This window comes from Gouania willdenowi, chromosome 12, assembly GCF_900634775.1.
Source record: "Gouania willdenowi chromosome 12, fGouWil2.1, whole genome shotgun sequence".
NCBI lineage: Eukaryota > Metazoa > Chordata > Actinopteri > Blenniiformes > Gobiesocidae > Gouania > Gouania willdenowi.
Genome location: NC_041055.1, coordinates 10,400,360 through 10,463,149, shown reverse-complemented (window position 1 = coordinate 10,463,149; position 62,790 = coordinate 10,400,360). Strand labels below are relative to the sequence as shown.

The following is a 62,790-nucleotide window of genomic DNA, read 5'->3' as shown; positions in this document are numbered from 1 at the left end:
TAAACAGTGTGCTTGTTATAAAGGGAAACAGTAACTAAAATCACTGAAGTCGAAATAGGTCACATCCTTCAATGTAAGGATGTTTTTTTTTAAATAATTAAAGCAGTTGTTACATAATAGTTGCTACACTACAAACACACCTACTTCCCAAACAGCAACTATAATTATTGATCTGACAAAGTTCTCACCTATTATTCATATACACTTATAATGGAATTTACCTGGATGACTAAGAGTATCAGAGTGGAAGCAACTTAGGTTTAAACATTGTCACAATTGGTGATCACATACCCGACTAACATCTCACTGATGGTTTCTGAACTAACCCATTCAGAGATTCATACACCAGCAGCAGAACTTTAAAGTCTACCCTGAGGGTGACTGGGAGTGGAAAGACATCTTCACACTGGCCTAATGTGTTCTGACTGGAACTGTCTTCTTATTTTCACTTCACTTGTAACAGCCACAAGAGAAAGCTGAAAATCAAGTAACCTGTTGATTAAAGAGTTGACCACAAATAACTGATATATTACACTGCACGTGTGTCCATGCTTTTATTAATAGCTGCACTGCTTCTTAATTGTTTTTATTTGTATGACTCTTTAATGAAGTAAGTGTGCTTTCATTGCAATGAATGAGAGAGATTTAGTATGAACACGGAGCAGGTTAGCGCGGACTCTCGGACAGTGCTCGCTGCTACATGCTCCGAGCACGACGTGTCTCCAATCCACACTTGACAAAATGACAGGGTTCAGAGCCAAAATGACCATGACTGACAAATGAACAAAGTCACTGTATAAATTTGCAGTGGATAGTCGACCACTCACGGTGGTGGAGGATGTGAGGCTAGGAATGGTACTAAGAATATGGGGCGCCAATTGTAAAGTTGCACATGCTAAAATAAAGAGCAACTTTTTGCAACATTTAGTAACAAACCATGTTTAAAAAACGTATGTGATTTTTTTACATTACTTTTGTATGGAGGTATGTGTCTTTATTATTCAATCAAAAAATTATATAATTTTTGATTAAACAAAAAATAAATACCGTATTTTCAATCAAAGAAAAAATTGTCCAATTCGTCGTACTAGCAAGCTAACAAAGCTTCACTTTATCCTGTTGTGTTTCTGTGTGTTTCGGCAAATTTATCTTTAGATGTTTCTTCAGATTGAACGTGGAATCCCTGGATGACGACAACATTTTCATTGTACTGCGATAGTCTTTCCTTTTTCCGCTCAAAGGCTGTATGCCTTATTATTTGCAAAAAAAAACGTTGTGGTTTTACACCCACCATCACCTTTTCCCTCCAAGCATGCTAATTATGCTATTAACCATTATTAACAAATTATGTTGGTGGGTTATTTCATGCAATACTTTTTATTTAACTGGGCTACTTATACTTATACTTATACTTATATATGGTCAAACGGGATCGGTTGACTTTTATTTCTCTCAACCATATTCACATCACTATTTTATATCAGTACTAATATACCAAAATAATTTTATGATGTTCTGCTTTGTTATTGCTATGCATTTGCAAGATAGGAGACCCAGGCCTTCACTGAAATGTCCCTAAAAATGTATGCGATGGTCTCTGGTGAGTAGGGGGGGTGATTACACATCAAACGTTTTTCCCTTTATTTTGAAAGCCTGGGTTTAGATTTATTAGGTATTAATTGAAAAAGCATTATATTATGTCATGATTACTGTGAATGGTATTTTCATATTTTTGTTGTTGTTTGGCGTATTTTTCTGTAATGTATGTTTTTTGGAGTCATTTTGTGTGTTTTTGGAGCCTTTTTGTTCATTTTTGTGCATTTCTGTGTCATTTGTGTACTTTATGTATAAATATTGTTTAGTTTTTGTTTTATTTTACTCATTTAGTATGTTTTTATTATAAATACCTTATGTTTAGTGAGGGCGTGTTTTGAGGTGTGTGTGTGTGGGTGCGTGTATGTGTATGGGGGGTGTGAATCCATTCTAAATTAATGCGCACCAGTCCATTGCACGTGTACCTGCCTGAAGCTACAGTAGTCAGGCGTGCTTCTTAAATCCATTATATTTCTATGGGATCCAGCGCCCCCATACTCAACGCTCACACAAGCTTACGGAACTGCACGCGCGTACACGCCTAAGCGCTGAGCAATTTTTTTTCAAAGTGCTTACATGTCACGCAGGACGGTGCTAAGAGTGAGGAGCGCCTGACCACTGTTGCTTCATTCATGCCACACCTGCCACAACACTTAACTACTATAATTAGGTAAGTTTAGTACGTGTTTCGCAATGACGAGGAGCTGCGAGACTGCCCATGGGTCAGAGGCAGGGAAAGTTGCAAGTGCTGTTTTCTGGCCAGAGACAGCAGGGAGGAGGATAAAAGACCCCGATCACCCCTTAAACACTTGTATTACCCTCAGAGGGATACAGAAGAATTTATTAAGGTGAAAAACTTAGTTCTGCTTTAAGGCACATCAAACACACATGCGGATGTGACTTGTGCATTGTGCCCAAGTACCCATTCTAAGTCTATGAAAAATGTAGATGTAGTGTCAGATGTTGGTTAGATCGCAGGCGCAGGGTATGTGTTCGATGGACTGGTGCGCTTTAATTTAGAATGGATCTACCCCCATATGTTAAGGCACATTAAACCACAGTTGTGGTCTATATAAAGCGGAACTGCAATGCTTGGGTCTGAATTCCTCATTATTATAGCTCCACAGGCACCTTTTCTACCCCTTTTCTGATGTGCTTCTGAGAGCCACTCGTTTTGGTGCGGTCTCTTTAAATGCAAATGAGACACTTCATACCCCGTCCCCTCTCCAGGTTGCAGAGGTGACACTCAGTTCAACTCCACCCTGTTCGGCCATTTTTGTAGTTTGATAGAGGAGATACAATTATGTAGCGGCGCAGAAACTTTTTATTAACACGTTATTTACAAAATGTCAACAACGGAAGACTTGTCCATCCAGCCTTACATGTTCGAGCCAGAGTCGGACCCGGAAAAGCGAGATGAAAATGAAGATGAACCTGCAGAACAACATCTTAACAAGTGAGCTAACACAAGCGCCGAGCTAACGCTAGCGCCAAGCTAACGTCACAAAATGCATTTTAATACAGTCTTTTCGGAGACAAAAACGGAAAAATGAAATGACTAATGAAAACTTTAGACTTAAATTAAATCACGTAGGCCATATCATCAAGGCTCTAAACGAGCACACAGCGCTAACATATGAAAGACGGTGTGCAACTGCTAATGCAAACAAAACAATGACAGGGACGTCTTATCATCACACTTTTTAGCGTTATTTACAGCTTATATACTGGCGAAGCAGTCAATCCTTGATAGTGCTTCGCGCGCACAAAAATGACCTTACCCACAGATGTGGGTTACATTTCCGTGAAAAATAAAAACTCACCCAGGCCACTTTGAAAAGGTTCTGATGCTGGGAGACGTTGTAATGAAGCGTGTGGGTTACTACATCCAACAACCGAACATTTTGACTTATCCTCTCGTAACTTCGGCATCCTTGAGCTTGGACTACAAAATATAAGCGAGAAATAAAAATGGCGGATTACTCGAAGTGTTGGGCCTGGAGTCGATGTCCTAATTTGGCAGTTCCGCTGCAAATACTGTGACGTTATTGTTAAAAAAAACGTAATAGAGAATTGAAAAATCGAAACAGATTGAAAATATGACCAAACAGAATATAAAGATATCAACACGGAGCACCTGAAGAGACTAATTTGAACTTTTCTGTACTTCTAAAACACTCTAAATATACAACAAAATGCATTTAAGGGCTAAAACAGTGGATTTAGCATGATATGTCCCCTTTAAATAATGGCTTTTTTTTTTTTTTTTTTAAAGCAACATATTTGGCTTTTGTCTAATATGGATGAAGCAGTGGTTCCCAACCTTTATGGGGTTGTAACCCATATTTTGAAACCACAAATTTTTGGTGACCCCAGAGACATTTTTCCCCCTAGAATTACATTTTGATAATGGTTGCTATCAGGGCTTTAAATTAACACTCGCCAACCCACCAAATGCGGGTAAAAATTAACTTTGGCGGGTAACATTGTAGCATTACAAGGCATTTTGGCTGGTGAAGAACAAAACAAATACCACTGCGTCTGTTTGAATTGGCAGGCTGCAGAAACGAGGGCCAGATTGGGCTGTTTTCCACCAAGAAATTTGAGGGGTTTTGTGTGTGTTTAGATTTTAAAACGTAAAGTATATCTGCAACACTGCTGGTTGTACTTTGGTCTTACGTGCGGGTTGCGTATACTCACGTGACTCTGCTCGACCAATGAGAAAGTCTATCTTGCGCTACCCGGAAGCGGCGAACACACGCAAGAGACGCTTTGGATGTTGAGGTAGGTAGATAGGTCTTAAATAAATAAACTATAAATAATATTTAGTATAGTATATAGTTTATAATAAATAATCCTATTCGTATTGACATTGCTGCACCAGGGACCTGAGAGAGACCACACATAAGAAAAGATTTTCAAATGTATGTGTGTAGTAAATATTTTCTTATTAGTTGTACATTGTTTTTTTAGCCCAAATATGTTTAGATATAGTTGAAGTAGTAGTTAGAGTTTTGTAAGTTAGTTCTTGCAGTAAGTTAACATAACCGATTTTGGCGATGTTTTAGAGTTGGGCAGTTTGTTTTTACAATTTATTTATTTTGTGTAATTGTTTACCTTCTATACTGTAAGTATAACTGTAAACATTTGTGATAATTGTTTACCTTTGAATATTAAGCCTCCATCTGTGTTACATTAAAAACGTTTCTTCTTTATTAAATTATTTACACTTCTGCAGTTATTATGATTTTTTTTTCAGATTGCACAAAGGCAGATATTTCTTGAATCTGCAGTTTAACTTTTCATAGTGAATATTGGTTGGTGAACTAATTATTAAACTAGTAGACATCTTCAGCCTGGGATCTTGGGGGCGTCTGGGGGGCTGGCCTGGGGCTCCTGGCCCCCACTCTTTCTGCTGGCCTGGCTGCATCTGCGGGCCCTGGGCTGCTCCTGGGTTTGCAGTAGCAGTTTTTTGTACATATACTGGTCTACGCTACACTGGCACGCCTTAAGATGTGGGATATAAAACTCATACTCGGCTTAACTTTAGACACGTTAATCCCCAAATACCTGCTTTAGGGTACTACCACTCACTCATTCTCCCTGTTCACAGCCACCACCATTATAGCTAAGCTCCACACTTGTTCACTATACTGGCTTGATTACACAACATAATAAGCACAATATATTCTACAACTTCACATCTCACCCTCACTGTAAAACAATCTATTCTCTAATTTTTATGAAAAAAAAAAAAATAATAATAATAATAAATAATAAAAAAAATTTTTAATGTTTCTCTTTGGCAACAGTTTTTTTTTTTTTTTTTTTAAGTAAAATACATCATTATTAAGAAATTAATAAACATGACTTTTTTTTATAAAAAGTCCGGTTTTAAAGACTGGACAATCCACTTTGGAAGTGGCCAAGGTTCACCAAGCAGTCTTCTATAAAGTGACTGTCACAGACTAACGGATGCTGGATTGGTGTTTGTCGCGTGCTCCAGAGACGATGAAAAAAATTTCAACCACTTTTGGCGAGTAGAGTCTTCTTTCAGAAGTTTGAACACATTCCGAGGACACAGTTTCGGTTATCAGACAATATCGTTGGGTAAAGAAAACAAAGTCCGTTTCTTTTCCCTGTGCAGACTTGATACGAAACGGCAATGACCATCCAAACAGATGCTTTTCGGCGCTCGCATTACTCTAGTATAGCACCAGAGAGAATGGCCGGTATGTTCACTGTGGAGGTGCGGCATTCACAGGAGGCACTTCCCGGAGGGGGACAGGGACGTCAACAGAATTTGAGCCGCTCGTTTTTCAGAAGAGGGCAGAGTAGCCACTCATAGCAGGATTTAATGAGGATATCTCAGAGATGCAGGAAGGAACTCCAATAATACTTTGGGAGTGTTTATGATCAGGAATTAACATTGTAACTAGGTTAAAAAAACGCATAAAAGTTTATTTGCATGATATAGGACCTTTAAAGTCAAATGAGTAGAAACATTTTGTGAGTTTCTTGTAATATTGTGTTTTATGTCTACCTTCAGGTTCCCAATCTGTTCCAAATATGGATCAAAGTGAAAAAACTTGTGCTGGCTGCTTCATGCCCAAACTTTATCTGCACAGATTACAGCTCCAGCAACCATCAGTCACTGATTGTGTTTTCAGTGAGAAGAAGAATGTGGAGCAGCTGCTCCCAGAGCGTCTCCACATAAAGGAGGAACCAGAGATGCTCAGTGAAGGTCAGGAGAAAAACCAGCTTTGATGTGCAGCAGGAGACAAACAGTGCTGCTTGTCCTGTTTAAATGTGAAGATGAAGAGGAGAAGCTTCAGGCCTCCCAGCTACACTGGAGACAACTAACAGAAATGAACATGAAGGAGGAACCTTCAACCTGGAGTTTGAATGAATTAATAAAAGACAAATTGTGGGAATTCACAGCAAAGAACCAGAAGCAGCTCAGAACCCAGATCCAAGCAGTTTAAAACTACAAGGTCCTGATGGAACGGAAACAGACTCGTCATAGACTGAGGGTAGTACTGAGGATGATGATGATGATGATGATGATGAAGAATGTTGGCAGAAACCTCTGTCAGAGACTGACACTGAAGCTGACTGTGACTCCACCAGGAAAAATAGAAAGATGTCTGACTCAAGTAAAAATGCTGTAATGGGATGTAAGCTTCCAAAACACAGATTAGTTCATTTCAACAGATTTGTTCAAAGAAGAAGGTTCAGGTAAAAATTACATCTGAATGTGTGGGTGGTGAGAAAGCATCACTCAGTGCAGCTTCAAAACTGAGAATGCACTCAGGAGAAATGTGATTGATTTGTGATTATATAATCTCTCCTGGTTAGTTCTGGTCCACACTGCCCCTAAGCAATATTTTCTGATAAGTTGTACATTGTTTTTTTTAGCTACATATGTTTAGGTATAGAAGAAGTTTAAAGTGTATGTAGAGTTTTGTGAGTTAGTTCTTTCAGAAAGTTGGGTAGTTTGTTTTTACAGTTGATTCATTTTGTTACTTGTTTTACCTTTGATTATTAAAGCCTCATCTGTGTTACATTAAAAAAGTTGTTAATTCATTGAATAATTTACACTTTTTCAGTTTATGTTTTGTTATACAGATTGCACAAAAGCTGATATTTCTTGAATTAGCATTTAATTTTTCATAGTGAATATTGGTTAGTGAACTAATTATTAAATAGTAGACATCTTGGGATCTATTTGAAAGCAGCGAGCAAACTCAACAGGGGTCCAGTGGGCTACTGCTCACACTTTATGACTCATTATTATTATTATACAAGTGTTTGACCTAACCAATCTGTGGGAAAATGTTTCCTCCTTAGTGAGAATGAATAAGATCTAACACAGAGAAGAGCAGCTTTTATCACAGCGTGGCCACAAAACTGTGAGTGTATAGCATCTCATCTAAGGGTCACATGATCAACATTCATGTCAGCATTAAAATAATGACCAATCTGAGCATTAACACAAGAAACAGCAGTGTGTGCTTTTTTGTGTGTTTTTGGAGTCCTTTTGTGTATTTTAATATAATTTTGTCTATTTCTTGTTAGTCATTATGTGTGTTTTATTGTAATTTAATGTGTTCATGGAGCCCTTTTGTGCCTTTTTTGTGTATTTAACAAAAAAATAATAATTTTTTTTTTTTTTTTAATGTGTTTTTGAGTTTTTCTGTGTGTTTTAATTGTCAATTTTGGAATCCTTATGTGTATTTGTGTAATTTATTGCATTTTTCTGTAATTTTTTGTGGTATTCCTGGGCCATTTTATTTTTGTTGTCATTTGTACATTTTGAAAGATTTTCTATCCACACAGAACTACTGTATAGAGGGTTTTTCACGGCGCGTCATGTTTACAAATTACACACAAACGACTAAATCCCGAATTTTTGAGAGGAAATGGTGAACTATTGCCGTGTTTTTGGCTGTACTAATTGGTCAGAACGTGAAAAACGTGGCGTTTTATAGACCGCCAAAAGTTCTAACAGATCAGGAAGAACAATGTCAACATTTTATAGCCAGTAATTCTACATCAGGAGAGCAGTGACATGAGACTAGCTCACTGTTGTTGCACCAGTTGTTATTGGTGTATATGCAAACACCAGTTCACCATCTCCTCTCAAATTCGGGATTTGCTCGGTTGTGTGCTGTTTATAAACCGTCTGCTTACCTCCAAAATTGTGACTTCCGGGTTGATGACGCGCTGTGAAAACCTTCTATACACCTGACGTCAGCACTTGACTTAGCAACATGCGCCGCCATTTTAAGAGTGGTATCATTTGCCTGATAACCGCTATTTACCGCTGATTTTGCAGTCTGGCTGATATTTATCGTATAATGCCCAAATCCTGCGTAGTATTTGGCTGTCATAAGCACGCCTGGCTGAAGGAAAAGATATTCTTTTACAGAATACCGACAGAACAGGCCAGAAATGGAAATTATGCATCCAATCACTGAGGCGAACAAAAGTAGATGGAACTACATGGAGCCCAAAATCAAAGTGGTCACATATTTGCAGTAGACATTACATTAATGGTAGGTTGTGTATTTTGGGGATCTAATTTCTTTCTGACTGATTTTATGACATTGATTATAAATTAGCCGACATTAAATTGTTAATTTATTCAGTAATGACTGAAACGTTTATGGCTTAGTATGTCTAACTTGAAGACAAGCAACGTGAAATAACAGTAAATATTAATTCGTGACTTGTATATGAACTGTAAGATATTAAATAAACAAATGTGCTTCATATGCCCATTTATGTTTTAATTTAGGCTGTATTATTATTATATTATTAGCGGCGCTAGGCTAGCATAGCCACATCGTGTAATGAGCCAATTATCATGATGACACAGGCCTCTATAGACACAAAAACACTTACATAAGCCTACCTTAATATATATATATATATATATATATATATATATATATATATATATATATATATATATATATATATATATATCAACATTGAGTAAAACCTTTGTGTTGTTAAATAGTGTAAACACCGGTTGTCTGGCAAATGTAAACCCCTCTTTAAATGGCAGAGCGCGTTGTTAAGGCAAATGTCCCGGATGATGATGTCACCGCGGAAAGGTGTATCGATGTAATGCACTGTAGGAGCGATTGCCACCGGTCCCAAAATGGCCGCCGTGTTGACGCACCGCCGAAGGGGCGGCAGCAGTCGATGCGGCGACTACGTATGATAATGTCTATGGTCCCTCTACACACGCCAGGCTTCGTGCACCGAGAGCTCACACATATTAGCATTGTGAGAACCTGACTCATCATCCCTGTGGCGAGGCAAATCAACAATAAAAGGTTTGTGCACACTACATATCTAATTCAGATTGTATGTGTTACATTACCGAGTAGGGTAGTATCTTTATGTAGTCGAGGCTAGTTGCTTGGTTTTGGCTAACCATTTAGCCGCTATCGTGGAAGCACACACGGATACAGCTTTTCTGTTTTGGTCTCCGCCGTTTATCGACTGAAATAATGAAACTAAGTTAGTTCATAATGCCCATGGACGTATGGACATGTTTATTTTGAGTTCGCCAGCTAACGAGCAGACTAGTGTTTTTTTTCTTTTGTTTTGCTAGCAGGCTAATTAGTTTGCTAGCCGTGTGTCATGTCACATACATGCTTTGTGTGGGGGTTGCTCAAACAGAGCGAAGCCAGGGGAAAATAAGACAGTTTTATTGCATTCCTAAAATAACTAGTCAAGGAGAACAAACAGAACGTCTGTCCACGGACCGGGAGGTTGTTTATGATGTTTACATCACACTGCATCAGCCAATAATATTTTTGTGAAGTAAAAACATAGTAATTGTTATAGTGATATAAAGTTAGCTCAATTTACATGTATGCATTTTATTACATATTGAAAGAGGGAGGTTTCTCTATATTTTGTGATGCTAAATAAAATGGCTGTGTTCACCCACAAACAAGCTTGTTATCTTCACATTGGATTACATCCTGCTGCTTGTCTGCATTGCTGTTGGCATTGTGATATCTGGAAATGTAATACAATAGATGTTTTATTTTTGCTTAATATCTTTTTGTTTGTTTAAGATCAATGGATGGCTTTCAACACTTTGACAGAGTGGCAGCTGGCAGATCTTGTAGAAAGAGTTAAAGGTAAGAAATATTTTTTTCTCCATCCACAAATGTGAAGTCCGCATTGCTACTCATAGTTGTTAATTTGGATAGTCATGGAGTTTACTGCATTCCTTTTTTTTTTTTTGTATAAATACTTACGAAATGTAAGTTCCTCTTTTTTTCAATAGCTTCCATGAAGGGCTGCACAATTTTGACAAAAAACCTAATTGTGATTTTTCTGACAGATATTGCAATTCAATTTACGATTAAAATATATATATATATATATATACATTTAAATGCATTTTATTTTTTTCCCCCCAAATTTCTTGTTTTCCACATCAATTTTTTAAAGTGTAATTTTTTTAAAGAAATATTAGTCTTTTTTTTTTTTTTTTTTTTTTTTTTTTTTTAGAAAATTTTAACTCCTGTGAGGAAACAAAAATACTAATAATAAAAAAACTCGTGCTTAAGCAAAAATGTATGTCTAAAATAAAAATTTTATTTAAAATAATGACTAAGATACAGTTAAAAGTTAAATATAAGTTGTACTGACATGGATTATTCTGACTGCTTCTCTGCTGTTTGTTGCCCGGTGTTACGCACTAAGCAGCAGGAACTGACGTACAGACAGACCCTGTTCTAACTGTAGCCCATGCTGTCAAAATCAAAAATGTGATTAATCTCTATTCATCAAAGATTTTGATTTCTTGGCAGGATATATGGTACACCCCAGGCCTGAACCACCGACCAGCCACTGGATTCTTGGAGGAAAGGCTGCGGTACATCAGGAAGAGGCTAAGATCAACCAGCAGGTCGCGGAGCACAGCACAGACACAGCCTCAAACACCAGTTGATGGCGCTCTTACAAGGGTTCTCATACTAGGTAATTATTAAACTTAACTTAAAAATTATTTGATGAAGCAAAACATCCATATTTTGGTGACTCACAACATTCTTGTGTTCTGTTTTACAGAATGTAACATATTAGATGAATGTGCATCACAGCTTAAAGAATAGTTGAGAAACAATCCTCAGCCAGGTAAAAATATACAGTGGGGCAAATAAAGTATTTAGTCAGCCACCAATTGTGCAAGTTGTCCCACTTTAAAAGATGAGAGGCCTGTAATTTTCATCATACCTCAACTATGAGAGACAAAATGAGAAAAAAAATCCAGAAAATCACATTGTAGGATTTTTAATAAATTTATTGGTAAATCCCTCTGTAAAATAAATATTTGGTCACCTACAAACAAGCCAGATTTCTGTCTCTCACAGACCTGTAACTTCTTCTTTAAGAGGCTCCTCTGTCCTCCACTTGTTACCTGTATTATTGGCACCTGTTTGAACTCATTATCAGTGTAAAACCCCTGTCCACAACCTCAGACAGTCACACTCCAAACTCTACTATGGCCAAGACCAAAGAGCTGTCAGAGGACACCAGAAACAAAATTGTTGTCCTGCACCAGGCTGGGAAGACTGAATCTGCAATAGGTAAACAGCTTGGTGTGAAGAAATCAACTGTGGGAGCAATTATTAGAAAATGGAAGACACACAAGACCACTGATAATCTCCCTCGATCTGGGGCTCCACGCAAGATCTCACCCTGTGGGGTCAAAATGATCACAAGAACAGTGAGCAAAAATCCCAGAACCACACGGGGGGACCTAGTGAATGACCTACAGAGAGCTGGGACCAAAGTAACAAAGGCTACCATCAGTAACACACTACGCCGACAGGGATTTAAATCCTGCAGTGCCAGACGTGTCCGGGCCCGTCTGAAGTTTGCTAGAGAGCATTTGGATGACCAGAAGAGGATTGGGCGAATGTCATATGGTCAGATGAAACCAAAATAGAACTTTTTGGTAAGAACTCTATTGTTGTGTTTAGAGGAGAAAAAATGCAGAGTTGCATCCAAAGAACACCATGCCTTCTGTAAAGCATGGGGGTGGTAACATCATGCTTTGGGGCTGCAAATGGACCAGGACGACTGATCCGCGTAAAGGAAATAATTAATGATGATGATAATTCATTGGATTTTATATATTGCTTTTTTAAAGACACTCAAAGCACTTTACATTGATAACTAATTTTAGCATTTAACACTAGTGAAATATGTATGGTTCCTTGACCCTAAACTTGTATGTTTCATGATTGACTATACTGTTTCATTATTCTTGTTTTTTTTTTTTTTTTTCTGTCCTATTGTGTTTTTAAGGATGCATTTTTTCTCTCTGTAATTACTCCTCCTGCTCATACTGGCCATTAAGTCAAACTGTTTTACTTGTTACTGTTTTATTGATTTTTTTAAAATCTTATGTTGCTGACATCAACCTGTCGAAGGGGTTAAAGATGGAAATTAGCTGTTGGCTATAATCTTGCATATTTACATGTATGTTATTTGTTATGTATTATCCCTGTTTTAAATAAAAAAATAAACTCAAAATTTGCTCTATTCTTTCACTCCACACACATTGGTGGACAGCTACTTTTGTAGCCACAGCTGCCCTGGGGCAGGCTGACAGAAGTGAGGCTGCACGTGAGTTAACCATCGGCCCCTCCGACCACCACCAACACTCACTCGCCACATTCATACTAGGCAATGTGGGTAAGGTGCCTTGCCCAAGGACACAATGACTTGGCTGGAGCAGGACTCGAACCTCCACTTGGTTATTGGACTATTGTTTATATATATATATAATTGTAGCTTACACATTTTAAATTACATTTTTATATTTGTTTTTTTCCTATTTATTTTTTCCCTCACAGCAGTTAAAAACTAGTATTTTCAGAATAAATTTATATGTATATATATAAATGTATTAGGGCCCTATATGGTACTTCCTAACCTCTTATTTTATCCCCTTGTTCCACATGAGCTTTCATGGCTTTCACCAAAAACACGTGTAAAACTCTAGGCCTGGGGGCCAAATCTGGCCCTTTAGAGCATCCAATTTGGCCTGCAGGAGAACATAAAAATGACAGATATCTCATATTCACCAATTTGATGGAACTACAATATTTTTTGGGGCTTTGATTTTTTTTTTTTTAATATCACATGAATGCAGTCATTCTTTTCCACAAGTCTTGTAATTTCTCACAGTTTAACAAAAATTCTCTAAATTACACAAAAATGGGTAAAATCAAGAATTTTCTGAAGTGAATTGAACTGATATTGAAAACTAGGGCACAATGATGTTAAAATTATTTTTTTCCCGCCTAAAACCTGTGGCTCACAGTTCATTTGGGCCCTGAACTAAAATGAGTGCAAAAAGTTCCAGTGGAAAGTGAAATGAAAATGATCCTTCCTGGTAAGAGTCTCCACCATAACACCAGTAGACAATTCTGTTCCCAAGCTTTTCCAAATACAGATGAAACGGAAACATTTAAGATGGCTGCCTTCATGCCCACAATCCACCTGCACAGATTACAGCTCCAGCAACCATCAGTCACTGATTGTGTTTTCAGTGAGAAGAAGAATGTGGAGCAGCTGCTCCCAGAGCGTCTCCACATAAAGGAGGAACCAGAGATGCTCAGTGAAGGTCAGGAGGAAAACAGTGCTGCTTGTCCTGTTAAATGTGAAGATGAAGAGGAGAAGCTTCAGGCCTCACAGCTACACTGGAGACAACTAACAGAAATGAACATAAAGGAGGAACCTTCAACCTGGAGTTTAAATGAAGTAACAAAAAAAAATAGAAAGGCGTCTGACTCAAGTAAAAATGCTGTAATGGGATGTAAAGCTTCCAAAACACAGATTAGTTCATTTCAACAGATTTGTTCAAAGAAGAAGGTTCATTCATTTAAATGTGATGTTTGTAGTAAATGTTTTACCCATATAGATTCCTTGCAGTCACACATGAGAATTCACACACGTGAGAAACCATTTAAATGTGATGTTTGTGTTGAAAATGTTGTGAAAAAAAGTCTCACAAGAGAGTCCACACACAAAAGATTTTCAAATGTAATGTGTAGTGAATATTTTCTTATTAGTTGTACATTGTTTTTTGTTTTAGTGACATAAGTTTTGGTATAGTTGAAGTTTAAAGTGTAGTTAGAGTTTTCTAATTTAGTTCTCTCAGTAAGTTAACACAACAGATTTTGGCAGAAGTTGTTTAGAGTTGGGCAGTTTGTTTTTACAGTTTTGTTTTTTTTCTTTTGTAGTTTACCTTCTGAAAGTATAACTTAAAAAATGTTGTGTTCCTTGTTTTACCTTTGAATATTAAATCCCTAAACACAGCGTGGCCAGAAAACTGATTTAATCTCATCTGAGAGTCACATGATCAACATTCATGTCAGCATTAGAATAATGACCAATATGAGCATAAACATTAGAAACAAAGTGTATGTTTTTTTTAAAGTCATTTTGTGTATTTTCTTGTATATTTTGAAGGCATATTGTGTTTTTTTTGTATTTATGTGTTTTTGGGGACCTTTTGTGTCATTTCTGGTCATTTTGTATATTTTTGCTGTCATGTTATTTTGAGTTTTTTATGTTTTTTATTGTCATTTTTGGAATTCTTTTGTGTATTTTCATGTAATTTTGTGTATTATTTTTTTTTGAGGCATTTTGTAGTCATGTTGTGTTTTATTGTAAATGTATGTGTTTATGGAGCCCTTTTGTTTTTTTGTTTTTGTTTTTTTATCATTTTGTGTATTTTTTCTGTCATTTTGTGTATTTTCTCTGTCATTTTGTATGTGGTTTTGAGTCACTATTTGTCTTTTTTATTGTCATTTTTTGAATCCTTGTCTGTATTTTTGTTTAGTGTATTTTTCCCTAATTCTGTGTGGGGTTCTTGGGCCATTTTGTGTATTTTTGTTTGAGTGCGTTTTTTTAAAGCCTCTTGTGCGTTTGCTTTGGATCTACACAGAATTAGACCAAGGGCAGTAAGTGATAAATTCAAAAGTTAATATTTATTGTATTGTTTGTTTTCAGCCCCTTACAATAAGTAGGTTGACCGAGTCAGAGTCTAACTGTAAAAGAATGAACTCAGCTTACATTTAGGAAATTAATTGACGTCAGAGAAGTAGTAAAGAACTTCCAAATTCATTATTTAATCTTCTGTCATATCATCACTCTTTCATTATGTCTCTCTCTCTCTCTCTCCTTGTAATGTAAAATCAGTGCAGGAAACAGAGCTCTTGTGCGCCAATGTGTAGAGTCAGTGTTACTATGATATTTTAGGGTCTTTTTGTCAGATGTTTTGTTTTTTTTTTGGATTAAATTCAATATTCAAGTTAACCCCATTAAAATATTAAAAATATTAAAATACCAGTACTTACATAAAATTTCATTGGTAATAAATAAATACATTGTTTTATTTCTTTGGAATGAACGCACATGGAGAGGTTTTAAGCAAGTTACAAGCTCCAGTGGTAGATTTGTGTATTCTTTTTCCCCTGTCAGAACAAAAGAAGTGTACAAAGGGTCATTTTGAAGTGAGGAGTGAAAAGTGAGCGTTACCTCTCTCTAAAGCAGCATCATCTTTGGTTCCATGTCTTTAAAGAGTCTGATGACCTCACTATGATTTACCTGGATGTCTTTCTCTATGGCAAGCTGTTGGATGTCGCATAGCTGCTATCTTTTTAATTGTGTCATCTCTTTCACATGCAGCTGCTCCATCATGCCTTTCTTGTTCTCCCTCATTTTGGTCATCAGACAGCACTTCTGATTCTGTAACTGTGCATAGACTTGGTGCTGCTATAAACTCTGCTTTATCAGTAGTTGAATCTGGTGGTTCATCTATCTCAACTTTGATGATGGCCTACTGCTTCCCTGCTGTAGCTGCCTAGAATAGATTCATAATAGTTTTAGTAATAGCCTATTTTTTAAGGTTGAACATAGCCTCTTAAGGTAAATACAAGATTACTGCAAGTCTTGTAACACAGAAATAACTTGCTGGTCCAAAATAATATAATTAGCTAAAATAGCTTAATGCTTAATTTAGTACAACCAAACCACTTTGTGTAGTTAAAAAAAATGTGGAGAGCTTTTAAGATATTTCAGTAAAATTAGAGGAACAGTTCAACTTTAAAAACGGAGCTTTAAAATGCCCTGAACAGTGAACATGACTCTTGACTTTGCTTTCGCTCCCTTTCTTTTTCCTTTCTTGTCCTCTCTTTTCTAGACATTATACTGCAATTGGTAAATAAAAAGACCAACAGTATGAATAAGACTGTTTGGTTACATTTCAACAAGGCAAAGGGCTACTTTTTCTACAGTCAATTGGGAATTGTCTGTCATTTAGCAAATAATTTACTGCAAGTGTTAATTATGTAGCCTAATGTAAACCTACACACTAGCCTACTAAATATTGATCTTAAGAAAGTATACTAATAGATTCACATGCTGTAGGATAACAATGACAAACTCTACCGGTGGTCATCATCACATCATATATATTATAGGGGGTTTTCATGGGGCGTCATTAACCTGGAGGTCGCCATTTTGGAGGTAAGCAGAACTGGTGCAACAACGTTGAGCTAGTCTCATGTCACTGCTCTCCTGATGTAGAACTACTGACTATAAAATGCAGACATTGTTCTTCCTGATTTGTTAGAACTTTTGGCAGTCTATAAAACAAAACGTTTTTCACGGTCTGACAGATTAGTACAGCCAAAAACACTGCAATAGTTCACCATTTCCTCTCAAAATTCGGGATTTGCTCATTTGTGTGCTGTTTGTAAACCGGCTGCTTACCTCCAAAATGGCGACTTCCGGGTTGATGATGTGCCATGAAAAACCCTCTATTGATTTTGGGTAGCGTCTAGCTTGTTAAGCACGTGAGCAGTTGGGTCATTTATGCCCAGCTGTGTAGCGTTGAGACAGGCTACTTCACAACAGAGACAAATAAATGTGAGTTATAGCTTATTGGCAACTGAGGCTTAGAGGGAAAACAACACACTCGACTCGGCTCATTTATGTGTTACCTGGCTGGTGGGCAACGGAGGAGGTGTGTTTCGGGCTGCAGCTGTGCACTCTCTGCTGCTACATCGCGCGTCCGTTTGTGTTCACATTGCCAGAGGTGTGTGTGGGTCGGGTGGAGAGATTATTAATTGGGGCATTGTTATCACACCCTTTTAATCGATGAGCACTTACAGAAGAGTGCAAAGGGCAGATGCTTTAGCACCACCTAGTGTCTACCTGTGCACGCCACTGGCTGCAGGCCTGCTAAAACTGTCCTTGTGACTAATTAGAATAAACACATCTGATAAATAGTATTACTCTTGTCATCTGTCCTTGGACCTGTTCAAATAAAATATCCGGGAAGAAGGTAGAGAAAACCTTACAGGTACATTAAAAAAAAAAAAAAAAAACATGCAGATGAGCAGCGAGCACATCACAATGTTAATAAAAGGCTTCATTTTAAAAATCTATTTAATTTGTCAGCATTTTACTTTTTAATGCTTTAACCCTTTAAGGGGTTTCTGGTAGGACCAGATAATGAGTGAATGAGGGTGTGATTGGGTGTAGGCCTTGTTGTCTGACCCACACTCCAGAGCAGAAGGTGGCGGTAATGCTCCATAAGCTGGATACCAACCACCGGAAAACAAGAAGAAGAAGAAGAATCGCTGAATCAGTACAGCAGAAGAAGAAACTGGAGACACAACAACAACAACAACAACAACAACAACAATCTAATTTCCAGCCTACAGACGGAGTCAGGTCACACTATAATAGCGCTTTAAATTCCAGTGGAAAGTAAGAGCACAACACGGTGTCAGAAGAAGGAGTTGCAGACACAGAGAATGTGGAACAGAATGCTAACCGAGCTAGCAGAGGAGCTAGCACCGGAGCAGTAGAAATAATATGTAGAGCAACAGAGCAAGAAAAGACTCCGTTACAAACCATCAAGACTGAACATGGAGTGCAAGAAGTTCCAGTGGATGGTGAAATGAAAATGAGTCTCCACCATAATACCAGTAAACAATTAGGTAAGTGTTTTCACTGGAAAGTTAGAGAGCACAACATAATGAAGGGAAACTGGTTCAAATCCCACAGAGTCACAGAAATGAATGCTGTCCTTTGGACAAACATCATAGTGGTTATTATTATTGGGTTAAGTAATGAAACTTTTCAGTTCCAAATCATTTAATTATAGAGTAATTAATTGTTTCAGTGTGTATTTATTTAATATTTCTATTTCACATCCAAAAATGTTTTAAGTAAAATACATTTATTTATTTAATAAATTAATAATACATGATCATACGTATAAGTCATGAAATATATTAAACACAGGTTAAGATTTTCCTGTTAAAATTAAATGAGTAGAAAAATTGTGAGTTTTCTTGTGTTTATCTTCAGATTCCCAATCTTTTCCAAATACAGATGAAATGGAAACATTTAAGATGTCTGCCTTCATGCACAAAATCCACCTGCACAGATTACAGCTCCAGCAACCATCAGTCACTGACTGTGTTTTCAGTGAGAAGAAGAATGTGGAGCAGCTGCTCCCAGAGCGTCTCCACATAAAGGAGGAACCAGAGATGCTCAGTGAAGGTCAGGAGAAAAACCAGCTTTGTGTGCAGCAAGAGACAAACAGTGCTGCTTGTCCTGTTAAATGTGAAGATGAAGAGGAGAAGCTTCAGGCCTCCCAGCTACACTGGAGACAACTAACAGAAATGAACATAAAGGAGGAACCTTCAACCTGGAGTTTGAATGAATTAATGAAAAGACAAACTGTGGGAATTCACAGCAAAGAACCAGAAGCAGCTCAGAACCCAGATCCAAGCAGTTTAATACTACAAGGTCCTGATGGAACGGAAACAGAATCGTCTCAGACTGAGGGTAGTAGTGAGGATGATGATGAGGATCATGATAATGAAGACAGTTGGCAGAAACCTCTGTCAGAGACTGAAACTGAAGCTGAAGCTGACTGTGATTCCACCATGAAAAAGAGAAAGACGTCTGACTCAAGTAAAAATGCTGAAATGGGATGTAAAGCTTCCAAAATACAGATTAGTTCATTTCAACAGATTTGTTCAAAGAAGAAGGTTCAGGTAAAAATGACATCTGAATGTGTGGGTGGTGAGAAAGCATCACTCACTGGAGAGAAACCATTTAAATGTGATGTTTGTAGTAAACATTTTACCCGTAAGGATTCCTTTCAGTCACACATGAGAATCCACACAGGAGAGAAACCATTTAAATGTGATGTTTGTAGTATTTTTTTTATTCGAAGGGATTACCTTAAGTCACACATGAGAATCCACACTGGAGATAAACCATTCAAATGTGATGTTTGTAGTAAATGTTTTACTCGTAAGGATTCCCTGCAGTCACACATGGGAATCCATACTGGAGAGAAACTATTTAAATGTGATGTTTGTAGTAAATGTTTTACCCGTAAGAATTCCTTGCAGTCACACATGACAATCCACACAGGAGAGAAACTATTTAAATGTGATGTTTGTAGTAAATGTTTTACCCGTAAGGGTTCCTTGCAGTCACACATGATAACTCACATCGGTGGGAAACCATTTCGATGTGATGTTTGTTGTAAATTTTTTACCTATAAGCCCACCCTTAAGAAACACATGAGAATCCACGCATGTGAGAAACTATTTAAATGTGATGTTTGTAGTAAATGTTTTACCCGTAAGAATTCCTTGCAATCACACATGAGAATCCACACAGGAGAGAAACTATTTAAATGTGTTGTTTGTAGTAAATGTTTTACCCGTAAGGATTCCTTGCAGTCACACATGATAACTCACATAGGTGGGAAACCATTGAGATGTGATGTTTGTTGTAATTTTTTTACCTCTAAGCCCACCCTTAAGAAACACATGAGAATTCACACAGGTGAGAAACCGTTTGAATGTGATGTTTGACTTGAAAACATTATATATGTATAAAAAAAAGTCTGAACTGAAGGTCCCCAAGACAGTCCTCACACAAAAGATTTTAAAATGTAATGTTTGTAGGAAATATTTTCTTATTAGTTGTACTTTGGTTTTTTTAGCTACATAAGTTTGAAGTGTAGTTAGAGTTTTTGGCAAACGTTTTAGAGTTGTTTTTTACAGTTTTTTTTTTTTTGTGTGTGTGTGTTTGTTTACATTCTATAATTAAACTGTAAACATTTTGTGTTACTTGTTTTACCTTTGAATATTAAAGCCCTATCTGTGTTACATTAAAAAAAAAACTGTCTCTTTATAGAATAATTAACACTGATGCACTTTATTTGTTGTTTTTTTTTTTACAAATTGCACAAAGGCAGATATTTTTTGATTCTGCAGTTCATCTTTCAGGTAATTTTGTGTATTTTTTGAAGGCATTTTGTTTGTCATATTGTGTGTTTTATTGCAAATGTATGTGTTTTTGGAGCCCTTTTGTTTTTTGGGGTTTTTTTTTTGTCATTTTGTATGTGGTTTTGAGTCATTATGTCATTTTTGAATCCTTGTCTGTATTTTTGTTCAGTGTATTTTTTAAAGCCTTTTGTGCGTTTGCTTTGGATCTACATAGAATTAGACCAAGGGCAGTAAGTGATGAAATTCAAAAGGTAATATTTATAGTATTGTTTATTTTCAGCCCTTTACAATGAGTAAGGGGCTGAAAATCAATAGGGGCTGTGAGTCAAAAGCAAAATCTAACTGTAAAAGAATGAATTCAGCTGTGAAGTCTTACATTTAGGAAATGATTGACGTTAGAGAAGTAGTAAAGAACTTCCAGAGTCCTTTATTATCTCGTGTTCTCTGACATCATCAAAGCTTGTTCATGCATGATGTCTCATTTGTCAGATCTCTCTTATTTCTCTCTCCTTATAATGAAAAATCAGTGCAGTGCATAATAATAAGATTATAGTGTAGTGATGAGTAGTGCAGGTGAACATTTAAATTAAATAGTATACGTTTATGTACATGAACATTCACAGTGATTGTTCCAGGGTTGTTATGTTTAGTTCCAGGATTATTACACAGCAACAGGTCTGACACTTTTTGACTGTTTATCATTAATCAGAGTGACAGCCTGGGGGAAGAAACTGTTTTGGTGGGTTGTTTTGGCGCACATTGATCTGTAACTTCTGCCGGAGGGGAGGAGTTTGAATAGATTATGTGCAGGGTGTGAGGGGTCTGCATCCCTCATTGTGTCACCCGAGGAGGCCTTGTGCCAGGATGTTGGGTATCCTCGGCCCCAATGCAGTGTTACTGATGACCTTCTCAGCAGAGCGTATTACTCTGGTGGGCGCACTGGTCGCCTAGGCAACTCACTGGAGCACCTTATGTTTGCAACATTTGCCTCCCTGGAAGATGCTACTGGTGCACCCGCTGCTAGTGGGTTTAATGACGCAGCCCTGCAGGCTTTTGCTCTTTTGACAAGGGAGCTTGGACTGGTTATGTCTTACGTTGTTCAGGCTCGTAGGCAGGTTTGGCTTGCTCCGTCAGCCTTGTCTGAGGCGTATAGATTGCAATTCCGATGCCGGCCACACATCTCCAGCCGGGTCAAAATGACCCAGCAAAGGCTCTAGCACTGGACGAGGAGCTATCTGCCCTCCTGGCGAAGGGTGCAGTCGAGGCAGTAGATCCTCTGCTGCAACCCAGAGGCTACTATTCCACGTACTTCTCGTACCCAAAAAAAATGGTGCATTACGTCCCATTCTGAACATGCGGGGGCTCAATTGTTACATGAAGGTTCTGGGGAGAGGTCCCTCCACTCACAGGTGGTGCACACTATTTGGTGCTTGTTTGGTCGGACGGAGGTGGATTTGTTTGCCGCAGTGGAGTCCACTCATTGCCCTCTGTGGTTCTCCCTCGAGGGGGTACCTGGTCCTCTGGGCTGGGATGTGTTGGCACATCCGTGGCCTCAGTCCCTCATGTATGTTTTTCCCCCTCTTCCTCTGATTTGGCCAACTCTTCAGAGGGTTCTCCAGGAGGGTCACCGTTTGTTGTTGGTGGCTCCGTACTGGCTGGGGCAGCTATGGTTCCCGTTGCTGCACAGTCTCTGCCGCGGCACACCATGACGGCTCCCAGCCAGGACATATCTGCTGCTACAATTGAGAGGTCGGATTTGGCACCCCACTCCCCACCGCCTTGAGCTGTGGTTCCGTTGGTCAGACCATCTTGAATGCCAAGGCGGTCTCTACTCGCCACCAATATGAGAATTGGTGGAAGCTGTTTTGACATTTGTGCTCTGCCCGCAAGGATCCAATCTCCTGTTCGATTCTCATCGTTCTGGAGTTCCTTCAGTTTCTCCTGGATGGTGGTCGGTCTCCCTCCACCCTAAAGGTGTATGTTGCACCTATATCATGCTCTCATGGTATGGTCAACAATTGTTGGCAATTGGCAGTCATAATTTGGTCTCTCTTTTTTTGCAGGGCGCTTGTCGGTTGTGTCCGCAGACGGCACCACGGGCTCCAGTGTGGGACTTGTCTTTAGTTCTCGAGTCCCTATGCAGCCCCCCTTTTGAGCCTTTGGGGCAGGTGGAGCTTAAGTGGCTTTCATGTAAGACTGCTTTTTTGTTGGCTATTGTTTCTGCCAGAAGGGTTGATGAGTTACAGGCCTTCTCTGTCAGTCCCTCATGTCTCAGATGGTGTCCGGATTGGTTCTGGTGTCACTTTGTGGCCTAACAGTGTTTGTGCCCAAGGTGTTGTCCCAATCGGCCATTGCACTTGGCCCGGTTTCATCTCCCTCTGGGAGAGGGTGGAGACAGGTCGGCATTGTGTCCTGTGCCGACACTGCAGGCATACATTGAGGCTACAGATGGTATGCGCCGCACAGACCAGCTTTTTTTATGTTATGGTGGCCCTAAGATTGGATGTCCTCTTTCCAAACAGTGTCTGTCTCATTGGATTGTGGAGATCATTCGCAACACCTATCGGTCAGGAGGTCATGCTCCACCGTCAAAGCCCATTCTACCAGCAGCGTCTCCACTTCATGAGCGGTTTTGAGGGGGGTTCCTTTGGAGGATATCTGTGCTGCTGCATTGTGGGCTTCGAAATGCACATTCACCAGATACTACAACATCAATGTGGCCACTCCTTCTCCTCTTGGCCGAGTTCTGCTGCAAGGAACTCCTGGGTCGTCTCAGTGAGGTATGTACTAAGGATTCTTGGTGACATCGTTGATATTAATCATTCAGTGCTTTCAGCACCACCCTCTGACAGTCAGTAGGGATGAAATAGAACAAGAGTATGTAACTATGGTTCTATGAATCCCGGATGACCGCCAGAGTTTGTCACTCAGAATCCTTGTGTTTCCGCGAGAAAATTCTGTAGAAACAGAGTCACGGGTGATGCGGGGATATATTACTTCCGGGGCATCATCCCGGGTCACAGGTGTGACTTTGTTTGTATAACTACTCGAACTGTGTACATGCGCGAAGGGAACATTCAGTGCTTTCAGCACCGCCCTCTGGTGGTCATCCGGGATTCATAGAACTGTAGTTATATACGTAAATCCAAAGCTCAGAAGGTACTCGTGAATTAAACCTAATGGGGCTATAAGATCTAGAATTGACTTGTGGTTGGCTGCTCCAGAATTGGTTAACCATGTCTCAGATGTCACTATCTCCAATGCACCATTAACCTACCACTGCCTGTTGTACCTTAACTTAAAACCAGATGTAAGTACTAACAAAAAGAATGTGTATTGGAAATTTAATGCAGACTTGCTGAAAAAACAGGAATATTGCAACACAATAAGGACTTAATTTCAGAAATCAGATATGATGTAACTTTTGGTAACTACCATATGGGAATTTTTTCAGAGGTTTCAATACGTTTTGGAAAGGAAAGAAGCAAGACTCTGAGGGAACATCCAAAATGAATGAATTAAGCTCTCGAAGAGCCAGAGGAGTTTTTGTTTGATCGAGAGCCAAATGGATCAAAGAAGGTGAACATAACACAGCATATTTTTGTGGCCTTGAAAAGATGAGACAGGAGAGGATTGACTCATGATTAATGATGTTGAATGCATGGATCCCATAGTCATTGCTGAGGAAGTTTATCAATTTTATAAGGATCTTTATTCATCGACCTCTGATAAAGACTCATCTCTCCTGGACAGTATAAAACACAACATTCCTACCATCAGCCTGGATTTTAAGGAAATGTGTGATGTAGACATTGATATGTTTGAGTTAGATACTGCAGTTAAACAGCTCTCCCTAAGGAAATCCCCTGTTCAGGATGGCCTCTCATCAGACTTTTACAAACACTTCTTGGAGGATATAAAATACCTTTTTTTTCTTTGCCATACAAGAATGTATCAAAGCTAAATCTCTTATGAACACCATGAAACAAGGACTTATTTCACTGATCCCCAAAAGTGGTAATGATAAAAAAGTACTTGAACAATTTAAGACCGATAACCTTACGCAATGTGGATTATAAACATTTTGCTTATGTTGTTGCTAACAGACTTAAAACAAGGTATTTCACAAATTATCAGTGAATCACAATCTGGTTTTTTCAGAGGTCGCTCTATCATAACATTAGGATGGTGCTAGATTTATTAGATTATCGGGACAAAACTGAGGATGATGGTTTTATTCTTTCTTTGGACTTTTGTAAGGCATTTGACTGGGTTGATACATTGCATCAATTTAGTTTTGGAGATGCCTTTTGTGAAATTATCAAAATATTATACAGTGATATCAATAGTTCTGTGTTGCTCCCTTTTGGTACCTGTAAACGATTTGATGTTAAAAGAGCTATTTGACAAGTATGCCCTGCATCCCCTTTACTTAATGGTTGTAGAAATTCTTAGCATTATGTTCAAAAACTGTGAAGAGGTCAAAACATGAGATGTTTTAGGCAACCCATTAGCTATAATTCAGCTTGCAGATGATACCATTCTTTTTCTTAAAAATTAGACACAAATACCTATAGCTCTGCAAGTAGTCAGTCATTTTTTCAAAGCCTCTGGACTTCACTTAAATATTGATAAATGTGAATTAATGGCAATTCATGACCACCCTCAAATACCCCTGTATGATATACCTGTTAAAGACCAAGTGAAATACTTGGGGATTACCATCTCAAAAAACTCAGAAGTCTGATTAAAAAGTAATTTCATAATACAATTAAAAAGAGTAAATCTATATTAAATACATGGTTACAGAGAGATCTCTCCATATTTGGTAGGTTATTGCTCTCTAAAATGGAAGGTCTCAAGAATCATTTACCCTGCATATTCTCTGGACATACCACAAACTGTTATTAAACAAATCAATCAAAACAACTTCAATTTCATCTGGAAAAATAGACGTCATTATATAAGGAAGAATGACATTGTCAAGTCTTTAGAGGAAGGTGGTCTTAATGCTATCGACTTTGATCCGATAAATGGCGTTTTAAAACTAAGATGGTTACAAAACTTTATGACTCATATGAATACTTTATGGTTTAATCTTTCTGCTAAAATATTCTCCAATGTAGGTGGCATTCAATTGCTTTTACACTGTGATTTTGAACTGTCCAAACTACCCATAATAATATCAAAATTCCATGAACAAGTCCTACAATACTGGAAATTAATATATAAACATAGTTTCATACCCCATAATGCGCCAATATGGAACAATCGGTATATCCTTATTACAATAAAAGTCATTTTACTTTAAAGACTGGGATGATATGGTCAGTTTTGCATTCAATGGATAAGAGAGCGAATTTACTTAATTTTGATGATTTCAAGCGTAAATACAATATTGCTTGTACAATCCAACAATTTTCTGATGTTATTAATGCAATACCACAAGCTATTATTTGCACTCTGAAAGGTTCTCTAATATACTTGCACCTTGTTCCTCATGCGCCTTCCTTACTGGTCCAGGACTGTCCCTTTGTGGACAAGAAATGTAACAACAAGTTTCTCAGAACAGTGCCAACCAATGCATACTTCTCCTTACCTCTTAGAAAACGAAATTTAGTACAAAGATTCACCAGTCAAAACGTTAAGAAATATTAGATGCCATTATCTTAAATTTCCTACTCCACCTAAAGAAGTGCATTTTAAAAATATGAACAATATTTATCCCTGTAAAGATTTTTTACACTCAAAATTTAATATTGGTGAAAATGACTGTGTTTTTTTGACATTATGAAATAAAAGGGCCATTGTGGAAATAGATATTTAAGAATAATAAAACGTATTTCATAATTTAACAATTTAATGGCCATATTATATATTTGTCTGTTAAATATCAAAATAGTATTTATTTAAAAAGATTGTTTGTATTTATTTAATTATGACTCTTTTGGGCTTCCATAGTAAGCTTCATTTGTTAATTTAAAAAAAAAAAAAAAAAAAAAAAAAAAGGTGATTGGGCCTTGTTGTCTGACCCACACTCCAGAGCAGAAGGTGGCGGTAATGCTCCATAAGCCATGGATGCCAACCGCCGGAAAACAAGAAAAAGAAGAAGAAGAACCGCTGAGTTTGAGCAGCAGAAGAAGAAAAAGCGGAAAGTACAATGAAGTATCTCTTTAAATCTTATTAATTTCCAGCCTACAGACGGAGTCAGGTCACACTATAATAGTGCTTTAAAGCTCCAGTGGAAAGTAAGAGAGCACAACACGGTGTCAGAAGACGGAGTTGCAGACACAGAGAATGTGGAACAGAATGCTATCCGAGCTAGCAGAGGAGCTAGCACCGGAGCAGTAGAAATAATATGTAGAGCAACAGGGCAAGAAAAGACTCCGTTACAAACCATCAAGACTAAACATGGAGTGCAAGAAGTTCCAGTGGATGGTGAAATGAAAATGAGTCTCCACCATAATACCAGTAAACAATTAGGTAAGTGTTTTCACTGGAAAGTTAGAGAGCACAACATAATGAAGGGAAACTGGTTCAAATCCCACAGAGTCACAGAAATGAATGCTGTCCTTTGGACAAACATCATAGTGGTTATTATTATTGGGTTAAGTAATGAAACTTTTCAGTTCCAAATCATATAACATAAATTATAGTAATTAATTGTTTCAGTGTGTATATACTTTTTCTATTTAGCATCCAATTTTTTATTTTTTTAAGTAAAATACGTTTATTTATTAAAAAAAAATATATATATATATGTATATATAATGCATCTATCTAATAAATCAAGGATTGTCTGCCTGTGTGTGGCCCGAATATCCCCCTGAGGGGGTATCTGTTTGACCTGAAACTTTTTTCACAGCCTTCCCGAGGCCCGAGGGTGTGCATCAGTTATTTTGGACTTATTTGGTGATTTCAAAACATTTATTTTCATTTTAGTTTGACCGCTGACCCGGACAGAAGGGACCCGGAAGCAGCAACTGTGCTCAAAGCGAAACATGCACATTTCTTAGTCAACACACACTTTTTTGTCAACATGGCATTATAAATGCTGACATTTTCATCACGTGCTATAAAACCTAATGTGCACATTGTATATACATGCTGAACACACACAGAGCCGTTTAGAGAGAGAGTTGCAACAACAGAAGAGTGCCCGGAAGTTTCAAATAGTTCCCGGAAGTTGTTGATGGCCAATTGCCGATCATTTCACAAACTATCTGGTTCTTCAGACAGAGGACACATTTCAACTTGAAGTGAGGAGTGGTTGCACGCGTGCCACTGGGCACATTTGGCGAATGTTTCCATTTGTATAGGGGTGGGACTTATATACATGAATGTATATGAATGACCACCTGCAGTAGACCATAGTAAGACTAGTAATTTTTTTTTTGCATTTCAGAAGAATCATACATAAACAGATATCTATCAGCTTTAAGTTCCTACATGAATTCATACTTCCGACGGGCACTGTACTAGTGATCATAAATATAAAAGAAGTCACAAAATATATTAAACACAGGCTGAACAACAGTTAAGATTTTCCTGTTAAAATCAATTGAGTGGAAATATTGTGAGTTTTCTTGTAATGTTGTGTTTTGTGTCTACCTTCAGATTCCCAATCTTTTCCAAATACAAATGAAATGGAAACATTTAAGATGGCTGCCTTCATGCCCACAATCCACCTGCACAGATTACAGCTCCAGCAACCATCAGTCACTGACTGTGTTTTCAGTGAGAAGAAGAATGTGGAGCAGCTGCTCCCAGAGCGTCTCCACATAAAGGAGGAACCAGAGATGCTCAGTGAAGGTCAGGAGGAAAACCAGCTTTGTGTGCAGCAGGAGACAAACAGTGCTGCTTGTCCTGTTAAATGTGAAGATGAAGAGGAGAAGCTTCAGGCCTCCCAGCTACACTGGAGACAACTATCAGAAATGAACATAAAGGAGGAACCTTCAACCTGGAGTTTGAATGAATTAATAAAAAGACAAACTGTGGGAATTCACAGCAAAGAACCAGAAGCAGCTCAGAACCCAGATCCAAACAGTTTAATACTACAAGGTCCTGATGGAACGGAAACAGAATCGTCTCAGACTGAGGGTAGTAGTGAGGAGGATGATGATGATCATGATGATGATGAAGACAGTTGGCAGAAACCTCTGTCAGAGATTGAATCTGAAACTGAAGCTGACTGTGATTCCACCATGAAAAATAGAAAGACGTCTGACTCAAGTAAAAATGCTGAAATGGGATGTAAAGCTTCCAAAACACAGATTAGTTCATTTCAACAGATTTGTTCAAAGAAGAAGGTTCAGGTAAAAATGACATCTGAATGTGTGGGTGGTGAGAAAGCATCACTCACTGGAGAGAAACCATTTAAATGTGATGTTTGTAGTAAATGTTTTATTCGAAAGTATCACTTGCAGTCACACATGAGAATCCACTCAGGTGAGAAATCATTTAAATGCGATGTTTGTTGTAAATGTTTTACCCATAAGCTCACCCTTAAGAATCACATGAGAATCCACACAGGAGAGAAACCATTTAAATGTGACGTTTGTGGTAAATGTTTTATTCAAAAGCCTCACCTTGAGTCACACAGGAGAATCCACACAGGAGAGAAACTATTTAAATGTGATCTTTGTTGTAAATGTTTTACCCGTAAGGATTCCTTGCAGTCACACATGAGAATTCACACACGTGAGAAACCATTTAAATGTGATGTTTGTTGTAAGTGTTTTCCCTATAAGCTCACCCTTAAGAAACACATGAGAATCCACACAGGTGAGAAACCGTTCAAATGTGATATTTGTAGTAAATGTTTTATTCAAAAGCCTCATCTAAAGTCACACATGAGAATCCACACAGGAGAGAAACTATTTAAATGTGATGTTTGCAGTAAATGTTTTACCCGTAAGGATTCTTTGCAGTTACACATGATAATTCACACAGGTGAGAAACCATTTAAATGTGATGTTTGTAGTAAATGTTTTACCCGTAAGGATTCTTTGCAGTCACACGTGATAATTCACACAGGTGAGAAACCATTTAAATGCGATGTTTGTTGTAAATGTTTTACCTATAGGCTCACCCTTAAGTCACACAGGAGAATCCACACAGGAGAGAATCTATTGAAATGTGATGTTTGTAGTAAATGTTTTTCTCGTAAGGATTCCTTGCAGTCACACATGAGAATCCACACAGGAGAGAAACTATTTAAATGTGACGTTTGTCGTAAATGTTTTACCCGTAAGGATTTTTTGCAGTCACACATGAGAATTCACACAGGTGAGAAACCATTTAAATGTGACGTTTGTAGTAAATGTTTTACCCATAAGCTCACCCTTAAGAAACACATGAGAATCCACACAGGAGAGAAACCATTTGAATGTGATGTTTGACCGGAAAATGTTACGGAAAAAAAAGTCTGAACTGAAGGTCCACAGAGTCAACACATAAAATATTTTCAAATGTAATGTGTGTAGTAAATATTTTCTTATTAGTTATACATATTTTTTTTTTTTTTTAGCTACATTCGTTTAGGTATAGTTGAAGTTTGAAGTGTGGTTAGAGTTTTGTAAGTTAGTTCTTCCGGAGTTAACACAACAGATTTTGGCAGAAGTTTTATAGTTTGTTTTACAGTTTGTTTATTTTGTAAGTATGTAAGTAAAATTTATTTATATAGTGCTTTTCACAGACCAGGGTCACAAAGTGCTTCACATTTTACAGTTTAAAACAACAATAATAACAGAGTACATATGCCAGTACAGTGCAGTGTGGGTAGAATGCAAGAAATAAAAGGGTACATACTGTACAAAGTCTACATTGGGCAGATACAAAAGTGTGGCTAGAAAGCCTCCCTAAAAAAATACGTCTTTAGTTGATTGTTGAAATCATCCACGGAGTCTTGAATATTAAAACCTCATCTGTGTTACATTAAAAATGTCGTCTCTTTATAGAATAATAAGTAGTTTTGCAGTTGTTTTTTTTACAGATTGCACAAAATCAGATATTTCTTGATTCTGCAGTTAATTTTTCATATTGAATATTGGTTAGTGAACTAATTATTAACATCTTGGGATCTAATTGAAAGCAGCGAGCAAACTCATCATGGGTCCAGTGGTCTACATGCTCACACTGTAATCACTCATTATTATTACTATACAAGTGTTTGACCCAACCAACCTGTGGGAAAATGTGTCTTCCCTAGTGAGAAGGAATATGATCTAACCCAGAAATGAGCAGCTTTTATCACAGCGCAGCCACTAAACTGATTTTATCTCATGTGAGGGTGACATGGTCAACATTCATATCAGCATTAGAATAATGACCAATATCAGCATTAACACAAGAAACAGTGTGTGTGTTTTTGGAGTCCTTTTGTGTATTTTCATGTAATTTTGTGTATATTTTGAAGGCATATAGTGCTTTTTTGTCATGTGTTTTTGGGGACTTTTTGTGTAATCTTTGCTCATTTTGTGTATTTTTGCTGTAATGTTATTTTTAGTCTGTGTGTTTTTAATGTCATTTTTGGAATCCTTTGGTGTATTTTCATGTATTTTTTGTAAGGCATTTTGTTAGTCATATTGTGTGTTTTATTGTAAATGTTTGTGTTTATAGAGCCCTATTGTTTTTTTTTTTTTTTTTTTTGTATATTTTGTGTGTAATTTTGTGTATTTTTTCTGTTATTTTGTATGTGGTTTTGAGTCATTTTGTGTCTTTTTATTGTCATTTTTTGAATCATTGTCTGTATTTTTGTAATTTTGTGTATTTTTTTGTAATTTTGTGTATTTTTTTTTTTGTGATTTTGTGTATTTTTGTTTCGTGCTTTTTTTTTTTTTTTTTTTTAAGCACTTAGTGCATTTGTTTTGGATCTACACAGAATTACACCATGGGCAGTAAGTGATAAATTCAAAAGTTAATATTTATAGTATTGTTTATTTCCAGCCCTTTACAATAAGATTCTGTGAGTCAATAGTAGTAAAGAAGGAGAAGTAGTAAAGAACTTCCCAAAGTCCTTTGTTATTTCATTTTCTCTCACATCATCAACGCTCTTTCATTATTCTTCACTTGTCAGATCTCTTATTTCTCTCTCCTTGTAATGAAAAATCAGTGCAGGAAGATGTGTGTCAAAGAGTAATTGTTACTATGATATTTTAGGGTCTTTTGGCGTTCGATTTTCTTTGGATTAAATTCAATATTCAAGTTAACACTTAAAATACTAAAAAAAGTTAAAATACCAGTAAAAGCTAAGTGCTTCAATAACAACATTTCATTGGTAATAAATACAGGGACGAGAGATATTTTTTTTTTTTTCTGTATTCTTCAATGTTAGTCTATTCTAGGCTCTGACACTCTGAACTCTGTTGCTTCAGCTGCATGCTAGTCTCCATCAGACACACTTCACACACTCTTTACATAACCCCAAGGTCATGATGCAGTCAGCTGGACTGGATCAAGGTGATAAAATCAGCCAAAAACTCGTTTGCTCCAGCCTGCCCCATTGTACGCACCCCTTCCCAGAGCCCAAAGAAGACTCACACAAATCTCTGCAGACACTCACTGTAGCTTGTGGATCTCACCTGTGTGTGAGCTGTTGGCAGGAGCTGCAGGCCTGTGAAAACTGTCCTTGTGACTAATTAGAATAAACACACCTCTGAGAAATAGTATTACTCTTGTCATCTGTGCTTGGAGCTGTTCAAATAAAAGATTCGTGAAAAATGTAGAGAAAACCTTACAAGGACAAAAAAAAAAAACATGCAGCGAGCACATCACAATGTTAATAAAAAGCTTCATTTAAAAAAATCTATTTTATTTGTCAGCATTTTACTTTATTAATGCTTTAACCCTTTAAGGGGTTTCTGGTAGGACCAGATAATGAGTGAATGAGGGTGTGATTGGGTGTAGGCCTTGTTGTCTGACCCACACTCCAGAGCAGAAGGTGGCGGTAATGCTCCATAAGCTGGATACCAACCACCGGAAAACAAGAAGAAGAAGAAGAACCGCTGAGTTTGAGCAGCAGAAGAAGAAAAAGCGGAAAGTAGAATGAAGTATCTCTTGAAATCTTATTAATTTCCAGCCTACAGACGGAGTCAGGTCACACTATAATAGCGCTTTAAAGCTCCAGTGGAAAGTAAGAGAGCACAACACGGTGTCAGAAGACGGAGTTGCAGACACAGAGAATATGGAACAGAATGCTAACCGAGCTAGCCGAGGAGCTAGCACCGGAGCAGTAGAAATAATATGTAGAGCAACAGGGCAAGAAAAGACTCCGTTACAAACCATCAAGACTGAACATGGAGTGCAAGAAGTTCCAGTGGATGGTGAAATGAAAATGAGTCTCCACCATAATACCAGTAAACAATTAGGTAAGTGTTTTCACTGGAAAGTTAGAGAGCACAACATAATGAAGGGAAACTGGTTCAAATCCCACAGAGTCACAGAAATGAATGCTGTCCTTTGGACAAACCTCATAGTGGTTATTATTATTGGGTTAAGTAATGAAACTTTTTAGTTCCAAATAATTTAACATAAATTACAGAGTAATTAATTGTTGCAGTGTGTATATATTTATTTCTGAGCATCCACATTTTTTAAAATACATTTATTTATTTAATAAATTAATAATACATGATCATAAATATAAAATAAGTCATAAAATATATTAAACACAGGGTGAACAACAGTTAAGATTTTCCTGTTAAAACTAAATGAGTGGAAATATTGTGAGTTTTCTTGTAATGTTGTGTTTTGTGTCTACCTTCAGATTCCCAATCTGTTCTAAATACAAATGAAATGGAAACATTTAAGATGGCTGCCTTCATGCCCACAATCCACCTGCACAGATTACAGCTCCAGCAACCATCAGTCACTGACTGTGTTTTCAGTGAGAAGAAGAATGTGGAGCAGCTGCTCCCAGAGCGTCTCCACATAAAGGAGGAACCAGAGATGCTCAGTGAAGGTCAGGAGGAAAACCAGCTTTGTGTGCAGCAGGAGACAAACAATGCTGCTTGTCCTGTTAAATGTGAAGATGAAGAGGAGAAGCTTCAGGCCTCCCAGCTACACTGGAGACAACTATCAGAAATGAACATGAAGGAGGAACCTTCAACCTGGAGTTTGAATGAATTCATGAAAAGACAAACTGTGGGAATTCACAGCAAAGAACCAGGAGAGGCTCAGAACTCAGATCCAAGCAGTTTAAAACTACAAGGTCCTGATGGAACGGAAACAGAATTGTCTCAGACTGAGGGTAGTAGCGAGGATGATGAGGATCATGATGATGATGAAGACAGTTGGCAGAAACCTCTGTCAGAGATTGAATCTGAAACTGAAACTGACTGTGACTCCACCATGAATAATAGAAAGACGTCTGACTCAAGTAAAAATGCTGAAATGGGATGTAAAGCTTCCAAAACACAGATTAGTTCAAAGAAGAAGGTTCAGGTAAAAATGACATCTGAATGTGTGGGTGGTGAGAAAGCATCACTCAGTGCAGTTTCAAAACTGAGAATGCACTCAGGAGAGACACCATTTAAATGTGACGTTTGTAGTCATTTTTTTATTCGAAGGGATTACCTTAAGTCACACATGAGAATCCACACAGGAGAGAAACCATTTAAGTGTGATGTTTGTAGTAAATGTTTTACCCGTAAGGATTCCTTGCAGTTACACATGATAATTCACACTGGTGAGAAATCATTTAAATGTGATGTTTGTTGTAAATGTTTTACCCATAAACTAACCCTTAAGAAACACATGATAATCCACACAGGAGAGAAACCATTTAAATGTGATGTTTGTAGCAAAAGTTTTTTTCAAAAGCCTCACCTTAAGTCACACATGAGAATCCACACAGGTGAGAAACTGTTTAAATGTGATGTTTGTAGTAAATGTTTTTCTCGTAAGGATACCTTGCAGTCACACATGAGAATCCACACAGGAGAGAACCTATTTAAATGTGATGTTTGTTGTAAATGTTTTACCCGTAAGGATTCCTTGCAGTCACACATGACAATTCACACAGGTGAGAAACCATTTAAATGTGATGTTTGTCATAAATGTTTTACCCGTAAGGATTCCTTGCAGTCACACATGAGAATTCACACACACGAGAAACCATTTACATGTGATGTTTGTCGTAAATGTTTTCCCCGTAAGGATTCTTTGCAGTCTCACATGATAATGCACACAGGTGAGAAACCATTTAAATGTGACGTTTGCAGTAAATATTTTACCCATAAGCTCACCCTTAAGAAACACATGAGAATCCATGCAGGAGAGAAACCATTTGAATGTGATGTTTGACATGAAAATGTTCTGAAAAAAAAAGTCTGAACTGAAGGTCCACAAGAGTCCACAAATAAAAGATTTTTAAATGTAATGTGTGTAGTAAATATTTTCTTATTAGTTATTCATTGTTTTTTTAGCTACATCAGTTTAGGTATCGTTGAAGTTTGAAGTGTAGTTAGAGTTTTGTAAGTTAATGTAACAGATTTTGGCATTTTGTTTTACAGTTTATTTTGTGTAAATGTTTACCTTCTTTAAGTATAACTAAACAGTTTGTGTTTTTTGTTTTACCTTTGGATATTAAAGCCCTATCTGTGTTATGTATGTATTTAATACTTCTGCAGTTTTTTTGTTTTTTTTCTTCTGTATTTTCATGTAATTTGGTGTATTTTTTTGAGGCATTTTGTTAGTCATATTGTGTTTTATTGTAAATGTATGTTTGTTTTTTTTTGTCTTTTTATTGTCATTTTTTGAATCCTTGTTTGTATTTTTGTAATTTTGTGTAGGATTCTTGGGCCATTTGGTGTCGGAGTACAACTCTGCATGTTCACTGTGGAGGCGCGGCACTGGCAGCAGTCAAGTTCTGATTTCAGCAGCCATCACTCCTTCGATAGCGAGAAACACAATGGCGGACTTTCACAAAAGTTTTCATCAGGTTGGGGGTGGAGTTACCAGTGGAGGGAAGTGCATTTTCTTTCTCAATTTAGCTTGTGACATCACAAACTTAAAAAATGTGAAACGGAGCAATTTTCTCTGTGTTGTAACACTTAAACAGACCACAAACAAATGACTGGGTGGTTTTATTTCACATTTTGTGTGCCGGTGGTCATTCAAGTTACCTCATATGTGATCAAAAAAACTGCAAAAGTGGATTTTTCATCTGTCCCTTTTAATTTGCCGATCCGATCAATGACGTCATTGTCGTGATGAAACTTTCTGTAGATGCTCCCATTGCATTGTTTTATCATCTCATTTACAACAAAGAGTTCTTTGCTTTACGTGACACGGCTTTATTTCACTCACATCTGTGCACAGGTGAAAACCTATGAGAAAACGGCAAGAATGTCGATCAATTGAAGCGACGACTTCGTCAGTCCACTGGCTCTAAAAGAAATAGCAGGTTTTGCGATGCCACAGTCACCAAATATGCATTTGCTCCTAATGCTAGTGCTAATGCTAGAAGAGGCTTCGCATAGTTATAGTATGGTCTGTCTCCGCAGCTTCATCTCCAACTCTTTTGTAGTTGCTTCACAGCAGTCATTGAGTATGTGACTCTGGTTTAATTCAACAGCTGCAACGTTTATTTTGCCAATCACTAAAAACAGCACACATTTTCCCCTTTAACCGAGTTAAAGGGGACAACTTTTCTCAGAAAATGTTTAAGATATGATAACCTAATTCAGTGTGTGGCTTCAGGGTATCGATACCTTGATGAATTTCGAAAATGAGAAGTGCGCTATTATTTTTTCCGGAGTTATTGCCCTTTTTCCGTTTTTTTTACTCTGTTTGAGGTTTCTTCAATGGGGACTGCTTTTCTTAGAAACTGTTTAAGGTAGTTAGTAGTTTTTTTTTATTCTGATGTGATAATATTTTGTATATGCATACATTTAAGTTCTTAGATTTAGGACATTTATGAAAAGGTTATGAGTTATAATGACAAACAATCTGGCGGGTGATGTTGATGACTGTCTTCTTGTTTGTATTGTCTTATCTGGATATTAAAATGTAATTCTTGCATTATAACTAACATTTTTTTGAAAACACTTTATAGGACATGCTTCTGCACCGTTTAGTTAGTTTCTAACACTGACTGAATGGAAATGTGTTTTTACCTTTTATTGAACAAATGTCTGTTTCCCTTCGACAAAAAAAAACTAAACCCCATAGCAAAGGCGACTCATTTTCTTTGTATCTGCAGATACATTTAAGCGCAATGTTTTTTAAATAAGTTTAATTATTTAAAAAAGTTATACAGTATAATGTATGATGATGTTAAGTAACCAATGGGGATAGTACGTAAAAGTGAGTTTTTGGATTGAGACATTTATTAATTTGTTCCACATACATGCATATGTGTATACAAAAATACTGTGTACATGCAAAAATTAGAGAAACTTTATCAGTCATTTTATAAGAAAAATACTGCTGACATTCCTGGAGCCAAATATGCTGACAGAAGCATGCTACTTTGAAAGCTTTATTTGTATCTGCAGACATGGCCATGGCAGCACTTATACTGGTCTGCCCCTGTGGAGATTTGATTAGAAAGTTAATTTGAATGAAAAAAAAAACTAACTCTTAGGAGGCTCACTGAAAACATCAATCATGGTTTGTTCAGACAAGCCCAATATATCGTCACCCTGTTAAAATAATCGCCTAACTACGTTTTTCAGGAAACACGAAAAACTTAACCCTAACCCACAAAGTTTTGATTGGCTCAGTTTAAGTCAGGAAATAGTTGAAATGTATCTTCGCCCTTATTAGCCTTATGGTAATTTGACCCCATTCAGTATTAATCATTCAAAAAAATATGGTGAATTTTTTTTTTCATATTTCATATTTGCTTCATATTTCATGACTTTTCCTAATTTGATTGGTACAATTGATTTAGCATATCATGATGATATTTTTACAATGTGCTTAACACATTTCACGTGTTGGTGTACCTGTGCGAACCCAAAGCTGGATAACAAAAGAGGAGGGGTAAGTGAAACTTTATAGTGAATAACCCCAAAAAATAATGATTGATTGATTGATTGTCTTGTCTTGTCTTGTCTTGGACGAGCCGGACTCCGGATTTTCCATCAAGACCAGTCGAATCTAACACTGATTCATGTGGTAATTTGACTTCAGACATTTAGCGTTAGCTCACTGATTGTTCTGTCAACTTGGCATTCTTTTCTAGGGCCTTATGTGTCAGACACGTGAAAACTTTTGGCCTCATTCACCTGACAAATAAACATCTTGTTTTAATATATTTAAAACAATTCTGGAGTTATCAGTGACTTAAATACGCATTTATTTTTTGCATAAATTTGGAACAAATTTGTCAGGATTTGAGATTTTTGCGTGTTGTGCTTTGAAGAATTTGCAGACAACTTGTTTTTGTCTGTCTAATGTATTTAAAGAAAAAATAAATTGAAGAGAGAATTTGATCATGTTTCTAAAGAGGTAATCATTTGTTTTTCACCAACATACTCACCCTAGTTGCAGGCACGAGGAGCCATGGCTCGGGCCTTTCGTCAGACTAATGAATGTGTTCCAATCAGTGAGAGTGATGTGGAAACAGCCTGGTTTTGAACCATTTCACATGTGATTTTAACCATTTGAGGTCAGTCACAGTCATTTGTTGTTTTTCATGCTTGTTTAACACTGCCTCACCCTAACACTAAATTTAGGCCAGCATCTCTGGTTCTGTTGAGTCACGATGTAAAAATAGCAGGTGGTGGGGGGGGGGGGGGTTTGGTTCCTCAGAGCACATTTCTTGAGTGTAAGCGGGTAAAGGTTTACGGCAGAAACCTCCAGAGGACTGACGAGCAGACAGACAAAGTGTTACTTCCTCTCTCATTCAGAGAGACTTGGATCAGTGTTGGTGCAGGAATCACCCACAGGCAGGTGAGATTCATTTTATTATAAATTATTATTGTATGCTACATCAGGCAGTTTGGATAAAGAGGCAGATTACAATATAAAACCTTTGGTAAACTAGAGGGAGTTACAATAAACTGTTTACCTCTTTAATTACTCATCGATCTAGTTTCCTGAACACAATGCCAATGGATTGGCCGTTTGCTTGGCTGCACAGGTATTTAAGTCAATAAGCCTTTTCACACTCTGGAACTGCACATGCACGACCTGGGGGGGGGGGGGGCATAAGTTGAGAGGGATATAAATGTAAACAAGCTCGTCCACTCTGTTGATATTTCCAACCTAAGAGCGTTTGTAATGTTATTCCAGAGATTGTTAATGTTTTAAGTGTTTATATATATTAATATTACTCATATTCGGACTTGAGCAGGTGTCCAGGGTTTTCTGCTGATGCCGATTTCAGCACTTTTAAAAACCGATGGGAGCAGCTTAGCAAGGGCGCTTACCTCGCTTCCACCCCTCGTGAATAAAAACGCAGACTACCTGCGTCTCCAGTGGGCGGATTCGGACTCTACCCGGGAATGATGCCCGTATCCGATCACTTTTATTAAACCGATGGGAGAAGCCGTATCAAAGCGACAGGCCTCCTCTGTTTCCACACTCTTCTCCCAAGCTTTTTTAACTTTTGATTATGTATTTTCTGTATTTATTTTATTGTTGTTGGGTTTTTTTATTACTTGTGTAGTTGTTTTAGCAACTGCAAAGTGTTTTAGAGTTTTTGAAAAGCGCTTGTAAATAAAATGTATTATTGTTATTATTGGTGGGACAAACGAGATTTCTGAGTGTGAAAAGGACAGTATGAGTTCTCACTTTGAAAAGGTAAATTCACGAGGTACACCATTCACTAACCAGGTCCATGATTATTTTTATTAAGCTATTATTTTTATTCAATTTACAAATTTGAAGGAAGTGCACAAGGATGGTAGGGATGGGAATTGATAAGAATATAAATTAAATATAAATTGTTTTTACTGGATAATAATATGTACAAAAGCACTATATAAAATTGATGAATTATTATTGTTATTATTATTATTACAACACATGACACGTTTTGGTTACAAACATTTGAGAACATTTACAGTGCTCCGTTTGAACTTGAACAACTTGATTCTAAAACAAACAACATATTAATCAAAAGTACAGCTGCACTTATTGTTATGTATTTAAACGGTAAAGCTTTAGTTTAGCCTTTGTTTACATTTCAATAAATGGACCTTCAGAGACGCCGTCCCCGTTGTTACATGTGACATCATCAGCCGCGCGTGCACGAACCAGTGTCAAAGAGTAAACTAAAGACAACGATCAGTATCAGTCCGTATCCTGTGTCTGATTACTTGTTATGACAACATAAACTGGCGACGAGGTGTGTGTTCTTGCAGAAGTTTGTTGTTTTCGGAAGAAAAGTCTGTGCAAGAAGCATCTTTAGCGCGAGTGTACAGAACCTGGAAGTGAGTAGCGTAGCAACAGAGACTCTACAAACACAGCACGGAGGACAGCACAGCTGCGGTGGAGGAAGTGGATTCTCTGCAGTGGACAGAAAACAACTATGTGGTGGAAGGAGCTTCACTTGGTGCTAGCATAAACACAATATATAGGACCTGGAGGAGTTTATCGTTGCGTATTTGTGACGTGAGAGGAACCGATAAGACAGGCAAGCAAACAAACGATTCCCAGGAATTGGAATACTGGGAACCGGTTCATTCCATTCTCATTCCTAAAGGATGGACAGGTCGATAAGTGAACTGGAGTAATGCTATCAGCTGAAACAGTTTGAAAAGCCAGGAAAAAACTTAATTTTTAGCTTGTGTGCAGCATTAGCTTTAGCAGCTCACTCAATCTTTCTGCCTTGGAGACCGATACCACGGGTAAAATAATCTAAATCTCTGTCAGACTCGCTTCCTACACCATCAGCCATGGCGCGTATATCCCTCTTGACCTTTGACCTAATGCGGAAAAACTAACCCAGAGCAAGAGTGTGAAAAGGCTTATTGATCAATGAAGGATGTGATCAAACCAGTGTGATGTATCAATACCCAACTGGTGTATCTTTTTGTTCTCCATTTACCTTATCAAGTTTCTTTCAGATCCGATCTGGATTTTTCAAAAAGGGAATGGGGGTGCCCATACATTTGGACCTACCGTATTGTTATTATTGGGGATAGAAATTTCTTACAAGCATTTTTGTGAATGATCATGGTGCCATGATCAGGATCACTGATCCAGATAACTGCCAATATCTGACAAAGTTGATATTTGGCGCTTAGTGGAGGTTTGACATTTACCTTTTATTGGTTATTTTTACTATTTTCTTGTCAATGTGTTCTTACATGGCCATTAACAACACCCTTAACAAGTATTTATCACTTCTGCCACAATTTAAATGATCTAAATAACAAAGCTACATTTTTTTAAAATCAAAGGGAAAATTCCTCTTAAAACTGCCTTAAGGACCCTGTTACACTTTGCTAAGATGGAGCCACAGAGGGACAGTTCCAGAAAATATGAAAACGATTTGCCACAGAGTCAGGGACCAAACAGCAAAGGCGTGAACACCAGCGTAGATTTAAAAAATAGGATTGAATTCATTCACAAAAATCTTCAGTAAACAAAATTTACCAGTAAAGTAAGTCCAAACAAACTTATGAACTGAGGTCATGGGTTATGTTCAAACTCTGAGTATGTTCGGGCTCAAATGAGGGAAACTCTGAGTATCCCATTAATAAACGCGAGGTATGTTCTTCTCTGAGTATGTTACCCTGGTCGCTGGCAGGTTTTATCAAAGAAACCCTGGGTTTCTACCTGGCTCCGCCCACCTGAACACCATTTCTGAACACTTTAATATACCTTAACACTTTTCTGTGAAACACATCAACATCACACACCACAGACATGCTCACATCATCACTAATGTTGTGTTACTTTACGTTTTACTTTTTTTTTTTTTTGTGCAAACTGTAGTTTTCTTTATAACATTGTGGATACAGAGCATTAAGTGAAAGACACTGAGAGGTTGATCTGCATTAAAACATCTACTGACGTCTGTAGTAAAGTTCCCTGTATACAAACCTGTGGATAATGTATCTTTGAAGTTATGATGGCGCAGTGAATTGTGATGCTGCACGTGGAAGTGGTGGGTCGCGGGTTTGCGTCCCGCTTCAGTGTTTTATTATGACATGTTTTAGGACGTCGAGATGACTCTGGCGACAATATTATATTAAAAAATCAATATAATTGATTCGATATCAAGCGGCAGTCACTGTCTTTATAGCCAGTGTAATAGGAGGGCTCTCTATGCAGTCATCCTTTGCTACTGCCACGTCTCCTCAGACACATTTTATTCATATTATTCCCCGCTTGTCACGTCACTGAAGCAATAAAGTGATGAAGCGACCAAATAATGTGAATATCACAGGTGATTTAAGCCACTATAGTCTGTTACGGCTGAATTTACGGTTGACCTTATTTGGAGACATGATTCATTGCTCTGGTTGAATGATGGAGTCCAGGAGAAGCATTGATGATTTTATATAAAAAAAAGTTTATTCTAAACTAAGAAAAAAGGTACAAGATGGAACAAAGTTAGCGTCCGTCCAGGCGGACGTCCGAAGGAAGTGCCGCGCGCCCTCTAACAGTTTCAGCTTAAGCTTTTTATACAGATAAGAAAAGGTCCCAACAGTGAGAGACAAAAGGGAGGGAGTCAGATGCCCATAGTGGAATTGTTGGAGGATGATGAAGATGTTATGAGAAGGTTCTGCTCCAGTCTTTATCTGTCTTGATAAGTGTGTGCGTCAGTGTATGTCTGCATGTGAGCAGAGATTCTGGCTTGGCAGAGACTGTGCTGCACTGAGAATAATACGATCTGTACTGTTTAATCATGATTCAGCTGTTCAATAGTGTAAAGAGTAATGGAGTCGTCATGTATTAAAACATGACAAATTGTACACATGAACATACATTTGAGGATATGATGATGAATATAAAAATGACCATAACAAGTCACTGAAGACTGAACGCACCTTTAGAACAGGCTCATATTCCTCAAACACTGGCTTATTTCACCCCATAGGGGGAATTAATCACTCTCTTCCATTTGGTTGTCATGGCAGCTTGAGTAAATCTCTGATCGATTGATGATGGCTTTTTATCGCTCGCATGCCCCTAAGTAACCCAAGGTTTACATACTCAGGATTGATTGACCCACTTCATACCAGCTGTAATGGAATCAGATACCCAGAGTTTCCCATCGCTGGGTATGTTGACCCAGAGTTTATGGATAGACTCAGAGTTTGTTAACACTCCTTTATGGAATACACCTCAGGAAAACTCTTGAAAGTTGATTTGGCAAATGATTGGTCCTCACCAAGCAATTCTTCTTCGAGAATGAAAGGTTGTGGGTTTGTTTCTTTGGTAGTTACACTTTGTCTCACTGTCCAAAGTTTGTATGTTCTCCCTTAGAGCTTATTATTTTCTTGGTGTACTCTACACACTGCTCAAACGGAATTTTCTAAAACTTACTGAAGTTGTTAAAGTGTGTCTGTTTGAGTTAGGCTTTAAAAGTCTGTTCATCCAGGATGTACTTGGGTTTCTGATCGGGCTGTTGACGAATGGAAGGATGATTGATGCATCATCTTAGCTCCTGATGAGCATGTCTCTAATATGATACTATATCAGGACTGGAGGTTCTGTAGGAAGCCTGATCTCATTTTCTAATTTTATGACATTCTTGTTTATTGACGTAAGCCTCGTTTAATAACTCAGACACTGCTAAGCTACAAAGACAGACATGGATTAATTCATAGCTGTGAACTTTTTGTAATCTCTCTGTGTACATTCCAAATAAAGTACTATTCAAAAACCTTCACTGTTTTTAGTGAAAAGGGTGCTATCTATAGTTGTTTTCAGTGTATTTCAAGCCTCCCTGCTTGTGAGCATGGAGGTGTTTTCTTGTTGTTGTTAGTCCACATGTCTGAGCTGAGTGTAATTATAGCACAGCTCTGTATGTCTGGTGTCACAGTGCAGTGGTCATTACTCAATAAGCACTCACAGCTGATGCAAAACTTTTCACCTCTTTCTCAAGGTCGATATTCATAAATTGTATTTCGTTTTATTTTTTTGCAAAAGCAAGTAGCTCAAAGTACTACTTTAAAAAACAGAGGATGCATTGGGATAAGAAATCATCTGTTATGTTATCACACACTTTTCAGACATAAGACTTTTAGTGAGGAAACACTGTTTATAGCCTCCTGTGTTTCTTTTCCAAACAAAGCAGTGATTCACTTGATGCCATTTTGGCTCTTGTTTGTTGCTGGTATTACTCATGATATCATTTCACTCCATGAGACAATATTGGTTGGATAAGCCCCAAAATAAACATTCAGCAGGGTTTTTGGGGGTAAACACAATAAATCACAGAAAAAAATGAAGTACTAACACTTTTATGCATCTGTCTACAAGACTCCACTTCCCACAATACAATGCTCTAAACTTTTTTGATAATGTCAACAAACAGTGGAGATGAAAACAAACTTTAAAGTGACAATTTCAACCTTTTACATCTTGTTTTTGAGCAAATGATCTATGGTCTATTGATCTATGAGACCTACACTATGTCTTTATCTGATAAAAAATGACCATCCCAAGCAGCTTTGATTTCTACTTTATTTATCTGTCTACGGACATCAGGCACAAGGTGGGTATACCAGAAAGGACGCCAGTCAATCCAATACATTTACACACTGATTCACTCCTATGATGTTAGGAGACTCCAGTCCACGATGAAATTGATTGCTGTAGCTTTTCAAGATGTACAGTAGCACTGAGTCATGCCACGACCAGTACTTGAGTTTGTGTGTCTCATAGGGAAAAGGATGATGTCAAAAAAGGAAGAACGAAGGTCGTTCGGCAATGGCCGTCTGAGAGACCAGTGGGAGCAGAAAGCCAAGAGTGTGACAGACCAGTGCAAACAAGAGGCCGAATGGAAAGAGAAAAGTTCCCTTAAATTGTGAGTATTTATTGTTTATTTGTCTATTGTATGGAAAAACTGGATTTTAGTAAAATTGTACATTTCATCTCTTTGGTTAAAATACACATTTAGGCATTTCCTGTTTTTAAAGAAACATAGTTTGATATCTTTGCTTTTAACGACTCAAGTAGATATCAATGTGTCATGATTATTCCTTTATTCAAGACCTCAAAGACATTTGGTTTCACAAGCAAAATTAACTATCAGAAAGTAAAAAGGAACAAGACATTTAAAGGCAGTCAAACCCTTTACTGTTCTTTTAATCAAGCTTTTCATTTTCCTACAGTGATGAGATTTTTCACTTTTAACATTGTTCCATGAAAAGAAGCCAGCGTACCTTAAAGCTTTCCTGTCTTGTTCTGTTCTCAATCTGCTACTAATCATTTTAAAGATACCCTGTTCACAGACCGCTTATGATAGTGATCTCTGACAATTCAGATATGGCTAAGAATCTATCAAGAGCTTGTGACGAGGGATTCATCTCTCAGCTGAGATAAGGATATACTAAGGAAAAAAAATAACTCTGCAAGGTTTTGTATTGATTTGTCTAAAGAATTTGACAGTATAGATCCAGTGATGTACAGTAACAAAGTGACTTTACTAAGGCACTGTAGTATCTGTACTTTACTTGAGTATTATTTGGACTAGATTACGGTATATTTTTGTCACGTTTTTTCATTGCTTAGGTTTGATTCTCCTTTAAAGGTAGGGTAGGCGATTTTCAAAAGCTAGCATGATTTTGAATGTAGCTTCCCCGACGGCTCCGCCTTTACCCCCTCCCCCCTCCCCACTGTGCTCCGTCTCACTCACATGCATGCTCACAGCTACTTTTTCAGAGCACATAAGATCTTAATTTCTGTCAGGACATAAAGACAATTTCAACCAAAAACTTAAAAAGTGTATTTAGAGAAAATCGCCTACCCTAGCTTTAACTTGACCTTTCCTACTGCCACACCTTGAAAGATCACACTTGTCAGTACAAGAGCTAATCAGTGAGAGGTGAATCACGTATAATAGGAGCATTATTTGAACCCTGAAAAGGACAAAGTTACTCTGTCAGAGCATCCATGGCCATATCTCAGGCACATTTTGGAAACAAAAGTTTCAATTAAAAAACAATAATTTAAACCTGCTCTGATTCACTATACAGTGTACTGAACAGTGCATTATTAGTTATATTTAATATATATATATATATATATATATATATATATATATATATATATATATAAAATGTTACTACAAGTAAGGGGAAATTTGTTTTTTGTGATAAAAATAATTTTTTTTTTAACTTTTCGTTACCTGCTAGGTTGGCTTTTGCCATCTTTAGTTGACACTACATGTCGTGCAATCATTTCACAACCCCTCTTGCATGTTTTTACTTGCAAAAAGTAAATACATTTATTATGTTGCATATTATTTATCAGGCGGAAGATGTAAAAAAGAGTGTACAGTTACACCTGAGTGAGGGAGGAAATAAAAGGATAAAGAGGTTAGTGGAGGATAGACACACTGCAGGTGGTCAAAGAGAGAACGCAGGTAAGCCCCACAGACCCCAGGATACAGAAACTGTGCATGCGTCTATAAATGTAAGGTAGTTCTTATTACCTGTGATATTAAACCAACCAAAGTACTAACATATGTTAACAAATCTCTGTTAAAGGAGCATAGGGCAGGAGCTAGAAATCAAACTCCATAGTGACACCACGGTGGTTAGTGTAACTGCAGTCATCAGCCAAGCCACTGCGGGAGCGCACATCAACTCTTTAGGACAGGAGCACAGCTGAGTAGATACTCTAACTAGAGGATGGATACTCGACCAAAGTACGACGGGACCCGACGGCACCAGATGGGTCGGATTCGGACAGTTATTATAATTGGTGGTCGTGTTCGGTCACATAGTGTCGTTTGCACGCAGCTTTCTTCCTTTCCTGCTGCAGCAGCCACAGCTTTAAGAAAAAAAATTAGGTTTTCACTGTTTGGTCGGACTCTAACAAAAAACTGTGGACTGATCTGCACTCCAACTGTGACACAGTTATTTATTCAATCGTCGTTCACGTGACCGTTTACTGCAAGACCTGTGCACATACCTCTGCATTAATCTGTGGAACCAAACCATGCTTGTCTTCTTTCCGTCTCCAAGCTGTCTTCTTCTCATTCTTTTTTTATTTCCGGTATTGGGCCGCCTCTCCAAGCCGTCAAGAACGTGCACTAGTGTCATTTGATGTCACCATTAGCGTCATTTGACATCGCGTCTGCTGAACTGCACGGGAAATATGTGCCCGGAACAGCAGTACAAAATGTATCACACAATCTGTTCAAGGCAATAGGGGGAAATGGGTGTGAGCTCATTCTCTTTTGTTGTGAGCGCTTCATCACCCAATAACATTAAAAGACTTAAAATGAACAGTTATTTTTTCACAAATCCTGCCCTATGCTCCTTTAAAAGGCTGAATAAGTTTCCTTGATTTTTTTTCCCCCATATTTTTATTTACAGACTTTTCTCAAAGTGGAACTACCACTGGTCGCTTGTTGCCAATGGAGACAAGGACAAGGGTGAAATGTCTGACTTCAGGAAGATGACTAGTGACGAAGCAGAAAGCAGCAAACCCAAAATCCGATTCAAAATCGTCCCCCCACCTCCTCCTAAACCCAAGGCTGAGCCTCCACCTTCTAAGGCTCCACCTCGGAGGTCAGCCTCATCCAAACTCCACAGGCCAAAGCGTAAAGTGGAGGTGGATGTGTTCGGTTTGTGTTGGAGGGAGTCCTGGAAGAGTCTGAAGCCACCAAAGTATCTGTACCTGAAAGCCAAAGAGTTGAAGTCCAGGTTCCTGGGCTTCACGAGCATAGAGCTAATGAAAAACATTAAGTACAAAGCGAGCTGTGAGTTGGAACCCTGGATGGTGCCTGCTTATAAATGGAATCGCTCTTGGAAACAGGTACAAATGCAGAATTATTATGTCCTGGCTACAGCTAAACTCCTCCATGCATTATCCATTGAAATGTGTATTGACTCAGTGAGACAGAGAGACATGAGGTAGGGCTGCACTTAACAGCTTCAACACATGATTTACCTCTGGTTATTTAAAATTATACAATTTCAGTTGGTGAACAACCAAGAACAACCGATTGTTGTGAGCAACAATTGCTCACCCCGAAATTTTGAAAAGGGACAAGTGCCCACTGCTATATCTGTATAGTGGGCATAATTAGCTAGCATAATACTGGGTTATTTTGTTAATTTTATATTTAGCATTGTTGCATTTCTGCCCTGGGCTCAGTATACTCTATTGCGTCAGCACTGTTAATATGTGCCGTGATCGTTGTGTGATGCCTGATGGAAGAAGTTCTGGCATTGACTGATAAGAGTCTGCTGTGATGTGCGTTAAAGACTGATGTAAAATAAAAGGTAGTTGGTTGTGAACACGTGTTTCCTGGCAGCTCTGCTCTACGGTTATAATTCATATGTCCAGTGGGCCTTTGTCCCAGGACCAAAAAACCACCTTTTTGCAGGTTTAGACTTTCTATCATTATTACAGTATATCATTGCAGTTCTCAAAGATGAATTGCACACCACATCTCAGCTTGTAGTTAGATAGAAATATAGGTTTGCACTCTTCTCTGTGGCCATCGCAATACAAGTGGAGGAACCATTTCAATTACAATTTGGAGGAAAGGCTTTTGCAAGGAGCTGGCAACACCTAGCACATCACCAACACAGCTTGTACAATATTTCAGACAATCTAGTAAAAAGTAAAATTACAACTCTTTGGACACAAAACACTTGGTTTGAGTGAGGCAGTTGTATAAATGTGTCTTCATTTTTGGACTAATGTGTGTCTGCGTGTGTGCAGCTCTGCTATACTGGAACCAGCATAGAATATTTCATATGGCTTTGTTCCACTGTTAGAATAAGACAGGGTCATTGTTTTCAGGTGAAGAGCCCGGCTCAGTCGGAGTGCTCAGAGACAGAACTGTTCCAGTGGGAGATCTTGTTCAAAAGAGATCTGAATTGCAAAGTGGAGTTAGGAAAATATTCCCTTCCAGTCTGGGCTGGTACTTGGAAAATCATGAATTTTCCCTTCAGACAGCAGAAAAAAGACTGGGATTGTACCTGGGATGTCTATCATCAACCTGTCAGCGACAAGTATGAGGAAATACAACAGCTTCAGGAGCAGGTGGGGATTGTTACAAGAACTGCTGGTGCTCTGTGTTTCAGGACATTTGAAGAAAACTAGAGTTTTTGTGTGTTGTCATTTTTTAAACAGGATGAACCTGAAGACTGGGAGGAAGCTTGGAGACTGTCAGAATGGGAAACGGATGAGGAAATGCTAAATACATGCTCCTCCAGCACTTACTCCACAGCTGTAAGGATTAATGATGTGCAGGTGCCAGGATGGGGCACATCCTGGTTGGTATCTGCAGCCCCTCCTGACGACAACCAGGAATATAAAAACAGTTGGGCTAGTTGCTGGAGCTTCAGACAGCTGAACAGGTAAGATCGTGGTCTGTGCACTACATTGTTGATGCTACACATTGAGTGGGGAATAGAAATGTGTGGCTGTTGTCTTTAACCCTGTGCGTAAGCCCTGTCATGGACTGTTGATTGTTTCAGAGTTTACCCTGAAGACTGTTTGAAGATAGATGGATGTTATTTTTTCATGCAGATCTTGGCTTTAAAGCCACATAGATCAAATATCAAATAAGTATTTTCCATACTTTGTCCTACAGGAACAGCAGATGTCTTCATGCATAATCGTTTCGGGATTACTTTACTTGAAGTTTTAAACACAAGGCTGACATTACACTCTTATTATCTGTCATTAGCATGAATAATTCAATTCAATTCACTTCGACTTTATTTATATAGCACAACTTACAACAAGGTCATCTCAAAGCGCTTAACCAAAAAAATAAAAAATTAAATAAAGTCCATAGTAAGACAGAAAGAACCCAACAAGATCCACATGAACAAGCATTTAGTGACAGTGGGAAGAAAAACTCCCTCTTTTTTATAGGAAGTAATCTTCAGCAGAACCAGGTGGTAGCCATCCGCTTTGACTGATGGCTGCCGACAAAATAGGATGGAAGGATAGTCAATCTGAGTGTCCCATACAAGTTGAGCCTCGAATCATTGATCAGTCCATCCGAGTGTTCCAAACTAGTTGAGCCATGAGCCATTGATCAGGAACTGCCAGCCCCAGAATCAAGACATCTGAAACAGAAAACAGAACAGAGGGCGAGGAGAAGGCACAGACTGCAGGAAAAACATGATACACTATGATACACTGGTTCCTAGTGGTTGGGTTAACATTAAACGTCCTGCGGCATCCTCCATGCTTGGAAATGCTACCACTACAGATGAGGTTTTGTCTTTTGTCGCACGTATTGATATTTGGAGTGGACATCAGTGTAAATCAGTGACGCGCCGTGAGCACTAGGGTTGGGTAGGCATGTTTCAAATCGAGACCACCAATAACAATTTCATATGTTTCTGCTGGCAAGTGTTAATTCAATTCAATTCAACTTTCTCTGTATAAAGCAATTTACAACAAAGTCATCTCAATGTGCTTATCAAAATGTAAAATTCATAATAAGAAAGAAAAAACCCAACAAGATCCACATGAACAAGTATTTAGCCATCTAACAAAATCAACATCATAAACACCATTAAAGAAACATAAACTATTATTTAATATAGCCTCCATACTCTCCAAAAAAGATATATCTCATGAAACGGCAGCGCATCCGTTGTTTGTGTTGGAAACACAGAAACACGGAGAAAATGACAACAACAACAACTCGGAACAGCCTCAGTAAGGCTCATCCACAAAGCCAATCCTTCCTTTTGTACCATTCACTGTGAAAAGTATGAAACATTTTCTGACCTTACCTTTGCTGAAGGTCTGGTAGCTCAGGTGTTGGTCTCCATCTTTTAAAAGCTGTCATTTTTCCTCAAAAAAAAGTTTCTCTTATCGTCTCTAGCTCTGTCATCCTGCCTGTAGTGTTATCCCGTCCACTCGCTAGAGCGAGAGAGAACGTAGCAGCAGCGGTTTGCTGAAGGTCTGGTAGCTCAGGTGTTGGTCTCCTATCTTTTAAAAGCTGTCGTTTTTCCTAAAAAAAAAGTTTTTTTTATTGTTTCTATTGTTTTAATTGTTTATTGAAATAGCGCTGTTTAGTAATTTGGGCTATGAAATGCACAAAGTGCGGCAGGAGACTTTCAAACTTATAGGTACTGTAGGCTATTGGAAATTAAAAAATAAATAATTTACAATTATATTATAATTAAAACAAATAATCAAAATATCAATTCACCCTTGGATAGGCACTGCCTACCTTGCCTACCCTGACTGCTGTCACTGGTGTAAATGGTGTGATGCAGTGTGAGCAGTATGATGGGTTATGCAACGAGGGACAAAAGTGGGAGGTTGTTTACAACCTGGCACAACTGTGTCTGACTGGACATCATCCCATTGCAGCCCATTAGAGTTATGTGTAGATGGTGGATCGTGTTTGAATATAATGTTAGTGTTCTACTATATAATCTTAGTTTTTAGTTCCTTTTTTTAGGTTTAGTGCTTTGTTCCTAGTGTTTAGGTTAATGCTATTATACGGTATGCTTTAGCAAATAAGCAGGTTTTGAGTTTAGCCTTTAAGGTGGAGAGAGTAGCAGCCTCCCGTACTAAGACTGGGAGCTGGTTCCAAAAGCAAGGAACTTGGTAGCTGAACGCTCTGCCTCCTGTTCTACTTCTAGACACAGGAACGTCCAGAAGACCAGCAGACTGAGAGCGGAGTATTCCACCCAGACAATAGGGCACTAACAGGTCTTTAAGATACACAGAAGCTTGATCATGTAGAGCTTTGTATGCTAACAGGAGGATTTTAAACTCTATTCTAGATTTTACCAGAAGCCAATGAAGGGAAGCCAATACTGAAGAAATATGCTCTCTCCTGTTCATACCTGTTAGTATTCTAGCTGCAGCATTCTGGATTAACTGGAGACTTTTTAGTGAGTTACTAGGACATCCTGACAGTAGGGAGTTACAATAATCTAGTCTAGATGTAACAAATACACGGGTTAGTTTTTCAGCATCACTCTGGGCCAAGATATTCATGATTTTAGAGATATTATGGAGGTGGGAGAAGGCTGTCCTTGTGATTTGTTTAATATGAGAATTAAAGGATAAGTCAGTATCAAAGATAAGTTTTTGACTGTAGTGCTGGATGACAGAGTAATGCCATCCAGAGACACTATTTGCTCTGATAATTTCTCTCTGAGGTGTTTTGGACCAAATAAAATTACTTCAGTTTTATCCTGGTTAAGAAGGAGAAAGTTACGGCTCATCCAGGATGGGATGTCTTTAAGACAGGCCTGGAATTTTAATAGCTGATAAAGTTCATTTGATTTCATTCAGAGATAAAGCTGAGTATCATCCAATGGAAATTTATATTATGTTCCCTGATAATGTTACCAAGTGGAAGCATATATAATGCAAAGAGTATTGCTCCCAAAACTGACCCTAGTGGAACTCCATGTTTAACTCTGATGTGCACTGAGTAGAGATTATTAACATGAACAAAGTGGGTTCTGTCTGATGAGGTGCCATGAAGGCTGTCATGAAGTGGTGTTTGCTAAATTATGACACCTTTGGAGCTATGTTGGCATTTTTTGGGTTAGGTGGAAGCAGTGCTTAATTTGTAAATTATCAGGTCCTGGAACACCTGCCGCGAGTTGTTCTGGCAGTAAGAGAAAGACAAAAATACAACATTTTTAAAAGCGCCTTTTGGTATCTAAGTGGACCAATAATATCACGTGAGCACAATCATCCAATAACCTAAATGTTTAATAAAAGAATAATTAATCAGTGTTAAAGAAGCACGGACAATCGCCCGTTACGGAGCACATTCGTCTCTCACTCTGAGTGACAGCTGTCAAAATCTGTAATGTTTCAGCACCAAGGACAGCGCAAAATCACAGCTGATTTAGCCACTTTTAACGTTTGCACCCATACCATAACTCATCCAATGAATCCGCAGCACAGCAGAAAATGAAAATATAAAGTGTGCTTACCTTTTATTTCTGAAAGAGGAGGATAACTTTGTATTCTTGCAACTTTTTTACATATTTCACTGCCGAGGCCTGTCTTGTCTTTCATAAGCCAAGAGTAGCAGCTCATCTTGGCGTTGAACTGAGCCTTTGTCCAAACTGCCCTGGTCTCAATCTCAGTGCCTTTCTCCTTTTCTTCTGTCTGTCCCTGAGTCCTCCTTATTTCCACTGGATAGTTCTGCTCCCGTGTCTTTTCTACAGGTGCTGCTACTCGCTACACTAAATGCTGCCATGCTGCTGCTGCTGCTGCTTCGCGATTTCCACAGAAAAAAAACTTGGACTTCTTTACCTAAGGCTTAGCTTCACTTATTGGCTCAAAAATTTTTTTTAAACCCAACTGCCTTTTTTTTAGCCATTTTCTACTGTTTTCCAAGCTGACAAGACACAATTTTTTTGGGAAAATCACACTTCAGATGTAGCGTGGCTGTGGCCTGACTTTGCTCTCTCTTCCTCACTCGCGCTCAGTTTTTACATTCAATTTTGCGTGTACAATGACATCTTCAGTGATTTCAACTCAATCAAAGACACAGCTATCCAAATATAATACTTCAAAATTTAATCAAAACACCTAAAAGCAAATGAGATGCAGGGGAAAATAATAAAAAAAAATAAATAAACAAGGTGCCTGATCCAATCAAATAAGTGCTGGTTGAAATTTGGGAGGTGCCGGAATTTGCTCCGCCAGAATCCGGCACAAGTTAAACTCTGGGTGGAAGGATCTAGTGGGGTTAGTTAGGGTTAGGAGTTAGGGTTAGGTAGGTTTGGGTTAGGGTAACAAAACTTTAGGGTTGGGGTAGCAAACGACACACTAATGACAGGTGTCATGTCGTAGTAATGACAGCATAATGTCAGCCTTTATGTATAAGTAAGTAAAGTGTTACCATCATTTCTATTGTAACAAGTGTGGTTGGTGTTCTTGATGGTGCTTGGTACACTTCAATATGCCTGTCTCTGACGAGACTACATACTGAATGTACCATAATTATTTTTGACACATACAGGTTGACATTTTTCAAGATAATAATAACCTGCCCTCCATGGTGACACAGTAATATGATACTTCAATCATGCCTTTGACAGAGCAGCACAATGTTTTAGTGGTGAGGACTATTTTCTCACACTAAGAACATTCTTAGTGTCATGCTGCATCTTAATTACAGCTGATAGAAAGTTTTACAGAAAATAAAACAGATTTAAAACAATACACTAACCTCCATCCATCCATCAAGGCACTCCTGCAAAATTTTAAAGGTCCGTTTGGGATCTTTTAAACAGAGAACAACAGTCACGTACTTCAATCATACAGTACAAGATTGCAATTTCATTTAAGCAGATGATTTTATCCAAAGCGACGTACAACACGAGCAAGTAGGGTTAAGGGACTTGCTCAATATCCCACAGTGATGGCCTTTGTATTCGAACCGGTGACCCCCGATAACAAGCTTGCTTCCTTAACTCACTCAGTGCCATTGACGAGATAACTCGTCATTTGTGTTTTTTCACGGGGATCACTAGAAATCACCCTGGCGGAGGTCCCTCATCAATATCTAAGCTGTGGGGTGATGTAGTGACCAACTGTGCCCTGAAGATGTCAGCAGTACACTTTTAGATGAGAGATTAGCCACTGATACTACCATTATCTGAGGAGGAGAAGCAGGAACAAGTGAGATTATGGTGCTACAGAGTGATATTGTGAAGTATCCAGCAGCTCACAGCCCCACATACTAACACAGAACATGTGTGGACCTGAGTGGATTATTGATAATGTTGCGATGATGAGATAAAACCATCAACTAACCGGGCTAAACGGAGAAAAACTTGAAGGAACGCCAAAATACAGTAAGAAACACATTCAACTCTGACATAAATAGCAAAAGAATATTAATTTTGCCATCAAAAGCCCTGTCTCAGTATTTTGTTTTATTTATTTTTTTGTTTTATATAAGGAAACAACGTTCAGATGTTAGAGTTGTCACTAAAGCAAAAAAAAAAAAAAAAAAAAATAGCTTTAAAGTCACTGATGGGGTTTTTTACAAAAACGCTTTTTTCTCAGCTTTTTGCTCTGAAACTAAAGATTTGTGTAAAACTTGCTCTATTCAACAGCTGATTACAAAAGAAGGAAACGAGCCAGAAACAAATTCTTACTTTTTTGATGAAAGTAGAGGCTTCAATCTTTCAGAATCTGGTGTCATGGTGATTTCAGATAGTCATAGTAGAAAATATTCTGTGGGTCTTTAAAAATCAGTCAAAATGCTCAAAAACGGCTGGCACTGAGGGGGGTAGAAAATCTGAAAATGGCTGGCACTGAATGAGTTAACATTTACTCCACTACCATACAGTACCTTTGAAGATTCCTAGGCCAACAATATTTAATCCGATTCAAATCCACATTTTAATCCCAGTGTATTGGTATTTGGTGGTGCTGCCTCCAGTATGTAGTGCTCAGTACAAAAACTTTCATATGGTGAGAATGTTGCCATCAAGGTCAGAATCAGAATCAGACATACTTTAATGATCACAGGTGGAATTACTTACTATGGAGCTATGTTGTCATTTTTGGGTTAGGTGGAGGGATCTAGTGGGGTTAAGGTTAGGGTTAGGGATTGAGGTAACAAAGGGTTAGGGCATAGGAGTTTGAGATTCTAGCCAGGGGGGGCAACAAAAAAAAAAAAAAAGAATTAAATATAGAGAACGTCCCGCCAACCACAATGTGTGTAATATATAAAATAATGCAAAAATGATTACTAACATAATTGATAATGTTGACTCCAAAAAATTGCGTCGACTCATCGTTTAATGTTGTAAATTCATGATAAAATCAGGCCGGCTGCCGCTTTCTGCTTTATTTTTGCTGCAGTACGATAACATAAACTGCTGCAATCCAAAATGCAGCTTGAAATGTTCAGCACCCTCTTGTTACTTAAAGAGAGAGTAAAGTTGCTCAAATAAAGCAGTGTTGTTATTTATGTTCTACATGATATATCATACAACACTGTATACATGTGCTTTAATATGGGAGATACACTTTAACATGCTGGCAGTTGTAAATCACTAAATTAAACAGGTAGGTTAGAATAAAAGGATACATAAGGATTAAAAAGCATTTAAAAGTCCAACAACGTAGATTATGGCATTGAAAGTCTCTAACAACATTACCCCTCCTTTGCTGAACGATGAATGCATGCGCACTCCCGGCGGCCAGTGGATGCCGATTTTGTCAGGGGGGCAGAGTAGATTGGAACAGCACCGCTCAATCCACCGCTTTGTATCCAGATAAGCACGCACTAAGCGCAGGGTTTGTTCGTTCTCTGTTCCAGTCAACTTGTTTTCTCAGTGCATCACTACAAACAACAGACTTATCAGTCTTTGGAACACCCGCGGTGTCCTCCATGTTGTAGAGCTGCTACAGGAAGCAGGAGAGTCAAATGTCGTTACTCTGCTGGTCCTTTAAAACTTTTTTACTTGGTTTTAGTTTGTGAACCTTTGAATTTTATATCACCGTTTTTATGATTTTCTACTCACTGTGTTTTTGCCACTTACATATTTGTAAATTATGTACATTATATTAACAAATTTATTTTTTCGAATAAATTTGGGAAAACGTAAATCAAAACTTTAAGTTTTCCCCGCAAACTCTGTGCGTGGGTTAGGACAACAAACAACACTTTAGGCTGATATCCATTTCTGTGAAATCTGTTTATGGATCATATCTCTTGAAATGCAAAAACGTGACCCATAGACATATGCGACTCGATGTGACCTTATTATGTTCCGCGATGCGTGTGCAGAAAAGTAGAGGCGTGGCTTCTGGTAGATTGGCAGAGGCAGTAGGAGGAAGTGAGACTGTTTAGGGCGGGACATCGAGACGTTTCTCAGAAACTCCGGATATCAGCTTTAATGACAGCCTTCACGACACCTTATTCATGCTAATGACAGGTGTCAAGTCATAATAATGACAACATAATGTCAGCTTTATGTATAAAACTTCAAGTAAAGTGTCACCGAAAAACCTGCCTGACGAGAGAGGCCGAAGGAGAGCTGACAACGTTCTATCTTCATCCCTTGATGTCTTAACATTTTAACTGTTTTCTTCACAGGTGGTGCAGCGCCTCATTGGAGTCTCATCATCGACACTGTGAGATGCTGCAGAGCAGACATAATGTGATACACCACCTTCTCACTGAAGAGCTTGATGAGGATATCATCAATGAAACTGAGTTGATGGATGCCTGGAAGACTCCTAAAGAATATGACCAGCTAGAGGAGGAGGAGGAGTTGGTAGAAATATTAAATGATACTGAAGATGAAGAAGGAGAGGACCAAGAACTAGATGAAGAGGACGAGGGAGTGGATGAGGAAGAAGAAGCAGAAACATTAGATGAAAATAAAGATGAGAAAGAAGTAGAGAAGGAAGTCAGAGCCATTCTTAGGGAGAGAGTTAGCAGAGAAATTAATAAGAAGGTGGGAGAGGAGGATACTGAAGATGAGGAGGACGAGGGAGTAGATGAAGAGGAGGAGGATGACAGTGAAGAATCTGATTGCCATAGGAGCTCTGCTGACAAAGACAAGGCAAACGCAGATGACCAAAGTATTGAGGAGGAAGTGTTAGATCAAGAGGTTGATGAAGAGGAAAACATTGAAGACATAGATGAAACAGAGGAAGAAGAGGATGGTGACAAGGAAGAGGAAGAACATAAAGACAGCAACAAGAGAGAAAGTGCCATTAGTAAGGTGGATGAGGAGGAAGAGGAAGATGAGGATGGAGAGGACACTGAGGGAAGTGAAAATGAAGGTGAGCAAAGTGAAGTAAGTGCTGAGGAAGAAGACAAAGATCAGAGGGATGAAGAAGAGAAGGATAAAAAAGCAGACACAAAGTGGGAGAATGAAGGTGAGAATGGAGAAGATGAAAACATTAAAAATAAAGACGAAACAGTAAGCAAAATATTACAACAGAGTAACGCCAATAGGGAAACAGCAGAGGAAGATGAAGACTTTAAAGATGTGAATGAAATTGATGATGCAGAAGAAGAACAGGAGGAAGAGGTGGTTGACTTCATGGATGCTGAAGATGGTGTTGATGAGAACTGTGCAATTGAGAAAGAATCAAATGGTGGGAAAGATAAGGCTCGGAAGAAAGATGCAGTAGAGAAGAATGTGATGGACAAAGACCAGGAAGAAGAAGACACTTGTGAAGAAAAGAACACAGAGGAAGAGGAAAATGCTAAGGAAGAAGAGGACAGTGAGGAAGAAGAGGAAAGTGAGGAAGAAGAGGTAGACGAGGCTAAAAAAGTGAATAAGATAGAAAATGAGAAATTTCTTGATTGTAGGATGAATAGAGAGGCATTCAACAATAAACAACATCGAAAGGAAAAAGGACAGGAGGAAGAGAAAGAAGAGGATGAGGAGGAAAAATGCAAAGACCAGGAACAAGATGAGGAAGAAATGGAAGAGGAGGACCAAGACCAGGAGGAGGGAGGGAAAGAAGCAGAAGTGAATGACCTAAATGAATCCAAACAAAATTACATTAAAGGGGAAGAGGTTGAAGGAGACAAAAGCCAGGAAGAAGAAGAGGAGAGTGAAGAGGAAGAGGAAGGGGAGGACCAAAACATGGAGGAAAGAGAGAAGGAATCAGAGAAAGGAGTGAATAAACACTTTAAAAATAGTGATAGAAAAGCCATTAATGGAGGAGAAGAAAAAGATCTGGAGGAAGAGGAAACTGAGGAAGGGCAGGCAGGCGTTCAAAATAATCAGGAAGAAGAAGATGAGGATGAGGAAGAAGAAGAAGCAGATGAGGATGAGGAAGAAGAAACAGAGAAAGAGCAGAAGCCAAATGAACTTACTGACCAGGAGGAAAATGAGGAAGAAGAAGCTGAGGGTGATGAAGACTTGAATAAAAATGAGGATCATGAAATACATGAGAAACAGGAATACAACCCGCATTACAATGAGGAAGAAGAAGAGGAGGAAACAGAAGAAATCCAGGATGAGATGGAAGGTCATCAAGACCAGGGAGAAGAGGAAGAAGATACTAATGAAGTGGGTGACGTTGCAAAAGATGACCTACAAGAGAAACAAGAGGACCGCATTAAAAGGAAGAGTGTGAAAAAAAGTATTCGACAAAAGAATAAAGAACATTTGCCAATGACTGAAGATAAAAATGAAGAAGATATTCCTGGGAAATATGCAGAGGAAGGGGAAAGAGGTGGAAAAAGGTTACGCAAACGATCAAAATGCAAACCAAATGTCCCGCTCCATCTTCAGTTCCATAAACTCTACGTATCCTTTGATACCTGGAAGCAGTCATGGATGCTAGCTGTAGCTCACAGGGGAGGAGACCAAGCAGAGGAGGAGGAGTTTGATGAAATGAAAGAGGAGTGGCAGGCTTGGAGGGAATCATGGAGAATATGTCACTGGAAAAAGATGGAGGACGACACAGTGGTTTGTTTCTCCATTAAAGACCGAAGCCAAAGACAAGACAGACTGATCCACAAAGAGGATGGAGTTCCTGACCGGGAATGGACTCAAAGCTGGAAAATGAATAATTGTAAAGAGACGGACAAAAATGAAGAGGAGAGGGATGAAGATGAGGAGGAGGAGGAGGAGGATGAGGAGGAAAAGGAGACCTAAAATATTCTCACCTGTGGCCAACGCAATACACTTAAGATAGTTGCAAGTTATAAAAGCTGGTTCGACTTTAGAAGCAAATGCTAGCAGGTTTTTTTTTCCTTTGTATTGGAAGCAGTTTAGGGGACTTGCTCAAGCTGAATTCAAACCAGCAACCCTCCAGTTATAAGCCCTCTTCCTTAACCATTAGGCCACCACTGCCTGATACCACCGCTGGTGAAAGTCAACCAGAACACTTAATCAGAGCGTGAGTGACCTTTAAGTGAAAGAAGACAGACGTCGACTTGACTAAAAATGACTGATTAAATCAAGCTTTTATGTTTCAATAAGGGTGTGTAACGTGACCAGCACATCGGTTTTTACTCCCTAAGTTGGTGACTTTGTGTGCATGTGTGGAAGCTACACCTGGAGTTCTCAGGGAGAACCTACGCACTTTACTCAGACAAGACCTACAACAGATTGGAAAAAGTGAGATTTACAGAGCATTCACACCGGCAACTGTTAACTGTTGTAGGATTCCGTCGCCTGGAAAGTCTGCTTTGTTGGGCCGGTCTAGAGCGGATCAGGAAAGCTGATTCTACTTTGACTGTTTTGGAAGATCTTGATGTGTTACCAATCAAATTCCCACCTCTGACAGAGAGCTACGGTGGCCGTGAAAGCTCACACCACAACACAACAGGAACGCTCACACCACGAATGCTCACAACACAACATGAAAGCAGTCCAGTGAAAATCCACGAAGAAGAGTGGCGATAACGGAGGTACATGAAAAAATCCACAAAGAAGAGTGACGTCAACGTTGGTGTCAGTGCCCGATCCTGATCCTTTCCATCACTCTTCTTCATAGATTGTGTTGTGTATTTTTGTGTTGTGTTGTGGAGTTTGTATTTGTTCGTTTTGTGGTGCGTTGTGGCATTAGTCGTTTTGTGTTGTGTTGTCAGCTCTCAGGGCGTTTTGTGTTGTGGGATTCTTTGTTTTGTGTTGTATTGCGAGCTTGTACGGCAACCGCAGAGACTTGACTGACAGCTGCACCGCATGTAAAGTAAAGAAAACCTCATAAAACATTAAAAACAGCTAATATGCAAATGGTAAAAACTGTGAATAGCAGCAGGCGTGTGTGGATGTTAGAGCAAACTCACCGGAATGAGCAGGATTCAGTGTGAAGGGCAGACTAAGCTTTCCCTGCAGGAACAAAGTGAGGAGAACTGAGTGATTGAGTCACTGACTTGCTTTACCTTCACCTTGTTTTTCTTTTTACTTTTGATTGCTGCAAATCATATCCACACCGTGTGATCTGAGTCATAGTTTATCAATAACGAGCAGCTCCGTAACAGAAACCATAAAAAACGGTAGCTTATTAAGTGCTGACAGTTCCTCACATGGGGTTGTCCTTCTTCTCTCTCTGCTTTAAGGTTCTTGTCCCATGCAATTTAAATATTTCACTGAAGTACACTCCATCTTGTTGGCAGCTTTAAAAATGTTTGTTATAGGTAAATACACAGTCCTCTAGCTACACTCATTGATAATGGCTCACATAGGTATTCTCATGGAATTCTTTCACAAAAGGACAAAGCTTCCCTCTGCTGGACTCTACTGGTAATGTTATTAGTTCACAAGCACAAATAAACCCACAGCTGTTTTTGGCTGAACTTTGTGGAAGTAAAATGTATTTTTACTAGAACAAATCTGTCAATGCTCTAATGAAGGTATGAATATGCTCCAGTATGGATTTGTTGTAAAGAAATCAGCTCAAATGATCTCAATGAGAACTGGTTTTCTCGTAACTCAATGCTGCATGTACCCAGATAGCACACACATACGTCTCACCGATGTCGGTATTCTACTCCTAATGCGTCATTTTCTGTGTTTTTTCCCCCAAAATCTGTGATACCGCTTATAAAATTGTAGAACTGTAAAATGTCACTTCCATGAAGCTGTTTTTGTGCCGGGGCTCTTTTGGCTATGCTGCTGAAAATACATTTGTGATCATGAACTGTGCCTCTCTTTATTTTGTCCACACGTAATAAGCTATTTAGTGGTAGTATATTGTTTTTTTTGTTGTTGTTGTGATATTGCCATATTCCTATCAGAAATACTCAACTATGAATATGGAGATATTTATACTAATTGAATGATCCAAGCTAAATAAAGGTTAACATAAGCTGTAGAGAGGCCGCGTTGAGCATCTCTAATCCATTGTCCAAACATCGGCCAAACGCCGATGTCTCCGCGACGTCTGCCCAATGAGCAAACGCTCTCTCGCCGATGCAACTTCATTCATCGTGCCAACTTTGGCGAGATGTATGTGTGCTATCAGGGTAGATTGTGTTACTACACCTTCTCTTTCACCCAAAAATGTGTGTAAGGTTTTATATGTTACAATAGTTATTCATAGAGTATACATGACAGAGTTTCACATAAATCAGGAAAAAGTTTTTTCCAGAATCCGAATCAGAAAAAGTTTTATTGCTAAGTAGAGTTTTCACAATGCAAGGAATTTGTTTTGGTGGTTGAAAAACAGCAGCAATATAGTAATAATAATAACAATAATAATAATAATAATTAGGGATGTAACGATTAATCGTAAGGCAGTTAAAAATCGATTCATAGGTATCACGATTGATATCGATCTTCTGAAAATTGAATCGCAGTACTTTTTTTTAACCAGCAGTGTAGGAGGCGGGCGGAGTCTGCTAATACTTTCTTTCTGGCCGCCTTCTACTCTTAAATATGTTAATAAATGATTCATTACCCCTTCAGCACCGAAAGAATATCTGCAATATTACATGAATATCTGTAAAAGTCACGTTATTCTATTAGCTCTGTCTGCTAGCATAGCATCTCTTCTTCACTGCTTGATTAGCTGCATGCCAACCGACCACTGGGTTACCAGCGCCCTCTGCTGGTTCAAACAAATATCTGACTTAAATACAGGGCAATGACTTTTTTTTTTTTTTTTAAAGTCCAATCGTTAAGGCACAAAATACATTTTCAGTTGCACTTTTAAAAAGAAAAAGAACTATTATGCAGTTTTGCATTGTTTATTATAGAACCAGAATTTAATTTAATAAGCTTCTTCTTCATTTGTATTATCCCTTTATTTATTTAATTCAAGATTTATTTTTAGTTAAATTGCATTATTTTGAATAGTTTATCAAGGGATTCTTTTGACAATGAAAAATAAAAGGAAAATAGTACAGTATTTTCCCCCCAAAAAAATAAAGGAATATTTTTCAATCATTTGTCTACAGTCTCATTTTGTAAAATAAATCGTGAGAGAATCGTATCGTGAACCCAGTATCATGAATCGAATCGTATCGGGAGTTGAGTGAATCGTTACATCCCTAATAATAATAAATGAATGAGAAAAAAATCCAGGGAGTAAATATAAATGATCAAAAGAGGATTATAATTGTACATGTGCCAAAAGATATCATGAACTAGGAATTATCATCCAGGATATGAAACTTTTGTTTCCATTTGCAGTTCTTCACATTTCATTATTTTTTATTTCCTTTACGTCAAACAGAAATGCTCATCTGTGTGTATAACCCTGGAATGTAAAACGTGTGTTTTTAAAACACGTTATTCTCAGTCTGTGGGAGATAGACAAACAACATATGAATGAT

The 62,790-nt window shown here is 38.2% G+C and overlaps 4 protein-coding genes and 1 long non-coding RNA gene across 10 annotated transcripts in view; all 5 read left to right on the top strand.

Annotated features, from left to right (window-relative positions):
* LOC114473680 (teratocarcinoma-derived growth factor-like) overlaps positions 1–1,172 on the top strand; it is a 7,145-nt gene extending 5,973 nt beyond the window's left edge. The window contains 1 exon segment of the mRNA XM_028463445.1: positions 1,156–1,172. Coding sequence (XP_028319246.1) covers positions 1,156–1,172 — 17 coding nt within the window.
* Positions 1,173–9,339: 8,167 nt separating this feature from the next.
* On the top strand, positions 9,340–11,263 carry LOC114472808 (uncharacterized). The gene is made up of 4 exons (XR_003675198.1): positions 9,340–9,440; positions 10,194–10,259; positions 10,938–11,106; positions 11,197–11,263. It is a non-coding gene; the product is annotated as an uncharacterized LOC114472808 (long non-coding RNA).
* Positions 11,264–17,532: 6,269 nt separating this feature from the next.
* Positions 17,533–29,894, top strand: LOC114472804 (gastrula zinc finger protein XlCGF26.1-like). 5 transcript variants are annotated; one of them, XM_028462055.1, is made up of 3 exons: positions 26,579–26,954; positions 28,089–29,677; positions 29,762–29,887. In XM_028462055.1, the coding sequence occupies exons 1-3, from the start codon at positions 26,915–26,917 to the stop codon at positions 29,870–29,872; spliced, it is 1,740 nt and encodes a 579-aa protein (XP_028317856.1). In that variant the 5' UTR covers positions 26,579–26,914; the 3' UTR covers positions 29,873–29,887. The 5 variants fall into 5 exon arrangements, with proteins under 5 accessions (XP_028317855.1, XP_028317858.1, XP_028317857.1 ...); XM_028462054.1 differs by lacking the exon at positions 26,579–26,954 and adding an exon at positions 17,533–18,152 and having other exon boundaries at positions 28,089–29,894; XM_028462057.1 differs by lacking the exons at positions 26,579–26,954; positions 28,089–29,677; positions 29,762–29,887 and adding exons at positions 17,545–18,152; positions 18,550–20,138.
* A 2,559-nt stretch (positions 29,895–32,453) lies between these two features.
* Positions 32,454–35,574, top strand: LOC114472806 (zinc finger protein 260-like). 2 transcript variants are annotated; one of them, XM_028462059.1, is made up of 3 exons: positions 32,454–32,839; positions 33,238–33,914; positions 35,264–35,574. In XM_028462059.1, the coding sequence occupies exons 1-3, from the start codon at positions 32,656–32,658 to the stop codon at positions 35,342–35,344; spliced, it is 942 nt and encodes a 313-aa protein (XP_028317860.1). In that variant the 5' UTR covers positions 32,454–32,655; the 3' UTR covers positions 35,345–35,574. The 2 variants fall into 2 exon arrangements, with proteins under 2 accessions (XP_028317860.1, XP_028317859.1); XM_028462058.1 differs by lacking the exon at positions 35,264–35,574 and adding an exon at positions 34,495–34,909 and having other exon boundaries at positions 33,238–34,326.
* Positions 35,575–38,228: 2,654 nt separating this feature from the next.
* On the top strand, positions 38,229–59,921 carry LOC114473364 (glutamic acid-rich protein-like). Its single transcript, XM_028462935.1, has 6 exons — positions 38,229–38,372; positions 44,268–44,409; positions 46,928–47,369; positions 48,366–48,608; positions 48,699–48,925; positions 56,635–59,921. Exons 2-6 carry the CDS (start codon positions 44,276–44,278, stop codon positions 59,162–59,164), a joined length of 3,576 nt encoding a protein of 1,191 aa, XP_028318736.1. The 5' UTR covers positions 38,229–38,372; positions 44,268–44,275; the 3' UTR covers positions 59,165–59,921.
* Positions 59,922–62,790: the final 2,869 nt, after the last annotated feature.

Bases quoted from the DNA above. Each gene is read 5' to 3' on its own strand.
- LOC114472804 (XM_028462054.1), top strand. From the start codon at position 18,113: ATGAAAATGAGTCTCCACCATAATACCAGTAAACAATTAG. The intron at 18,153-28,088 runs GTAAGTGTTTTC...GTCTACCTTCAG, and splicing joins TAATACCAGTAAACAATTAG to ATTCCCAATCTTTTCCAAAT.
- LOC114472806 (XM_028462058.1), top strand. From the start codon at position 32,656: ATGGAACAGAATGCTAACCGAGCTAGCCGAGGAGCTAGCACCGGAGCA. The intron at 32,840-33,237 runs GTAAGTGTTTTC...GTCTACCTTCAG, and splicing joins TAATACCAGTAAACAATTAG to ATTCCCAATCTGTTCTAAAT. The intron at 34,327-34,494 runs GTGAGAAACTGT...CAATTCACACAG, and splicing joins ACACATGAGAATCCACACAG to GTGAGAAACCATTTAAATGT.
- LOC114473364 (XM_028462935.1), top strand. From the start codon at position 44,276: ATGATGTCAAAAAAGGAAGAACGAAGGTCGTTCGGCAATGGCCGTCTG. The intron at 44,410-46,927 runs GTGAGTATTTAT...TTTTATTTACAG, and splicing joins GAGAAAAGTTCCCTTAAATT to ACTTTTCTCAAAGTGGAACT. The intron at 48,926-56,634 runs GTAAGATCGTGG...TTTTCTTCACAG, and splicing joins AGCTTCAGACAGCTGAACAG to GTGGTGCAGCGCCTCATTGG.